The sequence below is a fragment of the Anopheles bellator genome, chromosome 1 (assembly GCF_943735745.2).
Source record: "Anopheles bellator chromosome 1, idAnoBellAS_SP24_06.2, whole genome shotgun sequence".
In the NCBI taxonomy this organism is placed as follows: domain Eukaryota; kingdom Metazoa; phylum Arthropoda; class Insecta; order Diptera; family Culicidae; genus Anopheles; species Anopheles bellator.
This window is the reverse complement of record NC_071285.1, coordinates 11,645,342-11,716,041: the sequence shown is the minus strand read 5'-3', so window position 1 is coordinate 11,716,041 and position 70,700 is coordinate 11,645,342. Positions and strand designations below refer to the sequence as shown.

General features: G+C 49.4%; 5 protein-coding genes across 5 annotated transcripts in view; 2 read left to right on the top strand and 3 right to left on the bottom strand.

The window, feature by feature from the left end:
- The window catches only part of LOC131205926 (Na(+)/H(+) exchange regulatory cofactor NHE-RF2), a 20,035-nt gene extending 11,280 nt beyond the window's left edge, over positions 1–8,755 (top strand). The window contains exon 3 of the mRNA XM_058198239.1: positions 5,741–8,755. Within this exon, the coding sequence (XP_058054222.1) occupies positions 6,005–6,916 (912 nt within the window). The 5' untranslated portion in view covers positions 5,741–6,004 and the 3' untranslated portion in view covers positions 6,917–8,755. The remainder of the gene's footprint in view (positions 1–5,740) is intronic.
- Positions 8,756–12,092: 3,337 nt separating this feature from the next.
- Positions 12,093–12,975, bottom strand: LOC131216486 (large ribosomal subunit protein mL40). Its single transcript, XM_058210994.1, has 3 exons — positions 12,886–12,975; positions 12,560–12,811; positions 12,093–12,487 (listed from the first exon to the last, which is right to left on the bottom strand). Exons 1-3 carry the CDS (start codon positions 12,909–12,911, stop codon positions 12,175–12,177), a joined length of 591 nt encoding a protein of 196 aa, XP_058066977.1. The 5' UTR covers positions 12,912–12,975; the 3' UTR covers positions 12,093–12,174.
- Positions 12,976–13,543: 568 nt separating this feature from the next.
- LOC131216356 (zinc finger protein 239-like) lies at positions 13,544–14,786 on the bottom strand. Its single transcript, XM_058210823.1, has one exon. The coding sequence runs from the start codon at positions 14,694–14,696 to the stop codon at positions 13,647–13,649; it is 1,050 nt and encodes a 349-aa protein (XP_058066806.1). The 5' UTR covers positions 14,697–14,786; the 3' UTR covers positions 13,544–13,646.
- A 737-nt stretch (positions 14,787–15,523) lies between these two features.
- On the top strand, positions 15,524–27,483 carry LOC131215025 (sal-like protein 2). The gene is made up of 2 exons (XM_058209400.1): positions 15,524–15,703; positions 25,588–27,483. The coding sequence occupies exons 1-2, from the start codon at positions 15,524–15,526 to the stop codon at positions 27,265–27,267; spliced, it is 1,860 nt and encodes a 619-aa protein (XP_058065383.1). The 3' UTR covers positions 27,268–27,483.
- A 320-nt stretch (positions 27,484–27,803) lies between these two features.
- Positions 27,804–61,064, bottom strand: LOC131215364 (protein phosphatase 1 regulatory subunit 12A-like). The gene is made up of 9 exons (XM_058209755.1): positions 60,819–61,064; positions 47,780–47,948; positions 42,861–43,307; positions 42,666–42,791; positions 42,516–42,591; positions 42,325–42,445; positions 41,602–41,698; positions 31,436–32,237; positions 27,804–29,888 (listed from the first exon to the last, which is right to left on the bottom strand). The coding sequence occupies exons 1-9, from the start codon at positions 60,896–60,898 to the stop codon at positions 29,422–29,424; spliced, it is 2,385 nt and encodes a 794-aa protein (XP_058065738.1). The 5' UTR covers positions 60,899–61,064; the 3' UTR covers positions 27,804–29,421.
- Positions 61,065–70,700: the final 9,636 nt, after the last annotated feature.

Here is a 70,700-nt window from a genome sequence, read left to right as displayed (position 1 = left end):
TACTTGTTTTTGGTTGATCTGCTGGCGTACTGGTCCCCAACCCAAAGCAATGATGCCGGTCGGACATTTCTCTGGTACCCTCCCCCAGGGGTTTCGGTCACACAAATCGAAACTCTAGTTCCGGACCTGTCGCGCGGACCTTGACATGTTCCATGATGTGGTTCTTATCAACCGCAACACATCGCTTTCGCACGATAATTCACGGGGGCCTCTCTTTGTAGTTATCACAGAAGTGTCCCCGGCCGGCCAGCCGGGGACGGCGTTTATCGGTGTGAAACGATCCGAAAAGATTGTACGGAGACGATAACGGTGACGCGGGTGGCCATTGCCAAGGTGACAATATTTTATGTCGGTGCACGGTCGCCAGGTCGGATCGGAAATCAATTCCCAGTGCCGGGATGACATTCGCGTGTGCCAATCAATATTGATGGCAGCGGAACGCAGGAAGGACGGTCGGTCGGAAGCATTGCTTCCTGCCAAGGCCCTGGCAGCCCTCCCGAACGTAGCCAGGCCAGTTAAATCGAGTTATTTATGCTGCCTTCCCCACCACCATCGATTGTTCCGTTTTGCTTCCTCGGCAAAGATGAGCTGTCGGCGCGACCTTCACCGTTTTGCGTGGAGAAGACGATTTTGTTTTTGTTCGCCGATGATCTCATGATGGTTGCGGCGATCTTGCTTCATCCGGATCCATCTCTGTCAGCGTATGACTGCTACCGCTCGGCGATAGATCGACTCAGACAAAGTTTTAGTTCCTTAGACGCTGATCATCATCGGCGGCGTTTAAGGAGAGCATTTTGAATTTTAAAACAAAACTCTGTGCTTCGGTTTACTTAATTATTTACCGGTTTAATGAGTGCGCCCGTTTGGCCTAATGAAGGCTATCCGTCAGGCACTAGAAAACCGGGTCTTTCTGTCTCACGGGTGGGCAAATAAACCCACAAATTTCCGCGGGTTTACAAAGGAACCACCACAACACACAAACCATAAACCGAAAGTCACCGGTAAACGCCGGCGGGGAAAGTACTAGTAAAGCGGATCGGACCAGCCAGAGGTGGCGTGTGTTACACAAACAGTACCGCAAACCGCGTTAGCTAACCGGCCTCGGTCGTTTGCGCGGTGACAAAAAGAAAAGCATGCAACAGGGCCGAAGAAAGGAAAAAATCCGGAACCACAACCCGAGGCATCCGTGTGTCATATGTTTGCCCGGTGCTCAGTTCCGATCGTTCCGATAAAAGCATTGGGCAATTTAAAATGTAACGGAGGCGCCAGGTCGCGCGGATCGTAATAGTTTTCCGCACGTTCCGCCGAAGCCGAAAATCGCGTCGTCCCGCACTATTGGCCACCGCGCGAGTTGGCGAGAAATGGCTTGGGATTGGGAAACAACCGTGAACACGAAGAAAGAAAGACATCAGCAGCAGCGGCAGTAAATCTTGTGTTTTTTTGACAAGACCCCCCGCACACGAGTGGCAAGGCCAATGAGGAAATGCCCAGCCCAGCGGTGATAGTGATCAATTTGCGCTGGTGACGAAAGGTTTGCGAAAAACTGGCGATCGTGCGTTGATGGTCCGTGTACTGGCCAGCCGGGTGGGTTGAATCCAGCAAAAACAAAAGGAAAAATGGAAAACCAAAGCGCCCGACCAAAGTTTGTAAGGAATTTTCCTTTCGACCCACCGCCCGTCGCCAGGGATCGTGAGAAATCGGGCGCCGACAGGCGGCTTTCATACACGACATTCGCTTTCGGTGTGTAGATTTAACCGTGGTTCAACAATAATTAGCCATTACACATCCCGAAGTACCCACAGCCGTACAACCTCCGGCTCAATCTAACATCTCTTAATCCGACCCCGTCAGCGTGGCACATGCGAACGACTCGTTTGCAAGTGAGAGGCCAGCTTTTTAAACCTGTTCCACTAACGAGAGGCAGTGAATGGGGCTGGGCTGATGGTATCATCCGCGAGTATTATCCGAGGGCCTCCCTTTGAGGTTCACGGCAAAAGGGGCACACATAAGCATACCGAGCGCTTAACCTGCCCGTCCACCGTCCACATTTGCGAAACATGCGCATGATGCCGTCTCACTGTGGTGAGCTCCTTTTTTCACTTTCCGTGAGGAGTGAAAGTGAACGTTGGGAGAAGATGCATCTCACCTCACTCGATGGTAGTTTGATGACGACCAACAATGAAAAGTCGATCCGATCTTCAAAGATTAAAACAAACATAATGAGGACATAAACATTTTTACTAAGTTGTTCATTAAATTCGGAGCTTCGATAAGAAAAACACAGTTTTATGGTTTGCAATACACTTTATTATTAAGTATGGCCTTCCTGAACATCAATACACCTGCTTCAAAGAGACTCAAATTTAAAAATTCTAAAGCTCTAAATGTTGCCGAGAAAGTTGCATTCGAATGCGTTTTAGTTCCATGTTTAGCGAATGCGGTACCCATTGTGCACACAACAATCTGATTCCCAATACTTCAGTCAAAGTGTTGGTTATACTGCTCCATGAGAAGCCTAGGCCTTATACTAAATCTATTTCAGTAGTTCGACGATTTTCCAATATGACATCCTGTATTTTTACTACGATTTCAGGTGTTGTGAACCCCCTTTTGATGTACTAATTAAAGGCGAAGAGTCCTTATACACTTTCAACATTCGTGCATAAATTTCCTTTGCTTTTAAACCGTCCAAAAATAAAAATTCAATTACTTCACGATACTTGATTTGAACACAATACTTGAAAAAAAAAAAATAAAATGACCAATTGCAATGAAACTTCACATACATTCATATAAAGAATGTATCAATTTAACAAACTAAAAATAAGGCTGGTAGCTGCGCCCTCTGTTATCAAGGCTCCGAATTTAATGATCAACATCTGCAGATTCTCCCCAAGTGAACTACGAAACTCACCGCCGCCGGGCTCACGACTCACGAACGAGAACGAAAGTGGTGCCCGCCTTTTGGGGAAGTAAATTTCTCTTCGCAACGGAAAATCAAGTTGTTCGCACACTAAAAAGCAAAACAATAGAAGCTTCAGTTCAGGGTGGAGGAAATGACACTGGGGCTGCGCTTCACCCAAAACACGAGCGATTGTTTAACGGTTCGCCGGTTCCGTGCCATTCTCGGTGCAGGTGCAGGGGTCGAGAAAGTGCATCTGGTGGGTGCAGCGACCCGACCCGGGCACGCACCGGGTCATGATGAGCAGTGCTAACCCTACCCAGCCAGCCAGCCAGCTCTGTGGGGTTGGCAAAAACTAAAATCACCCACCAAGATAAGCGGCGAAGCCCGTGTTGGGAGCCCTCATTTGCTGGGCGGGCTGGGTGAGCAATTAGTTTGGTGAATAAATAATTGAATGTTGCAGCAGCACTGCACCAGCATCGATCACACATAGTCAAAGAATCGTGTAGCGGCCCCCTCTTCGGCCCCGACGCGAGAGGGTCGTTGCATTAAAAAGGCAGAAGTTACAACGTCGCCTTGGTGGGGATGAATGATGAATATACATAAATCTTGCTGCACCCAACTAGCGGAGGCACCGTGTAGGCCTTGTCCCGGACGGGGCCCTACAGGGGTCACAAGCGGGGGCGTGTCAAGCTGGAGATGGGGTGGCGGCACGCACATGGCGAGCGCATGGAATAATTCTTCTTCAAGGGGAAGAGTATCGGAATTGGGTAATATGGTGTATCTTCCTCCAACTCGACCCACCCAGCGGAGGAGGTACGCTCAAGGTCTCTCCAAGTGATCGTTAGAAGGTACCATGCATTATTCAACGGGTGATAGTGACGTGGTGGCCGCACGGGCGCAACAATGGCCGGGGAGCGCCATCGATTGTGCGCACAGCATTTGAAGCAATTTGAAGCATTTTAATTGACGTCAGTTATGGCCACGTTCTGCTTAATTTTCGGATGTTTTCTCATTTTCACCCCACTTAAAACACAATGGAATGGTGGCCAAGAATGCGACCTACATTTTGGGCGTAACTCGGGGGTTCAGTTCGATCCGAGCGATCGGCCATTGCGCAGGAGCTTTCGGAACTGGGTCGACTGGGTTAATGTCGCCGTGCGCGCGTACCGATACTCGAGATTGCTCAAAGCACAGCCTCTCAAGTGCTAGAGCGACGGCAATCGGCAGGAGATCGGCAATTAATCCTCGCGATAGAGGCCAACCTAGCTCAAGTCTTGGGTCTCCGACAGTACTCGTTATTTTTTGCAAGTTGTCTACGAGTTTCTGTTCCTTCTATGGTGGCGTAGACACCCCCCCCGGGTGCCTCTAAGTGCTGCTAATCTCTAATCAACATCAGACCGATTGGCAGCAGCTTGCACTTTCCAACGCGCGGCCGGAAGTTTCGTACCGACATCCTTTTACTCTCCAGCCTCCTTTCCTAGGCCGAATCGACCGACTTTCGAGCGAGTGGGAGAAACAGCATCATGAACTGCAATCATCGGTCGCCGGGTGGTGCACTTTTATGGTCTGCACAGCGCCGTGCAATGACCTGAGCAGTAAGGCCACACTTTCGACCCCTTTTCGGACTTTGGGTTAGCTGCACCTGCCGTTGGACTACGACGTTGCGCAGATCACCGGCGGCCGTATTGCTGCCAGCTGGGTATACTAAGATTGCGGCAACAACAATCTCCATGCCACGCCGTGCGTTGTTGGGAGTGGAAGTTGTGCGAGTCTTTTTTATATTTATTTCCAGTCCCTTCTGTATCTGATTCCATTCACCACCATGCTCTGCGCCCGTGTGCTCCTTAATCATTCTTCTTCGTCTTGACTGGTCTGGCCGACCTTCTCATCGATCGCCGACACCGCTACCACCGATCCGATCCGATTGCGAACCCAATCACGACGCAGTTAACCCTTCGGTGTGTAATCGGCTCTTGGTGGGCACACGGCGGTTTCAGGTGGGTTGTGAAGCGTTAGGCTGTCCGCGGGATGGCGAACCACACGCAACCAGCCCAAGGTCGCATCTTTTACCGTCGCTTTCAACTGTCGCGGGTTTTATTTCCGAAACGATACCGCGACAGTTCTCAGCAGACCCCGCCGTGATGGAGCATTGAAATCAAAGTGCCATCGTTTCTGTAATTAAAAAGCAACGCAAACTCTTCCCATCAATTAGAAGGTTTGCGTCTGCTGCCACTGATTCGAACCACTTCTCAAACAATTAGCAACAACGTGCCGTGGTGTGCCGATTCACAACGCAGAGTTCGCAAGACAAGTTAAACTGTCCAGCTGGTAGCCGCCATTCGACGGTCACGGGTCGAGTTACAGAATTCCGACCACGAAACATGCCTCTGGCGCTGGGTCGTCTGACCACCGAGAGACATCGAGAGCAAAATCTTAATCTGTCGCGCGGATACTTGACCTAGGGGGCTGCCGGTTTTTGAGCCTTGTTTTGCTGCGCGATGGCCGCTACCACATAAGTCGTTTCAGCAGGTCCTCAGCAGACTCAGAAATCTGCGTAGAAAAAAAATGGGGCCACTTTAACGGACACAAAATGTAACGACCGACAAGGAACTAGAAACTATTGTCCGTGCGTAAAGGACACTTTTTTGTGTGTTGGCAAAAAATTATTCGAAGCTACAGACTGATTCCATAGTGAGCGCCGCCTCACAGTGGTGAGAAATGGGCTGGAGCTGATGGATCGTCGGGTTGCGCTTGTCAACCGCCTGTTTTCAGGTTTTCGCTTATCGAATGGTCGGTCCTTCACTAACGGGTTGTCTACTTTTTTTCGATTCACAGATAACGTCAATTCACCGGAACCTGAACACCAGCAGTCTCTATCGGAAGCGATAACCGTCCGCGCCGTGAGACCAGAACCGGTGGGCGCGCGAGATTGGGGCAGTTGCGTACGATTCGCTCACCACAACGGTTGGCGCGACTTCATAGAGAGAGAAAGGAAGAGAGAGAGAGCTGTGGCCAGAGTTTCCTGTGCCTGCTGATAAGTGTCCTCTGTGTGCGCGTGTGTGTGCTTGTGCAGAAGTGAAAACATAAACCCTCGGGGGAATGTCTTCTAAGAGCAATGGAGCCGCGGCCTCGGCGGCGGCCAACGGTGCAGCATCGCCCACCAAGTATGAGGCGCGGCTGTGCCACGTGGTGAAGCGGGCCGATTTCGACGGGTACGGGTTCAACCTGCACGCCGAAAAGGGGCGCCCGGGTCAGTACATCGGCAAGGTGGACGACGGGTCGCCGGCCGAAGCGGCCGGTCTGCGCCAGGGCGACCGGATCATCGAGGTGAACAGCCACAACATCACGACCGAAACGCACAAGAAGGTGGTCGAGCTGATCAAGGCGGTCCCGAACGAGACGAAGCTGATGGTCATCGACCCGCGGGCCGACGCGAACGACATCAAGACAGCCCTGGCCCGGGCGGCGACGGCACCCACCACCACCGGAAATGCACCGGCCACCAACAACAATAACAACAACACAATCGCCACGAACGGAACTAGCAACGGGCATCACGAGAACGGCCATCACGTGGTGGCGAAGGAGAACGGCAGTCAGAAGAAAGCCGTGGTTGCGGCGGTGGACACTAAGGTGGAGGTAGAGGGAAAGACAGGAGTCAAAAGCAATGGCGTCACCAATAACAACAACAACAACAACAACGGAAGTGTGACGGATTTGGCGACGATGGAGAAGATTATCGACGACACGAAAAAGTCCCTCACCGTGACCGATGGGGCTGCCGCGGGGAAGATGGCCCTCAATGGGCAGCCGGGTGGTGTGCCAGCCCCAGCGACACCGGCGACACCGGTGACCGTCGCCGCCGCCGTGCCAGCCACCGAGGGCAAGAAACTGAACCTGACGATGACGGCCGCCGAAATGAGGGCCCAGCTGGCGGCTCGCAAGAAGTACGATCCGAAGAACGAGGTGTGCGATCTGCGCAAGAAGTACGAAATCATACAGAAGATGTAAGCGATGAGATGGGCAGCGATGTTGTCCCCGATAGGTCCCCGATAGAGTCCCCTTGTAGCCCCTCCCGAATCCCCCCGCCATTGCCATTTGCGGGCTAAACGATTTGCCAGCCGGAAGGTGTTTGTATGCGTCGTCGCGTGGGAAGGATTCTTTTACAGGACAGAGGACGGAGAGCGTCCTCTCTGTTGAAGTGGAAGAGTATCAAAGCTAAGTAGATAGTGAAAGTAGTGCAAGATAAGGTTCACGGGCCGGAAGTCGCGACGCAGCCCGGGAGACAGCGTACAGTGTGTCTCCCGATGGCTAAAGATCTTAAATCTAAGCCCCCCACGGGGAAGGGTGCGCTTACATTGTTGGACGAGCACCTCACGACCGTCAGTCTCGCCCGTTGGTGGCCACGTCATACGAACGGTTGACAAAACACTTTGTCCGGACAACAAGAGCACAAATAGCTACAGTAAACCAATATGACCTACGATACGAATCCCTTTGCGCGCGCCACCACCCTTCGGAGGGCTGGACAATAAAATGGAAACCCTTTTGGCCGTACAAGCACCCATGCTCTAAGGTCACCACTAATCGAAGGACGGTCCGGGTCTGTCCGTGTTTTGGGTTTCATCACGTTGAAGCTCTTATCTGGGTGGAAAGAGGGCCCCTCTAATTCTCTGAGCGACCGTCAACGCCATTAGACGGTGATTTACTGTAAACTCGGCTCCAATTGACACCTTGTTTCCACAATCAATGCCACCACCAAGACCACGGTATGTATCCTCCTGATCGTCGTCACCACCGTGATTAGGGCAGCGCCACCTTTCTGCGTCATCTTTACTGCGCGGTCGGAACGACGGAATCGACCGCTTATCTTGAGGGAGGTCGCGCGCCACAATATGGCCGGGGCCGTGTGTCATCCATTAGTAGCACCCGAGGATCGGTATGCGATTTGATCGATAGAGATAAAGCTTCGGCAAGCTGCGAAAGGTGTGCGTCCGTGTTGGCTAGCGATACGCCAATCAATGGCTTTTTTCGGCCCAAAAGTAAGGAACCGTAGTGTGGTGAAATCTGTTGGAAACATTAATGTAAAAAAGATCATGCATACCGTTTCTTTATCCACCTTATCTACCGTAGGGACAACTGTTAGGGAGTTGCTATGAGAATTTTCATCCGGTCCGTCTGATTGCATCAACAAGGATGCAAAAGATTAAGTTGGTCAGCCACCACACATCACACTAGTAGTAGTTTGTACAGAGCACAGTTTGAGAAAGTGGTAGAGACCGCTCGGTTGGCAACACTAAAAAGAATAGTGGAACTAAAAGACAGCAAACCCGAAGTAAGACGACCGATAATTATATCTGTGAGTGCCAACAATAATATTCCGTTTACTGTGACTCCTCGCCCAAAACATTCAAAATTCGCGCTCTGCGCGCCTTTCGTCGTTACAGCGTTGTGAGAATGATGATTCATATTTTTATCACTAGTTGGTAGTATCATTATTGCTATTAAAACTATCTATTATCTACTAGACGGTAGACGGCGTCCCGCGGAGACGGACTGCCTGCCAGAGAGACAGTAGAGTGCGGCACATGCCATGGGGCGGGCAAGGCTGGTTTTGGTATCAGTTCGTGGATTCAGTTCCCATCTGTAGACGAACTGCACGCGTATCACAGTGCTAGAGAAACATACCCCACACGAGACGCACGCTCCAGAGAGTTTAGGAGCGAGAATTGGGCACGGTTAGGTAACGATGTGACGATGAAACGGAAGTAATTGACGAAGGCGTGATGTGCGTGAGGACGTTTGCACCCGAAGCAAAACTGTAATAAGTAGAATAAAATATTTATAATGTAAGGCTAACAAACAAGGTGTGTCCTTCGGCGAAAGAAAAGGAATTGAATGAAGGGTAAGTAATGAATCAGCAAACGGGGGTCCGAAGCGAAGGTTATAAAGTTCAACTCTAAACCATTCGCATTCGTGACAAGAAGTTCATTACGAGGATGGTTTCATGGGCCGGACCTTCGATGGGTTCTTCCGTCTTCGCGCCATCGCTTACAACTGAGGTCCTTGTGGAAAGTAACGTATTCGTTCACCCCCAGCTCCACGTCCGGTCCGGTGCGGAGTTCACATAGTCCTGAAGGTCTCCGGTGAACTCACAGGCCAGGCGTGCCCGGAAAGGATAATTCTCGGGCCGCTGTGGTCATCGATCCACTAACGCGGTTGAATCTAGTTACGTTGCTTTCTGACGAAGCTATTTCTGTGTCGTGGCCAGTAAGTCACGCATTATCGTGCGCCATCTCCTCATGCTCATCACGCATAAGCACACCACCGCCCGCCACACAATGGGCACGAAAAGCACGTGTTAGCACGGCAACGGGAAGTCTCGATCGGTCGGTCGGTCGGTCGGCCAGCGCGGAGTGGAGAGACATCGAACCTGGGCCATTCGCCTTCCAGGTTGACAGGTTGACCATTGTTAGGCTGCTGCCGAATCATCGTGCCACACAATGGCCACCGGCGGGCATGCTAACAATGGAGGCGCAGCGCGGCTTGCGTTTATAATCACGTCATTACGGTTCATTCAGTTTGCGAAAACCGAGAGCTGGAAAACGGATTAGACGAAACCCGTGCTGGTGTTCCGGCTCCGGCGGACATCGTGCGCGGAACCGGACGTGGAAGTTTAAAAATAGTTTAAAATTTTTATTTCCTATTCTATCGGCCCACGCGTGGGAGGGGCGGGCACGTGTTTGCGTGGGTCTCGCACAGGTGATCGCACACACGATTGTCACACTGACCTTGATGAAGCCTCCATGCTCACCCCCAACTTCGCGCACACGCGCGCCAGAACAGTAGTGAACTATTGGCGTGTGGCGAGCGGAAAAACGTACAATTCCTGTTACGAAACAATGGATCACCGGGCCGGGTCCGATCCGGCCGGATTCCGCCGTCGTCGTCGCCGTTTTGTTCCCCATTTTTCGCTCTCACGCATCGGGTTGAGTTTCCGGTACGTTTGCCAATACTGTCCACTTACTGCTTGCCATTAGTCGCTGGATCAATTTCATGCCTCCCCCCGCCCGCAACAGATCCGGAACCCGTTCGGCTTCCGGTCAGCGTTGGATGTTGTAACTCTGCAACCGAACGTCTAACTGTCCGGCAACCAGCCAGTAGCGGATGTCGTCTGTTTTCGGCTTCACTGCCACGGTCACCATCGCAAAACCGACACGAGCGGAACACCACACGCTCGGCGACAGGGGCCCACCAACCAGGGGTCGTGTGGCAGTAATAATAATCAACAATGCAAGATGAAAATGTTAGATAAACGGCAAAGAACATCATCGGCGTATCATCAGAGACGTTCGCCTTTGCCTTGCCGCCATGTTTTCTTTCACAATAGAATCGAAAATGCAATAAAGAAATTGAATTTCAAATCTCACAGCAGCACGTGGGTCGGCGTAGCGCGCGTATCACGTGGCGGCTTGCGCAATTTTCACGTGGCACACGCAAAATCGCAAAATGTGACATTCAATTGATGACGCGGTGCGCATCAAAGTTACCGTTGCCGTAAATTTTCGGACATAAACTATTTGGACGAAAACAAAAAACGGAAACCGAAAGGCAATATGAATTCCCCGGCAAGAAATGGAGGACCGCAGGCTGGCGCTTTATTTAACTCGCTAATGAACGTTATGTGACGGTGGCGCTGAGATGGCCTGGCGCACTCCGAAGTCATCGAAGTCTTTCGCCTGGCCTTTTTCTTATGTTTTTTGGACACATTTACACCGGGCGGCTTACGACGAGAAAAGTCGGTGATTTACGAGCAAGGTTGATTTATGGTGGTTTGGTTTTTTGTCAAAAAATTAGATTAACACCGAATACGGAAGGTTGTGGTGGTGGTGTTAATAGTTACACCGAATTGAATCCATTACCGAGCACCGGGTACAATGCATAACACAATTATTAAAACTATCTTTTTTCCTCTCGCTCGCTCGCTGCCATTTTGTGAATGCAGGTTTTTCAATTTTATGCACCAAACGTTTGGGCCGGTGGTTGACCTCACAGCTTCGTTTGGGCCTCGATCATGTAGGTTCCGTTAAATTGAGGTGTCTGGCGGCCTCTCAAGCTTCCCAAGTGCCTCATTACGGCGTACTACGGATCATCGCGCACCGGTCGACATCGAATCGATTTTGTGCAACGGTAGTGATGGTGTGGAGTGGTTTAATTTGAAGATACCGTCACCGCTTTTCCCCTCGCCGATGGCGCCAGCGGTGAGATACGTCATTGGCCCCACGCCGCACTGAGCCGGAAGCTCGCGAGTTGTAAAAGCCGTACGACGGTTCGCAATTAACGTGCGAAGGGAAACTGAATTTGCTTTTTGGGACCCACTTCAGTGAGCGCATTTCGGTGAACGGTCAATTCCATGATCGAGGTCAAGAAGCGAAAGAGAAGATAAATTGAAAACCACCGTGGCACAGTACGCTCCGATACATGCTCGACCGGGTTACGTTAACGGAGAGGTATAAATTATGTTTACCGCTTTTTTTTATAGCGCAGCCATTACATATTCGGTGTGAGAATTTCAAATGAGAACAAAAGGCTCTAATCGGTAGACGGTAACCGACGGTGGCGTAACCCGTCGTAAAAGATCGACTGCCGAAAAGCGGGCAGTCATGAATTTGTGTGATCGCTCGGTCGCAAGGTCAGAATCCCGACCCGGATAGCGTTACACTCGGACGACCTTGGCCACGGTATCGAGCTGCTAATCAATCATTTTAGTGTAAATTAGCGCGAGTGTAGTAACGCGGGGCGTTCACGTGCTCTCGTTGTTAGCACTCAAGCTGAAGAGCAAGGCAAGGTTCTTTGGAAGATGCGTTATACTCCGGGTTGAAATGAATTTTACATAAAAGTACGAAAGCATTTCTATCAACCGTGACAGCTGCATTTACATTACGAAATACGTATTTTATGAGGGTACTCAGGGCGTCCTGATGGTGTAATGCATCCCCGATAAGGATGGAGCCGTAAAATGTACGCTTAATTGATTACATGTTCAAGTGGTGCTGATATCAAGGTAGGAAGATACAATCAAGCACGCCAACTGAAAGTGCCACACTCCGGGTAAGACGATGCAGTTTGCACGTTTGGTGAGAGCATTTTGTTTTGCTTTCCACGCCAGTGTATATTCGTAAAACGCTCGATAATGGCGACATCTTTACGGTGGCCACTTTTTATTTGACCTCATGAATCTAATATTAACTAACTGTACATTTAGCGCGCTATTCCCACTTGCGCGACACATCGATGTATTCACCGTCCGGTTGTTCGTAGTCTTTAATGGGCGGAGTGGACACTGGACCACTGGCCCGGTACGGTACCAGCTCTTGATCGACCTGTATCGCCTTCTGGTACAGTTCTTCCGATTCTAGTTTCAACTCGTTCAGTGCTTTCGTTTGTGCCGCCACCAGTCGATCGTACAGCTGATAGTCGTTCAGTTTCTCTTCCATTTTGTACTTTGACCACTGCTTCTCCAGCAAGGCTCGACTCTCGACCACTTGTGGGGTCGTTTTGGGATTATCGCGCTTCCGCTTGCTGAAAGTAACAGGTAATGTAGAGGTAATGCACCGATCGAGGGTGATCGGCAAAGCGATCGCACAAACGCACCTCTGCTCGTCAATCAGCTCCATCGGAACTTCCAGCTCTTCGATCGGTTTCAGCTGACGTGCGTTTTTCTCTAGCCGGCGGATCTGTTTTTCCAACTTTTTCCTTCTGCGTTCTTCACGCTGTTTGATGATCTGTGGGTCTAGTTTTTTCTTCTTCTTCAGCGGTTCGGCACACAGTACCGGCGTGCACCGGAAAAGTAGATTGTTGCTGGTGTGCAAAGACCTAGAGCATCCCACCGCCAGCTGTGGTAATCTGAACGAAAAGACATTTGCGAGTAGTGCACGTGTTTCACAGTAAATGAAACTCTTTTATGAAAAGCTACCCACCTCGATAAGAAGGTTATTTTCAGCATATTTGCTGCCGATTTGTCGAATTTTACCTAATAACTTGCTGTTCCGAAGGTTTCCGGTTGTATCAAAACAAAACTTTGACAGTTCGCAGTACCACAGTTGATCTTACACCGTCACCGGTAGATGGCGCTGGTGGTCGCAGCGATTTGAATCGCATCGCAAATTTTGAACGGGCATGTGAAAAACCCCGTGGTTTTCCGATTCTATACGCATTTTCGTCACTACTAGGAGTACGGGTTGTGGCCTATTTGAGGGTAATTGGCTAATTGACGAATCGTAAACAATTCCTTTCTGGAGGCTTGGCTGAATTTCGCCTATTCTGTTGTTGCTCCCTAACTGATGGTTTATAAATAGCTCCGTTGCAATTCTGCTTCAGGGAAGTGAGATGCACTGTTGCAATTGCAAACATGTGGTCGCAGGCCATAGGGCACTGACCCGCCGATCTTCTCGATCTCTGAACCTTTGCAACCGTGCAACGGCTTCTCGCAGGGACAGTGTGTAGTTGGTGTTACTTTGTTGCTTCGATCACTCAGTTCATGTTATCACGTTTATCGGATGGCCGACTTAAGAATGCGATAAGACAAAAACGACACTTAGCGGTAGCCGCTAGGTTGGTGAACAAATCACAGTAAATTGTAGTATTTATTGCTAATTTTGCGCGTAGCGTTAAATGCCATAAAACCCGGAATTGACACTATGATGCGCTTATTGTCCGGTGGAGGTTCTATCGTGTGGCTTTAAGTCTTCGCCGTTCCGTGTACCACTGCCCGGTGTTTGTTTAACTGTTTGCCCATGATGAACGCAGCCGGGCACCGGTCACAGCGGAACGGTTTTTCCTTCGTGTGAATCCGCCGATGTATCCGTAGATCGCCGGCCATAGCAAATCGTTTCGGACAAAACTCACACCCGTAAGCTCGAATCCCGGTGTGCGTCAGGAGATGATTCCGTAGGTGCGTTGCTTGCTTGAACCGCTTCGCGCACTGCGAGCATTCAAAAGTGCGTTGTTCTTCACACGTTACTGTCACACCCACGGACTGGCCACACGATCGGTGCTCCCGCTGTCCGTGCAGCTTCAGCTGGCGTGGATAGATGAACGCCTTTTCGCACACCCCACAGCGATACTTTCGTTCGTGCGTATGAACCCGCGTCACGTGCTTCTGACGGTTGCCGGAAGACGAGAATCTTCGCTCGCAGTGGCCACAGGCGTAGGGTTTCTGCTCCAAGTGAACCTTCCGGTGGAGATGCAAATGGCTGGAGCTGGTACAGCGTTTACGGCAAACATCACAAGTATACGCGTCGACCGCTTCGATCGGTTCTTGTTCCTCCAGATGAAACTTTCGGTGCCATTCGAGGGTGACCGGACCGTGAAATGTCGTTAGGCATATGTCGCACACGGATCTTTTCGAATGCTGATTAACGTCTCTTAATCGCTGCTCAAAAGACGTACGCAGTTCCTTTCGATGGTGCACCGATTGGTGGCGGGTCAAGTGCGATCTGCACTGGAAACGAAGCGCGCAATGTTCGCAACGGAGTGCCGCCGGATTGGCGCGGTGTTTTCCGAGGACTTCCGGTTGCTTCGGGCAGGCGTTGCGTAACGGTGTCCTTTGTGGGAGTGTCCGGTTTTCCGGCAGGTCGAGCAGCGCAAAGTCCGCGTACGGTAGCTCCGGTGGCGGCAAGTACTCACCCTCAAAGGTGACCTCTTTCGCGATAACGCTATCGTGCACGCCGATCAGTGGCAGCATGCAAACATCATCTTCAACATCGAAGGTAGGCGGTACGGCGAACATCGGACACCGCGACCGTTTTGGCGGTCTACACTAAACTGGTTCCTTTTCGCGTGTGGCGCGATATTAATCGCGTGTGGGCCGGTCGAGGGAGGGAATCCCGTGCGCGCGCACTTCCGTGCTCGACGGCGAAAGAGAGGCGTGATTCGCATATTTAGTAAGTTTGTTGTTTTCGTTAGCCACTTCACTAGCCTAGCCGTACTCCGCACAATGTTTGCCACCCACAGGCACAGTGTAAAACATCGGGTGTGGGTCGATTGCTGCACTCGGGACACACATTTTCCTACGATCTTTTTTTGCACCAACACGGAATGGTTTTCCTTAATTCTCACCTGTCCAATCAGCTGGGCGAGGTTTTGTTTACGTTTCAAAGGACAATGACTGACTCAGAAAATAAGTGTCACCAAACGGTCGCGTGGATGACGAATTGCTACCGTGTGTACCTCTCTCTCTAGCGTCAGCTATCTCTTTCCCGTTCTTAAGTAACAAACAGAAAAACAGAGACCAAGAACGAAAAACCAGAAAGAGCGCAGAGAATAGATAAATACAGAGAGAAAAGAGAGACCGGAAGGCAAAAAACAGAGACCGGGAACGCACAGAGAGAACAGAAATTGACAGTTGTCAGTTGTTTATTTCAAAACAAAAATTCAGTTCGGTTGTGCGGTTGTGTTTCGCTTGCGTGCGGTAGTATGATAACGTATGATTGATTTTCACTGTTTTGCCGGTGTATTATCGAGCTCGGTAATATAGAGAGAAAAGGGGTTCTCCTATTGGACAGTGCGGTGCGGTTTGAAGTGATCACTTTCGAGCGCAAGGATATCGCTGCAGCCATGGCGTTTTCCATGGTTACTTGCACCGTCGACAAAAGGAAGTTGGACAACATTTGCCGCCTCTGCCTGACGGACGTCCCAGAGGCCGGTCATTTGCAGCCGATCTTCCCTGTACGGGGCGGGAAAATTACCAACCCGTCTGCAGTCGTCAACAAGATACGCCAGTGCACCTCGCTAAAGGTGAGTAAACCTTGAAGAACCATTTTGACTAGGACTTAGCTTGATCGATTCTATTACCGCTTGTTTCGAAGCAGAGTGATTACAAAAGCTCTGGGTCCGAGAAATAACTGAAAGCTATTTAAACGCACCGTCTGCGTTAAATGATACCGAAGAACAACAAGAATAACAGAGAAAACTGCAAACATCCCAGTATCGGTAGTGCTACTCGATGGCAAAGTAGGCCGTGACCAAGCACAGCAGGAGCAACGGCCTTTGCCCGTGGTTGTTCTGTGTACCCATCGCATGTCTGCAGGCAGAGATGGTGTACGGCGGGTAGTCGAGAGTCTCGCTCTCGCACCCTGCTCGCTATAGGGGCTATTGTGACCACGAGCGGCCTGAAGTGAAGCCTCTGAGCCCGTCAAGCACTGCGCTAGCGGAGTATCGTTAGGTTGTTCTCCGTTGCTCGTCAAGGCAGAGATACTTGATGTTCGATAATACCCCTTCAGCGAGGTAAAGGCGACAAGCAGTCGCACTCGGTTGGCAATGTATGCACTTCAAAAAACCTTTACAGAGTAGGCGTTGACAAGTAGACATTGCAATCTTATTCGGGAGTATTTCAACTTATTTAAGCAACCTAAGCTTACACAACTTAAGCCACTTAATTTAGTTTTGGAGTGTTTTCTTATGAATTGAATATTTTAAGGAAACACAAAAACTTTTTCTAAATTGACTAATTCCCATTATTAATATTAGGTTGAGTGCATTTAGATTCCGCCTCCGTTTATAGAAAATTCTTCTTCGAAAACAACCGCTGAGCAGTCTTATCCTGCACCAGAGACAATGTTCATCTCCGATGCTCTCTGTAACGGTTCGTTTTTATGGGCGGGGTTGTTGGTCCCGCTCTAACCCCCTCTGTCACGCCGGTATTGGGAATCGAAACCATGGCCGGTTGAGTGACAACTGGTATCGGGACTCGTACCCAGGCTAGCGGCGTGACAGTGACGAGCGTTACCGACTGCTTTATCAGTGGCGATGGAACTGTACTGATCTTATAAAACCAAATGCTGTCCGAATTCCAATGTCCAATTCAAGAAAATTCAACTGACTAGAAACGGGGACACGCTGATGCGTAGCATAGAATTGGAATTGATTAAACATGGAATTGATTCAACCATGCTCGATAAAAGAATAACTTCCAACGTTTAATGATCGTTTGCTCCTATTCCCAAAAATCATCTTCGGACGGTACGGACGAAGGTTAATGAAGCGTAACGTCCTCTTTTTCTTTACTACGTCATATGGTGTTACGACAATGTGAGAACTGGAAAAGACGTAGAGATCCTTAAGACGAAAAGCATATTTAAACAACAGGTACTAAAGCTCTAAATCTTGAAAAACGAAATTATAAACTGAGTGCTCTAGCTGTCAAATTTGTTCTCCTAATTATGCTTTTTTGGTAACATTGTCTTGTTGTGATATTCGGCAAAGGAATTCAACTCGAAACGAAATATGTTTTAGTCGGCAACTTGCCCACTTTTGTGCCTGTAAATTACGTTTTGCGGGGCTCATTGCTTTTCTACTACCTACTGAAGAAAACAGGTACAGAACCGCATCAAACGATTGCCAAAGCTTTTTTTTGGAAGATCACAGTACTTTTCAGTCACAAACAAAGAACCTGGGATGCCTTCAAAAAGGTTGGAGGACACTGATCTAGATAGGAAAACGGGTGCCACATGAACTAAACGTATGACAGCAGGAAAACCAAAACCCTAAATGTAAAATTCTGCCCGTCAGGTACAAAAAGAAGTCATTTCGTCGTTAGATCCGGTTCGGGCATAGAAAGTGAATTCATTTTGAGAATCCTAAAAAGAAAATCATTGATCAGTCCTGGAAAACCACCAACTTCGACAGCAAAAACAGATCGATACAGTAAAAACATTATGCTGTGTGTTTGATGGAACCAGAAAGGTGTGGTGTACCACAAACTCCCAAAACCTGGCGAAAGCGTTATTACAAATCGCTATCGACAACAAATGATCAATTTGAACCATCGAACCGATCGACACCCGACCTAAATGAGTCAGAAGACACGGTGAGGTACTTGGCTTCATAACAATTCACCGGGACAAAAAGCAAAACTGTTTCAAGCAATCAAAGCACTTGACTAGGAGATGCTACGATTGGTACATCTCTTTGTCTTACCTAAGTTCACAGGACAGACTTTTTAATTTTGCATGAGGTTAAATTTCCAAACGCTTTAATCTGGTTGAGACGTTGAGTAATAGTTTCTCTCACATACCTATGGCCAAATGCCAGCCAGACCAGAAACTGCGCTGCTTATCCACCAACTACAGCCGCTAAGCGATCGTGGTTTGCAACTGAGACCAGCGCTGTGCAGACTGCCTTCGAGCGCTAACTCGTTCAAACCGGTCGATCGTGTATCGGTGCAGTTGCATCATCTGAAAAGGGGCCTACGAAATCCCCTCAGTACCAGTACCTTATGGACTGGTTCGTCGTCCGCCATTCTCATGACATGACCAGCCCCTGGACCGTGGCGAGACGTACGCGCTGCACGACAGTAAGGTCCAGTTCGCTGTTGTAATGGCTCCTCCATTTTTGTGCCTGTGCTATTGAAATCAAACAGATACAAACATTGGACGAAGTGGAATAGATGTAGACCATTATTGTAGACATATTATCTGTTAGAACATTCCAGAGTAGTGGAAATAAGAATTGTAGTATTGGTTTTGAAACATTGTGACATTGTTCCCTGGGATGGTGAAATGTGTCACTTTCGACATCATTCCTGTATCATTGGCATTAGTTGGTGGACCGGGATGTCTATTGTCTTGTGATTATGAGCGGTTTATAACAAGCGACGAAATTGGACCTATTTAATGCCATGAAAAAGACCCAGTAAAGTCAGTAAAGAGGTTGGGAAATGTTCATATTCCGAATGCGGAGGTTGTATTCTAGAAATATCCGTCATCTAGATAACGAGCGCTTTTCAAGGGCGTCAAGTAGCTTTTGTTGTCATAGTAACGATGTTTTTGTTGTGTCAAAAAAAAATCTTCTGCGAGTTGCCATGTGGGCACGACTTCTTGAAGTGCCGTGGCTTGGCTGCCCATTATTTCGGCATCTGGGCAATCTCAGAGTTAGGTTTGATGTTTTCAGGCTAGAAACCTTTGTTCAGACACTAGCGGGCCCGCCATACTGAAGCTTCTAGCGCTGGCTATAAGCAAATTGAAGTAAAGATTGTCAAAGATTGCGCCAATGATGGTACGTGGTACGAAGTTCTATATATCTTGAACGATAGCGAAACGAAACGAAACAAAAAAGGAAGACCCTGGCTTTTGTTTATCTCGCAGTTAGACTTTCAGCTCTCGATGTCGCATTCCCGCATTTGTTACGATGAAGATGCCCATCCAGTACATCTACCGCTCTACCCAGCATCTTGCATTGACTTAAATTGAAAAGATTGTCGCGGAGAAAGTTGTGACTCAACCATATATTCTCGAGAAAAAACAGACAAACTTAGAGCCAATGTTTAGTTATACAGAAAGTTCAGAAATGAAACATTGCTAAGCCCATCCGAATAGATCCTTGATTGGGCAGTTGCCGAACCCCATCCTTGATTGGGCAGTTCCTGGAAACTTCAATTTCTAATCCCGACGTAAGGGAATGTTGCACTATATCTTTATTGGCAAACATAATTCTTTGAAAACTATCGATTTCTTTTTGTAGTTAAGGGGCCAACGTGAAAAGAGAACGTGTGTCTAGGAACAAGTTTGCAGTCCTGGAAAATGGACATTTGAAACATACAACCACATCTAAAACTTGACATCTTCTTGCCGTGCTCTACGAAAGTTTATGGTGGAAGTGGATCCCGACAGAACTGGATCCCAAGGACAATCGAAAAAAGTTATACGGACCGATTCACGAGGCCCGAGCAATAGACCTGCAACCGAACGATGCGCGCCGGGCGGAGAGAATATGTACCGTTTCTAACTCGAGACCGACTCGACGACCCTATACGCCTTTCGATGTGTGTTCCGTCCCATCCTTACGACCCATCACGCGGTATCACGCGGGATTACCCGGTAGGAGCGTCTTGTACATCTGTGACTGCCTCGTACCCAGCCCAAGGGCTTCTTGGGCGCAATCCAAATAGACAGCGCCAAAGGTCCCCGTGTGAACGGGAAAGAGAGAAAAGGAGTGAAGACACAAAGATGGTTCCTTTTTCGGGCTTTCGTTTTTACCTGGCGCTTCTCGTCACTATCGTACGATTACGTTTTCGGCGTTGCCTACGTTACGCGCTCTCACGCCGCGCGATGAGCATGGCAAGCTGTGTTTTTCTTCTCATCTCTTGCACTCGCCATTGCAAGCTGGGGGCGCGGATAGTTGGACACAAGAAAGCGACCGGTTCCTGCTTCTCGGACATCGGCCGCAGCAGCAGCTGGCGGCAAGTGCAGTGTTCTTGAGGAACACGCACGCAGCAAGGAGGGATTCCCGCCCGCGTTTCCACGACCATGTTCGGTTCTCGAAGTGCCTGTTGCACCGTGCGCTCGAGTTGTGGTTATGTCTCTTCCTTTCAAGGTTCCCCTCGTGTGTCCATCACTATCCCCGACGGCCCCCTTTTCCAAGCGTTGTTGTGGTTTCCGAATCGTCCGTTTGGCTCTGCACTCGGGACCGGTACTTCATTCGTACTTGTTGGCCTCCGGCGCAAGGGATCTGCTTCTTGCCGGGGTACCAAGGCGGACGACGTCCACTCGCCGCCGCCCACTTGCAACCCACTTGAGGACGACGGTGGCGCCGTTAGGTCGTTCGTGTCGCTGCTGGCGATGAGCTGAATTCTGAGCTGCCGCGGATATAGGTGCGCACAACTCTGAACCGGCCGTGATATGGTGGCGTTGTGGGAGCGAGCGAGAGAGCAGGTGCTGCAGGAGCACACAGAATATCCACAGAACACGAGAGGATCCATGCCCAAGCCGATTAGATTGACGATAATAGGCATCGACGCTTTTGCGTGACGGACGCCGCGGCGGCTGTGTAGTGCGGACCAAGCGAATTCCCTGCGTCCGGTCTGCATCGGACACAACCGAGTACCGCCGAAAGGGTGCAACTGTCGGAAAGCTATTTTCAGGCGATCCAGACGCAGCTGCTGCACTGGCACGGTGTAGGCCGCGTAAAGGAGGAAGAAGAATCGCCTCGCGCTATGCCGTATGGTACCCCATTGAACCAAGAGAGGCTTGCAGCAGTGTGGGCCTTTCGTGCCACCCGGTTTCTTGCGTCGCCTGCGAGCGAGGCCGCAGAACAGGGACAAAGGAAGAAACGCGCCGTACAAGGGGTTCGCGGTCGCGGCATCTGTCGAGCGAGTGGAAACTGTTCGCAAGCAAGCTGGCAGCGCTCACCAGACAGCCTACTACAATCTCTGAACGTACAACGTACAGAAGAGGCAGCAGAGGCGACCGCGTGCGTTGGCCTTCGTTACTCTCCTCTCCGTCTCTCTCGCTCGCATGCGCTCTCTTTCTCTCTCTCGTCCCTGCTGCTCCGGTAGGTTGAACGTGGCACTCCCAAAGGCGAGGGAGAATAACGGCAACGTCGCCTCGGCATCGTTCCACCGGAGAGCACAGCCGAGTAAGACGGTTTTGGAAACTGTCTACCCGTTGCTTGCTTGCCCGGGCATGGCCTGCTGTCACGCGCACTCGCTTCGAACACGGGTCTGTGCTCTACCACCAACCATACCCTCAGGCGGCGGCGGACAGCTTTACCTTCCTCCTTCGGAATGGGAATAGAGACCGACTACCCTTATCGCGTTGGATCGTACCGGCGTCATGTCCGGGGTTTGGGCACGAGATGGACGTGTGGAATGTTGGGATGTGGACTTTTGCCAGAAGCGACCACTCGTTCTCGGCGGTGCCCGGACTATTCCGCTGGGACCTCTCCGGTGGGCGGATTGACGGGCGGTTCTATGTATTTGCGTGGAACACAAAGAAAAGTATCACATAAGCAGCGCGAGAGGGCGAACAAAGGACGACTCGCCAGGGCTCGATCCTCCACTACCGGACCGCGCAAGGTCCGTGGTATATAATAATGAGCTGTTGTGGAACCCTACCCTAATCGAGACCAGGGCTAGAGATCCTCATAGCGTGCCTCGGGCTGTGTTTTAATATGTTATAGGGTCGCGTACGACGGTGACCCCCTCGCAAGAGTTATATGGCGCAGCCCTACCCTTCCTGTGCTGCGCAGTGCTATGATATAAATTGTACGACAACCCTCCCCTGGACATTCTCTCCGGATGCGCATCTCCTTTCCGGGGATAAAGCGGAGCGGTTTTACGACGTTCTCAGTTCGCTCTCTACGTATATTCTGCTGCTACTCGAGGATGATGCTCTCCGGCAGCGCCCTATATGCCTTTTTGTCCCGAGATGTTCCGGGCAAAATAATCGATAAACTTGCCTAACGACCCCGACCGTCCTGTTATTGCTGCTGCTGCTGGCGGGCATCGTAGGATGGTTTAGGGGCCGGGATTTTCAGCTAAGCTGTGTGAAGAGTGTTTGTGTGTCTGTGGGTGGGACGACGACGCTTCTTTGGCGTAGCCGAGAAGAAGGAAGACAGGTTCTGGCGGTGGAACTTTTCGTTTCTCCCCGTCCATTGGCGCAGAGTTTTACAGTTATTGTAGGCTGCTGCTGCTGCTGGGTTGAAAGTTGTGCGACGCGGGTTAGGGGTCGTCACGTCACCAGAGAGCGATCGAGTTTATCGATTCCTTTTCGCTGGGATGGGACTGCGCAATAACACAGACCGTGTAGGGTATTCTGCTCCATGGGTCATAGATATACGGGTTCCAGTGTTGGGGACATGGCTCGATGAACCGTTTTCGTGATCGCTACTTAACAACGTTCAGTTCATAAACTTTTGAAGTATAATTTGTGTATTTTGTATCAGTAGTACAAATCAATATTAAATTAACTGTTTTGAATTTATAAAAGGTTTTACCTAAATTGATTGATAATTAAACAATAATTTGTGATGTTCACAATATACTTCTTTTTTATAAAAGTGATAAATTATTTGTTTTGGAAATTTTAAAAAACTTTTTTTTTACTATAATTTTTTTTTACTCATTTGTGTCTTTGCTTTAAGTTATTGAATATACTAGATGTGAGTAATTTTATTAATTACATATTTATACACTTATTTTTATTATATAATTCATTAAGCTAAAAATAAGTATAATTTAAAATGTTTGCAAATAAATGCTGGTGAAATTAAACAACACACAGAACGAATAACTGCTCAAACACCAACAGCGGACAGTACAAGAATGATGTTGTTGTTTCTTCAAACGAAGACCAAAATTGGGGGTTGACCAAGGAACATGAATATGGTTGCTCGCGTCCAAGGGGTTCCCCTTGTAGCCAAAGGATATAAAAAGGATAAACAGGATTTAGTCCCAACAAGACAAAGATATTTCGTACAACTTTTGTTCCCCTTAATGAAAAAAACAGAATTCGGTTTTCCGTCTGTGATCTCGCAGGTCCAGCAATAGGCCCACGGACACGACTAGGATCAACCGTATATTTATTGTGAGTTGTGAGAGGGCAGCCATTACCGCGCTGGACCTTCTCAGAAACACCATGGTCCTAGCACATGGGGAAGAAATAGAGTTTTCCCTGCCTGCCAGGAAACCCAACATGGGTTCCCCTCTCCTGCTCTCGTACTCGCTTCCTTCGAAAGCTTAGTTGGTCCCACAGCGTATTCGAGGGGGCATCGTTGAGATTTCTCCCTGTGGCCTTTGGAGCAGCAGCAGAGTGAGAAGGGTTCCGCCTCTTCGGACCAAACCAACACCACGAGTACCGCGCGAGAAGTGGAACGAGAAGCTGGGGATTGCGAGTGCGGGCGGACGGACGGATGGATGGATGGACGGTTGCCGGTTGCGCTTTGTTGCGAACGATCTCTCTGGCATCACGACTCGTCGAGCACATCCGACCCGCGTCCCCACAGGAGAGCACATCCGAGCACAGCGTTTGTGTAGGACTATTACGAACCATTCGTCGTTCGTTCGTTCGTTCGTTCCTTGTCCGGGAGGCGGTGGTCCGGGGCTCTCTCCCGCCGCTTCACCAGGGAAACGGAACTGGCGGACTGGCCTGGCGTGTCATTGGCGATGATGGTGATAAAAAGGGGCCGACCACACTCACCCAGGCTGCTACTGCCAAGAATGGGTTTTTGGTCAAACGAGGGATTCTTTGGCAGACATTTGATAAGCTGTTTCCTCGAAAACCTTTCTGTGTTTCGGTTCCCAGCAAGGGGAGGGTTCTTTGGTTGCACAAAGAGTGAAGAAGTTTCCTTCCGGAGTTTGCAGAATCAAGCCACCAAGGAATCGGTTTTTCTTTTCCAAAGTTAGATTTGCAACGGGCAAAGTGAAACATTTTAAAATGTTTAAGTAATTTTACGTCATACACTCGGCCGACAGGGCGAAGCCATATCTTTACCAATGTCTCGGAGATGTTAACTACGTCCACCGGAATCAGTGAACCCATCTTACCGCAGGGGGCATCATTCAAGGTCCCATGCGTTCATGGTTCTCGAGCGTGCTCGTCATGTTTCCATGATGCTGACGATGATGATGCGCCTCTTGAGCAAGTTTCTCGCCGAGCGAAGAGCTGCTGTTACCATTCGCCTTTCCCATCGCTTCGACGGGCGGGCGGCTGTCGGTCCGAGTGGCATGTTTTTGGAGAGCATGCGCCGACGCTTTCGCCTGCAGCAGGGTGATGTAGCTTGCGAGCAGCAGCAGTACCACGGACGACGAAGCAAAGCGACCGAAGTTTTCAGGGGTTTCAAACGATGCTGTGCCCCGGGATCAGGCTTCGCTGCGGGCTGCTGCAGAAATATGGCAGCGCATGATGGCGCCCGGTCCAGAGAGAGCGAGGGAGACAAAGGGATAGAGAGAGAGAGAGAGAGAGTGACCGCAACGGACGTACAGCAGACTGTGGTGCCTTCGAGCTGGGTCTGAAATTGTGTTCGGTGATGGCGCAGGGCTACAGCTATTGCTCGCCGCTGGCCACGTCCAGTAAACGGGATCGATAGCGGGTACGCGTAGCGTTGTTGTATCGGATAGGCGAGCATCTAAGCTGGGAGATAACTCATCCGTATGGATCCCTGTAGGATCTTTTTGATAGTAACTGCGAACATATTTATGAGGCGATGAATCTCGAGGTCATGCACGATTACGAGATATATTATATTAGTGTGCAAATCATTTATTCATTACTTTAATGAACATTCATTTGATTTTTGGGGTTCGACTAGAATAGATATTCCCCAGGAAGTTTATTTAAAATTAATTTATTATAGGAACTCACTGTTCATTGTAATGCTGTAATGCTTGTAATTTATTATAGTTCACTGTTCATTGTAATGCTAGTATCGAATTCATCTAAAATTATCATTCTTCGAGTTGGAGAGAAGATTTCATTCGATACAAAAATTCAATTTCATTTTCCAACATATTTACACTCGCATTGATGACGTAGCAAAGTAAGGAACTTGGAACGAAACGAACGGAACGAAAAAGTCATTGCTGAGCGATGGTCCCAAAGGGCCACATTACCAGCATCAACAATTTGGGTTAGTTTTGAAAACATTAGTTTTGTCGGTCGTTCGTGCGGAGAACGAAGGCCGCGTTTGAACGAAGAGTAGAGTGTGACAGGGCCCAGCTGCTGTACCGTGGAGTAGCACAGTAGGTATCGGGATGCTTGATACTCGATAGTCTAGAAATTAAAACATTCAGAACAGAGCGGTGACCCATTTATGTCGTTGAACTGTAGTTAGGTATCTAAGGCAATGCGTGGCAAGTTTTGCTACTCTTTGTTAACTTTCCGCCTTCTTTTGCTCTTTACTTTTAGCTGGAACCCGGAATCAGTGGTCCACGATCGATATGCGAGCTGTGCAGCGTCAGGTTGGAGGATTGGTACGCGTTCCGCGAGCAATGTCTCGGCACGGACGAATACCTGAGGGCCGGTTTGATGGGGTCGACGAAAGGGTTGGCCGATGAACAGGCAGTGGCAGCGTTCAATCTATCGCTCACCGAATCGGCCACCGAACAATCACTACCATCGTTGTCCCTCGCCACCAGTGGACGGCTCAGTTTGTCCAATCGTCGAAAGAGCACCTTCGAATATGCCCACCCCGAAACGGTCAATGAGATGATGGAAGAATGTGATACGGTGGACAACGGTGCAATTCACCATTCATTCGAAACCGAACCTATCTCGTCGGTGCAGTCATCTCCGGCGTCACTACTGCAGTCCGATTGGATGAGTGAGTACCGCGCACGCGTCGAGGCCCAAAGCGCGGGGGAGACCAGTGTTCGGCCGTACAAGTGCATGCTTTGCAAGAAACAGTTCAAGCAGCAGATGAACCTGCGCCGCCACATCAAGTACAATCACGCCAGAGAAGACCGCGGCGCAATGGACGACAATTACAGTACGGCGCCCGAGTCATACACCACCGAAGGAGCGAGGACGGATGCACCTGATGCTAAACAATGTCCAGCACCACCGGCCATGCTACTGGTCGCCAAGCATTTCTGTGAAGTGTGCTCCCGTTCGTTTAAGATGGCAGCCCATTTGGCCATGCACAAGAAGACACATCAGTCCGTCGGCACCGAACAGACGAAGCACCAGAAGCTCGACACCGCTGCGCCAGCGTCGCAGATCGGTGGCCACAACAGAACCGGACGGAAAACCGACATCGAACCGAGTGACATTATCCAGCTGTCGGATGACGAAGATGACCACGGGGTAGCAAAGGAAGATGCGACGGACGGTGGCGGTAGTGGTGATGCGAATGGATACGGGCACCAGGTAAACGACGACGAGCTAGACGATGGGTTCGATGAGGAAGAGGGCAGCCTCAAGAGCTCGGACACAAAGAATGGCGACATGCCGATGACTGACCCATCCTCGTTGGCGATCGTCGAGATCGGGGCGGATGATGAAGGGAATGGCGACGTTGGTGGAGCCGTGCCAGAGAAGGGAGCAACCCCACCCCCACCGCCACCACGACTGTCACCGCCGGTAACGATGGTGCTATCATCGCGTCCTGGGCCACTGTCGTCTAAACGAAGGTACATCACCACGGGTGATGGTGAAGCCGTCTCCACTGCCAAAAGGGCCACCACCAGCGTCAGTCCCACACCGCCGGTCAACTGTCGGCAATCGTTTCCTGGGCCTGTGCCGCAGGTCGCCACACCGTTCCGATGCGTCTTCTGCCAAGAAACGTTTGCCCGGGAGGAGACAATGCGTGCCCATATGAAAACGCACCAGAACGATGCGGCCGTTCCGTTCCGGTGCCCGGTCTGCCGTAAAGGCTTCCGGTACCGGCAAAACTACATCATACACGTGGAAAACCAAACGTGCCGCAATGCGGCAATGGTGGCGGTATCGGTCATAGGTAGCAACAAGGAACCAGCGGGCGCTCTTGCTTCATTGATCTCGGCTCCGTCGGGCGAGCCGACGAATGAGCAGTCGACGACGGTAGGGCAAACATTGCCAAGGATGGTGGCTAAAAAGCGCGCTTGGTAGTAGAGAGTCGCCGCCAGAACGAACACTTCGCAGTATTTTATGGGAAAAATTCTGTTGACGCCCGTTAGTGGCAGGCGTTTCAGCGATCGCCGTGATTTCCCGAAAGAGACGATACTTTTGCTCGAAGATTACTTTTTAGATGTACCGTGCCATACTCACGCTTCCGTGCCACGTTCCACTCGGAGCGCGGTGTCATTTGAGACTCAAAACATGAGACTGTAGCATGGTTGGCCAGTTTCACTACGCGCACAATAGCAACGTGCGGCAGTTGAATGGGCCGCATAGTTTTAGTTTAAGTTGATCAATTCTTTACTGTGAAGTATTATAAGTACGTTTAACGAGCGCAATGAATTATATCAGATAGAATAAAATAGCTTGTTTTTTATAAACTTACCCTTTGCAAGGTAGCGTTTGTTCCATTCCGAACGATCGGTAGAGGATCACGATTTAATCATTTTCATGGCGCGAGTCTTCGGATGTTAGGGCAGTACCAAACAATGCTAACGCAACCCGGAAAGGGGACAACAAGATTTTGTTTTCCAACATAGAATATACTTTCTCTCTCTCTCTCTGTCTCTCTCTAGTTATCTCACTTTCTCATTCTATCGACTTCCTTTTATATCGTTTTGACATTGCTTTTGAACAGTTTCACGTAAAGTCGATCGTTTTTGCTGCCCAGCTCCGTACCTGTACATACTCTCACGTGCGTAGTATATGCATTTGGCGCATATATGTGTATTTATATTTCTTTATGCACTGATCGCGTGATCGCGAGAAGAAAGGGGCATCTTCGAACCACAAACACCCGTCCCCTGTCACTAACTCCTCAGATACTATTACTTCTCCGTACTATGGACGACTGACTGAACGGTGAGGCGAATGAATCGGAAAACGAACGAGTACCGCACGCAAACATACAATAATTATCAAACACGAAACAAGCAAAAAAAAACACGGACGATTTGTGGAAAAACACGGAGAAGGGAAGCATATAAAAACAAATCCTAAAACAAAACAACTAAACTGAACGGAACGGGTTCCGCACAACGGACTCTACTACGCTCTGGAAAGTAATACCTGTGTGTGTGCGTCCGTTGTGTGAACTCTGTGATGCATGTGTGGAGGTGTGTGATGTGATATCGCGTGTCGTAAGTCTTATCTACGTTGCTGGGGTGCCCTGGTGCTAGTTAAGGTAGCTTGCTAGTAACACCTATTGTCGGGCGCTCTACGAGCGGCGCCCCTCTATTGACTTTGCCATGTCCCCGGAAAGCCTGCTGGCTGCTGAGGAGATATATGAATGGCTCTGCTTGGAGCTTGGAGTTTGCTAATTCTTTTGAGTTTCGCTCGCGCTCTGCCCTGTACCGTGTTATCACACCGTACGGACGGGAGAACTACTGTGTAAGTCGCTGCGGCCATAAGTACCTAGCTACATCGGGGGCATTGGGCTCGTATCTCGTGTCGTGGAGGATTCGTATTTACAACCTACCATAAGCTGGCTGGATCAGTGGTGTCCTTCGCGCAGGATCAATCACAATTTGACCATTTCTATCTAGCCGCGCTTGCAACGGCTAACGGAGTCAGTTCTTTCTACTACTACAATCGTAGTGTGCCTTGATTAGCTATTAAACTCTTTCGTCGTCCTAATTTTCAACTTTACCACCACACCATTGGCTGTTGGGGAACCAGAGGCCCTGCCTGATCTGTTCTGATGAGCTTTAGTGTTGGTGATCTTTCGGTCTTAACCGTTATGAATATTGCTTGACATCTTTTGCTTCGTAAGTGGTGAAGCTCCGTGTAGGGTGGTAAAGCGACGGTAAAGTGATTGTGCTGAACTGCTTACAGTTCTCAGTCGATTTTGGGGCTGCGTTTGCTTTTTTGCACAATCGTCACGAATCGTCGAATTTCCTTCACTGAGAAAAGTGCTAGCTGCGGGAAGAGCATGCCAACTGACAGCATCATCGTAGCTCACTGACAGCATTGCGGAACCGGCGCGCACCGATGATTCGACTATCGGACCATAGGGGGCGCTAGTGTCGATCCACGGAGTTAGAAATTGTTTCATGACATTGCCCGCTAGATGGCTCTTTCCACAGAGACGACACACGCTGACGACGAAGGCAGGGTAAAAAGGAACGATTTTCGGAGCTTCCTTGCTTACATTAGCACACAGCACCGACGGGACCGGGTACTGTCACTCACGACGTCACTGGTATTGCCACTGAACTTGGACAGCGTACCACCGGGGGTACCGGATTCGCTTTCACCGGTCGCGGCAACGGATCCACCGTGCAGTGAACCGTTGCCGGTTCCGATTACACCACCATCGTAGTGCTGCTGCTGGTGTGGCTGCGGAGGTCGATGGTTGAGATGGGGCGAGTGATGCAGTTGGTGATGATGGTGGTGCAGATCGTTCGATACGAGCGACAGTTCCAGTGGCGTCCCCGCGCCAGCAGTGCCGGCCCCGTTCGGTGTGGTGGTCCCGCCGCCCGCACCATTGCTCAGGCTTCCGGCCAAGCTCGGAGCGGTCCCGCTCAGCAGGGAACCGTTCTCCGGACTGACGCTCGAACGGTTCTGCGACCGGTGCTTCTTCAGATCGGCCAACGTTCCTGCGACAGAGGGATCTTGTGATTTTATTGTGTTCGTTCGAGGTGATTTGTTTTCGAGACAGAAAAGATAACAGACGTCGTTTACAGCCGTTAGAAGCGCAGAATCACCGACCGAAAGCGCAAAACCGGGAAAGTTGAGGTAAATTACAATACGTGTTCAAGTCAAATGTAGCAAGAAAAGCCAAATAGGAAAGTGTTATATTATAAAAGTAAAATTATGAAAAAGAGGAAGAGAGGGGAGAGAGAGAGAAAGAGAAAGAAAACAAAATGTGATATTTAGCATCGTCGAAGTGCCACCGTCAGTTTGCTGATGGTTAGTCTCTACACTGGTTACAGCATTCTAAACTAAATGATCTTAACCGATTTCCGTGACGACGACCGTAACGCTCCAGCAGTGCTCATGGGATCATGATAAACGAGCGTGATAAGCAGGTGAATGATTAAATGTCACGGGGGTCACAATGAAGTGAAATCCGCAAATCCACCGCAAATCCTTTTCCCCGAAATCTTCTATTCCGTGCTTGTCTTACACTCTGCTGAATCAATTACGACGAAAGACGAAAGTCCCCCAATGCACCCCAAATCCAAATCGTGTTCATTCATCCATGCCAAGCTTCATTAACGGGCGTTTTCCCACCCAAAACAATAAAATAAAACAATCTGGAAAACCAATCATCCGACGAAGGTTAGCGTTCCGCGAACGGTTGTTTGCCCTCAAACACGGGGAATCATTAAACCAGTTTTTAAAAGTCGATTTTCCGCACCATTTCAGTATTAAGGTGTGAAAAATGCGGATTGCCGATGGAAAAGAACCTCACCAAACAGAAAACAACAAGTTGGGAAAAACTTTCCAAACACCCAAAAAAAAAACGAACGCAAGCCAAATCTTCTTCACGCTCCACCGAAGAAGAAGCGAACGATTTTCAATCGTTCCTCGAAGAAGCAGAAAGATGTAAAGTGCAGAAACCACACGCTGCGGCGCCTTTTTGGTCGCAGCTTACGAGATGCCCGTGATAAGATGAATGAACCCATCAGAGGGAGTTTGATCCCTCGGAAGGCCGTTAAGACGAACCACGTCACGTCACGTCACCTATCGGTGGGGATTGATCTTCGAAAGGTCCACCAATGGGATGGGGATTTTTTTGCTCTCTAAAGAGACCCCCATTAAGCGGTCGTTATCTGGGCGGACCATCAGCCGATGGTACACGATGGAGACGCCTGGTGCCCGACAATCGAACGAGCTTTTCAACCCTCTCGCGTCTGGTGCAGTGCGCCGGAAAATGTAAATGTGCCTTTTTCCAATGCGACCCATTTGCGCCCAACTGCCCCTTTTCGGAAAGTGACTTTGCTGGTCACTCCCGCTGGTCGGTGATCCGCCCGTGAGCGATTTTATAACCACAAAAAAATGAAGGACCCCGTGAAGTAATGCGGTGCAGTAGAGCGCGAGTGAATGTGGCTGGAGTATGAACATACAGAGAGAGATAGGCGGCGGGTGCAGGGAAGGACACATGCTTCGAAGACGATGTGAGATGATAATGGTGGTGGTGGTGGTTGGTACTTACCGACTAGCACCGTCACCTGGACGTTGATCTTGCCGTTCTCGCTGTTCGAGGTGGAGTACACCTCAGCGGCGGCGGCAGTGCTGCCAGCGGCCCCCTGGCCCGTGCTGGTGGCGGTGGCCGAGGCCGCCGACAGGCCGTTGGCTGGAATGTTCGCGTGATGGTGCAGGTGATGCTGGCCACCGTTGTTGTTGTTGTTGCTACTATTGCTGACTAGACTGCCGAGCGGACTGGAACCACGCTTGCCGACGCCACCGCCCTCGATCAGGTACGTTTCATCGTTATCCTTGCCATCTGGCGACCGGCGATCGTACTGATTGAGCGTCGGTGAACCGCCACCGAGTGGCGCCATCTGGTGATGGTCGCCCTTGACGCGCCCGCCGCTTTGGTTGTTGTTCAGATTGTTCATGTGGCGCACACTGTTCCGGTCCGCGCTACCACCACCCCCGCTGTCGCCACCGCCACCGTTGGCCACACCGTTGTTGTTGTTGTTGTTGATGTTGTTGAGATTGGCGGACCCGTTGGCGATGTTGTGATGATGGTGGTGATGATGGGGGTTATTGCTATTGTTACTGCCATTGTTGCCGGTGTTGCTGATGATGGTGGTGGTGGTGGTGGAGGTGTTGATGGAGGATGAGGAGGTGGTGGTGGTGGCATGCTGGGAGGATGCGTCGGTGCGCACGGAAGATGAAACCGAGGTGGTGGACGACTGATTGTTATTGTCACCGTTTGCCGTTGCGGCGGTTGCGATCGTGGTCGCGGCCGCTGCCGCCGCCGCCGCCACACCATCCGGCGTCGTGTAGCCCTAAAACGAAAGAGAGAGAGAGAGCAGAAGGGGGCCGAATCCGATTAAAAATGAGTTCCATTCAAGTAACTTTCATTGAACGAATCTCCGAACGTTGTGAGGCCCAAAAGGGTCAGATTTATGTACTCGATTTAATCAAAGGTTCCGCCCCATAAGGATCCGATACGAGAGGCACGTTTCGAGCGACTCATTTGCAGGCAAATTAATGATCACATCGCCACCACCCAGCACCAACATTTATCTCGAGAACTTTGGTGGTCTTGGCTTCCCAACAACCTATACCTACCCGGTACCGCAGACCGATGATCATATCGTCGAGGGGGGTGTCCCGTTTCTTGTCCCGCTCCAGATAGAACACTCGCCTCATTTTGGACCTAATTTTGCCTGCCAACACACGGGTGGCCACCAATTTTCACTCACTTTCCACTAGTTTTCTGATCGTTTTCCGTCCGCCCGTTCTCTTTCCTATCAGACGAATCCCAAAAGGGAGCACGCGCGCGGCCGCTTCTTTCCGCACGAACAACCAAAGGAGGAAAAAAACTTCCACTTTATTATCTTGTTTTCGTGTTCTATGACCCCGACAGCGTGTCAGCGGGTTATAGCGAAGAGCCAGCACGATTTGTTCTCCCAGCGGTGCCACACAGGAAAACTTTTCCTCGCTTCCCAAAAAGAAAGATCGGGAGATTTGCGAAACTTGCGTGCTGGATATACGGGGATTAACTTTGTGTTGCTTCAGCGGCGGCAGCAGGAGCACCGAGATGAAAAGGTCAGACGACGTGACCGTGCCGAAACCGAAAATCGTACCCGGCGGATGGAGAGAACCCACCCATCAGGGAGTAAACAAAATGCACCAGTAACTTATTACGGGAGAAAGTTTGGCGTCTAATGTTAGGATTAAAGTTTCATGCACACAAACTTTGGCTAATTTCGGTGACCGTGGCGTGGCACGTCAAATGTCAAGGTTGCCTGCTTCCAGCGGAGCATTATGCTTGTGTAAATTCTGTTTAAAATATTCTCGGCGGAGATGGAGATTCGTTATTCTTTTGCTCCGCCTGTGATGTAAAAAGGTAAATGCGGACACAACACACAGCTGGTGGTGGTAATCAAATTCTGGCGAAAACTTGCTCCCCGTGCACTCTGTGTAAGCTTGGCCTATGGTCGTTGCTTTTATTGGCCATATTTTTGCTGACTTTGAATTTTGTCGCCCTCTGGACGATTTGCAGTTTTCGGACTCAGGAAAGTCTTAGGTGCACAAATATTGCTCCAGAAGACACGTAACGATTTATGCCACATTTAACACACTACAGTAAATCGTTCCGTCTCTCTGGTGCCGGTTATGTTAAGGATCTGATTTACTAGGAATAAATGTCCACCAAATTACATTGCATTCAATGTTCCCGCTTTCTGGCGCAGTACATCTTATTCCGCCGCATAACGTCTGAACTCCCTCGGCGATTGGATGGCAAAGTGAAAAAAAACAAACCCACGCAAGGATTTACGGTACGCCAGCAAGCAGAAAGGAAGCCCCGGACAACTCCAAGGGAGCCAAAGTGAAATCCGAACGAAAGAAACCCCCACAACGACCCAGAAGCCTATTCGCAACTTCTAAATGCGCCTCTACGCGAGGACGAACTGGCCCGCCCCGGGGCGAATGTAATGCGATGCGCCGTTTACAAAAAGAAGTACGAAAAACGGAGAGAGCAGCCCAAACTCCGGTGCCTTCTTTTTTCGGGCACGGTTTGTTTTTGTATCCTCCCGAAGAAGACCCCCAATGGCTCCACCATCACCGGTCACGGTTGGTTCGGTGCGCAATTCGCGCGGAGAACCGGAAGTTTCAACGTACGCCGCGACCTTCAAGACGTGACCACCGTCGCGGACAGACAACAGTCGCTGGTGTCTTCGGCAAGGTCGACCACGGTGGCAGTAGGCAGGCGGAAAACAGGAAACAAATTCGTAGAGGCAGAACCATACACGCGCCGGCGCTCGCGGCTCTATTATTGCTGCCTCCGAATGCACGAGGAGTATAATTATATTGTTGTTGTTGTTGCTGTGGAAGTGAATGTCTGCGCGGCCTCCGACAGTACATCTTTATGGTACAGGTGGTCACGTTGACTCTACCTCATCCTTTGAAGATCGTTTTATTGGAAAAACATATCAATTTGGGCATTCCAAAAAAGCAAACACATTGACGAAGTATCGGAGTCTTCTAGGATCATCCCCCGGGGGGCCACCCCGGGTCAAGGATGGTTCCGGAAAACGTTCAGCCCGTTGGCTAGTCAGTCACCCCCACGCAAAGGGCCGAGAAACAACTTGGCGTAATTGGCCACCGACACCGCCTTCAGTCGGATGTTTTTTTCCAGCGAGCCCAGCAGAGTAGAAGAAAAGTAACATCCATCGCAAAAAACGCGGGCAGCTAAACGGAAAGTGAAACTTATGCCGTGACCAGCCATGCGGACCGCAGCACGGTTAGGCCTGACGAACGGTTAGGGTTGGCGATGTGTTAAGTACCCAGCACATAAAGTAATTGGCAGGTTGATGTTGGTATGAGCGGCTCAAATTTAGTGGCGGGCTTGGGAATGGCGGAAGACGGAATTTGCGTGTGTCGCGCTGTTCCGCGCGCCGTGCTGAGTAATTCGATAATTGAAGAGAGTAATCCCAGAAATGTGCCACCGTCAAAGCTGGATCGAGGCCAGTGGCCGCTACGCAAATGACCAGCAGCTCCCTCAGTGTCAGTGTCCCTTCCCAATTCCCCAATGAGCCGAGGGTGCGGAATGTGCGGTGCGTTGATGCGTGATGGCAGCACGCATCACAATTAGACATTGATTTGTGCGCGCCCTCCCCGGGGAGGGCTGCTGCTACTACTAGTTTGGAGGGTGATTTCACGTCGCACAACATGGCCAAGTAGAGAGCAGCATGTTGTTGGGTGCGGCGGCGTGCATTCGGACATTGATTGATTTTCCACCCTCAAGGTGGGGTCAATGGGCGGCCGGGAAATGGTGAAAATGTTCCGAGCGCGATTCCTAGTGAAGCTCGTCGTGGCACTGCCGCACTTAGAAAACGCTGCGTTGCGCATTGCGCTTAAAGTGCAATTTCTGGCTTGCCAGAAGCCAGAAGCGGCCATTCTTCCGCTAATTTAACGTCATTTCAGAAAGCACCCCCCTGTGATGATTGGCATACTGTCCGAGAAAGATAAACAGCGACCGATGATTGCGCTCTTGGTAGCGAAATTCTTGCCGGCTTGAAGAGGGTTAGTAAAACGGACACTCCCGAGACTTGGTGAGAGGCCATTGGGTTCGGCTTTATCGTAACGTCTCCATCATGAAGACGGGCGCTTGCGGAGTGGTCCTCGAGAAAGTGCCAACGCGCAATGAAAGATAAAATTGAGGCCTTCATCAGAAGAAGGATTCTTGATCCGAGACCTATCTTGAGAGCGAGTGAGCGGATAGAAAAGAAATCGTAACTCGGATGAGTTGTGTTTTAATTAAGTTTAGCCGGAGCCCGTTCTGACAGGGAACAGAATAATGCTGCAATTTGGGTTTATTTATGCATTCTACCCATTGTTGGCTTTCGTTGTCGTCCTTTTTCGGGGACGCTTTGAGTGGACAGAACCGACTGGTATTAGCATAAAAGCCATCAAGATGCTCTGCCATCTTGTGCCACCGATTAAAGGGAAGCATATGGGGCTTTCTGACCGACCACAAATGGGATAACGTAAATTAGAAAATATTATTCGAAACTCGAGACACGGCTGCAGAAAACGGAAATTTTAAATCAAGTTCATCCTACACGCGGCCGAGCCCTTTAACGAGTGCATGTTCCAACAGCTGAACAACGAGCGCAGATTTTGGTTTCACGCCATTTGTAGAGTCGCATGTAACACATTTTCTCTCATCATCGTTCATTGATTCCGGTCCGGCCGCATCACGAAAATTCGTGCAGGAAACCAAAATTAAATCTTTGAACCACACGCTAATCGGTACCGCGCGAACCGGACCGAACCGGACCGGACCACCAGACGAAGAAGCATAATGCTCAGGGCAGCATGACAGCAGCTTTTCTCTCCTCGCCAGTTGGGTCTTTCGCTGAGAGACGCACGTCTAACACGGGGGCCGCCTGTTTTCGTCGATTTTCTTATTTTAATTTTGATCCCAACTTTCATTCGAGACCGAGGTCCTGTTGCACCACGAGTTCCATAACGCACCGCACAGCACAAGTCACGCCACCACAATCCAGCACACACTTTACTCACGTCCACCGAACTGTGACTCAAACACATACACGTGCGCATCAATGGGAGGCCAATGGAGCGCGAAGCAATTGATTGGATCTCCGGTTGTGAAAAAAAAATCTCGCAAATACACAAAAATACGCGCGACCGGCGAACACGTGGTGATCTTGCGCACGCGCGTGTTACTCGACCGTTGGCGGAGAACTGAGCTGCCGCGCTGCTCGTGGGCCGATCCCAAGCATGGAGAGCTTGAAGTCAGCCCTTCCCATTTCGGCAACATAGTGGAAAACATAGTTTTCGGGGTGGTGTAGGTGAGCCGCTTCGGACAGCGCGAACGCACACGCGTACATAAATTATCAATCGGCGCCAGGGGCTTTCGCTATCAACAAACGTGTGGCGCAGGCGAGGTTCACCAAACCCCCGGTTTCCCCCGGCCTCGTTGGCTTTCTATTGGTTTTGGTGGCGACGGCGGCGGTGGCCCATCAACCGGGGGGATCCAGTGCGTGGTCCGGCGACATGCACTGGATGCGGTGCAGGTGCATTCCCGGCGTGCATCCGTAATGTGCCATCTCGGACACATCAGTTTGTCGATAGCGGGGTTTTTCCTACCACCCGCAGGCGAGGGCGTTGTTTCCACTTTCGACGCACGCACGGCACAACAAAACATCCGACCGACTGTGGTTTGTTTATTATTATTGTGTTGTGGCGATTTTGCGGCTGGCAACAATGTGTTTACCTTCAGCAATAGGTACGTTGTTGTTGTGAAACAAATTCGTGCGCAAAAACGAAGCTGCTTGCTGCTCTATTGCATTGCGGGCAAGGGCCGCCGTCGTAGTTGGCCAATGTTTCGCGGGGGGCGGCTTTTTGTAATTTTGCAAAACAAATCGTTCGGACACGTAAATTCGGATTGCGTATCTCACTTGACCGGGGCCCGCATGACTCCGTCGTCGCCGCCGAGTGCCGTCGATTGGATCGTGAACGTTTGTCCGTTAAACATGTCCGTGCGACTCTCGCATCGCGTCGCGGGCTGAAGTAAAAGTGCATCGGGCCGTATGCAATTTCCTTTGCGTGTGTGAGTAATTAAAAGTGGCCAGGCCAGTGGGCGCACGCCGGATGGAAATCGAAACTGGCGTCCGGCGCATCGTGTCCGGAAGTGTCATGCGTGCGCCGGAATTACGCCAATCATTCATGCCAACTCAACAGGCACCAGCCACCTCACCTCACGCGCATGAGGTGATTTCACAAGGACTCGAGAGGTGCTAGTGTCCTCATTGAAGGCTGGCGGAGATTAGGTACCATTTTAACAAAACGCGCAGAGCTTTTCTAACTTTTAATTAGCGTCACAAACTTGAACCGCAAGCAGTCACGTGCCCTCAATAAGCAGTCTCACTGCAAGATAACGAGGCGATCGTTTCTCGATGATTAACAACTCAAGGTAAATGGTGCTTTTTATAACACGTTTCGTTATTTGTTGTAAAACTTATTTGTGAGGAATAAAATATAAGTTTAGAAAGAGGCAGACGACACGGACTCGGTCATGTGCCTCAGTGAACAGTATGCCATGATTGCTTAGAATAAACCATATTTGGAATGGCTGACAGTAGTAACAACTAGTAGGCCACAGACCAAGCAGTTTTGTGGTATTCACTTTTTAAGAGCCGCTTAAAAATAGTATTTTAATTAAAAAATCGAAAAAGTAAGGTGAAAACCGCATCACCGCAGAACCATGCATTCGCACAGTGCTGGTGAATATCAAATCAATTCGACCTGCGCGACACTGTCAATCGTCCATTGAACGGAAAAGCTGTGCAAATGGCCGACGATGGTGCCCAGACCGACACAAAACGGATGCGTGCAGCAATGCATTGGGCGCATTTCGCAAACGAAAGCGAACGCACGGAAAAAAGGTTGGATTTTGAGCCCCTTTCCACAGGTCGCCTGGCAGCTGGTCATCCGTATTTCCCACATCGGTCCCCATTGGAAAGGGGCGTTGTGTTAAATGGCAAAAATTCAGCCGAAAACGAAACGGAACCAAAAAAAACCGGCATCGTTGAGAACCAGTGAAGCGCACGTTGACCGACAGTTACTTCCGTGTCAAATTTCATACATTCCGAAGAAGTACGGAAAATATTAAACCGAATCTGACGCGGGGACATGATTCGAATTGGTTCGTGTTGGATTCTCGTTACTGAGTAATCACATAGTGTGTACCATACTCTCTCTGTATTATGTGTTTTCATCCAATTTGGAAATAATTTCCAACATTCACTTGCTTTGTTTACCTTGAGCAGAACTTTTCAGTATTAAGCTCAAGGATACTCGAACGGTAGACACATCGAAAGAAATAATTCAACATCGTGCGCTCGAGCTCGGTAGTCATAAACCGATCGGAGCGCAATCGCCATCAATCAGTTTCGGCCAGGGGGTCACCGTCACCGGGGGTCAGCGCCTTTTGTGAGAATTTAAAAATCAATGAATCAATGTCCAAAGGTAAAATACTCATTCGCCGTCCCTGTTCGTATCGTGGGTACGTGTTGGTGACCATCCCGCGTAACTAATGGCGGGGTACTTGAACCGTTTATCATTGGGGCTTATTGGATTGAAATTCCATGTGGAGCACAGAGTTTCAAAAGGTACCGCGGCCAACGACTCCATAACGAATCCTGACGGAACGGTACACTGGGAAAGACACCGGGAGCCCCATTAGGTTTAATCCTGACGTATAAGCAGTTTTAATTGGAGGCTCTGCTTTGCTGGGGCGTAACTCAGTTTTCGAAAGGAGGAACTCTTGTGCAGACCGACCGACCGACCGACCGACCGGAAAAGCTGCCGCAGCAGTACTAAAAGTTCGAATGGGAATTTGTAACTAAATTTGCCAACTTTTCGGTTGCCAAAGAGAGACGCCAAGATAATCAATAATAAACGACACAACCCATTTAAGGTACGCTTGTTCATTTTTCGTCAAATAAAAAAAACCATCTCCCATCGTCGGGCATAATAATTCAAAAAAGTTTTGATTGCTTCCAGTCGCTGCCCGAGGTCGGTAGAACCATTCCACGAAACCAAAAGCGTTCAGCTTCATTTTTCTTCGACGCTCACGAGGGACGCTTTCTCCCACGTTCACCATCCCGGGCGCTGCGTGCACCCGGGTGTGGTTGAGGAGAGATTTCAATTTCCATCACTTCCACCTGGCGCCGAAACTGGTGCCATTGTCGAAAGTCTTGACACCATCACCACCAGCACTCTAGTCTGGCCACACCGGTGATGACCAGGCACCGGTGCTCTGTGACACCTTCTATCATCCATTAAGCATTAAGTGGTACCATTTGGTATAGCCAGCAAGCCATCCTGCGCGCTGGTATGGTGCACTCTGCTTCCATCAAAAGCTCATTCCGCCGGTCTGGGCAGGATGAAGTTCCGGAACAACAGTCAGTTTCGAGCTCGACAGTCAGTACGGGTTAGACGGAAAACCAACAAGAAGCGGTGGTCTTTGTGGAGGTCACTTCCTGACAGTGCTACGGAGGACAAAGAGTACGGAGTAGGTGTAGGTCGGAATCGGGCTTTGGACTCCGGGTTCGGTGGGAAAAGTCATCTCCATCGGGAGGTGATCATTGATTTTTGTTCGAGCATCAAGCGTCATCCTTTGTGAAGGGCAACATTCCCAGTGGAAGGTCAGCATTTTGGTGCCTTTAAAGTAGTACCTCGCCGGACCGAGCAGAGTATCCCGCTAGGACCATCATCAATCTGGCATGGATCCCCAGGTTTGGTTCAAACGTCAGGGTGGTGTTTGATTTGACCGGAGCGGTGCGAATCGGTATAGGAGGCGAAGGTGCACTGCATTTCAACGAGTTCATCGAGAGTGGCCATATTTGCCGGGAGGTAAAGCTGCAGTGCACGTGTGACGTTAATTGGGTTCGGATGTAATACTCAACCCCTTCAACGTAGTTCCGAATGCAGGCCGCGAGTGAATTTGCTACTTTTTTCAACCTCGTCCCAGTCTGTTTTGGATTCTACATACTGGCATTACCCTTTGAATTCTATCCGTTCCCAGGCCAGTTTTGACAAATGTGCAGATGGTGAGTGGCAAACGGTGAGCACTGATTGGATTAATTGAACTGTGGAACCGGTTTCGTTACCAACCATTCAATTGTGTTGGTTGAAGCACCAGGAACGAATCGAATTCAATCAGTGCAGATACTGAACCTGATGAAAGTCTTTAATTTTTGAAACTTTTTAGCCAATTCAGTAAACAGTTCGTTCTGATTCCTTCTTGAGTGCGGCTTTATATGCGAATGCGGTAGAGGGATTTACTTTCGCCGGTTCTTATGAGTCGTCAAATGTGTGGGCTGTCTCTATCAACAGCCAAACATCAGTTGGCTACGATGGCAAACCACTAAAAAGGACACAAAAGATATAAAACCAAATCTGCCAATCATACAAAAGAATGCTTCTGCCGGAGGCCTCTGTTTTTTCGCCTTCAGAGTCTCGCTCTGTGAAGTTGTTGCGGAAGATTTTACAACACCGCATCGCGGAGCGCGGTTTGCGCAGCTAAGGGTTGAAGTGTCAATAAAAGCAAATCTCGAACAAGTGCCGATTTGCCAAAAAGTATCAAGTATCACATCGGCATACAAATAGGCCACTTTCGGTCCAATTGTGTCGTCTGTGTCGGAGACCATTTTAGCCGGACGGATCCTCCTGTTGTGGGGTTCTCCTTCAAAGTGCGTCGCCGCTACGGGATGAGCCTTTTGTTATTTTACCTTCAACAAACATTCACAGCTCACCACACAACGGGAAGCTTCTCCGAAAACGAGTTCCTTTTCGCTCGGAAAGGATGCGGAACAATCCCTGGGGTAGGATTAAAATGTCAGCAACGGAGGCAACTTGGGAAACTTTAGGGAGCTTTATAAGCTGCCGTCGAAAGTTAGGATGGCGCGTATCGCGACGTGAACGTGCTGCAATGGGATCTTGTTATGGGTTGGTAAGGTGGAGAAATTAATATTTAATTACTGCCTCTCTCACAAAGTTCTGGCCAGTTCTCGCAAAACATTCTCGGTGTCCGCGCACGAAGCCCTGGTTGGCAGTTGGCGAGGTGTAACGAAGTAGACGCGAAGTTCGCGCTCGTAAGTCGACACTTACCTCCTGTGCCTGCAGTCGGAAACGGGCCTCTTCCACGGCATCCTTTTTGGTCGTTAGTCCCTTGTCTCGCAGCGATGTTCGTCGCACGGATTGTGCTCTGTCGGAGTGACGGAACGGAAAGAAAGAGCGTTAGTAGGGGCTCTGTAAACCATACCAAGGCAAGTGTTTGTCGATTTAGTGGCGTGGTTCGCTTCACTCGGAGGTATCAAAACACACCGGCACCGGAACTTTGAATTTGAGCTGGTATATAATATCCCGACGTTTGCTTCCCGCGGAGCCACGTTTTTGGTTTCCAAAGGTCACAACACAGTGCCTGGTGGGACAATTTGTTTGCTCTATAATCCGATTATTCATCAAAAGGGCCACGTGATTGCGGCTAATGAAATTAATGAACAGAAAGCATCCCAGTGAGCACCGTAGGACTGTTGATGGCCTCAATCTAACGCCTTGCGCAAACCTTACGGATGTTCAATCATTCAAATATTAATCTAGTTTCTTGGGAACGCTTTTCTGTAGCCGTTTCTCTCAATCACGAAATTGGTTGAAAGAGTTTTTTAAAGGCTTATGTCGCTCCGAAACGAAACGCAACTAATTTTAGCGGAGCGGATACTTCGAACTGGGTCGTTTTGATGTGTCGTTCCGTTTGTAGACACCGAGTAAATAGCTTTCCATTATCAACTTTGTTTTTCTTCCAAATCGCAACACGTTTTGCCTCTAACTGACCTAGTGTTGTTGCTCTGCGACCGTCGCACACGTTTGCGTTGCGCTTCGGCCAATCGTTTACTCTCCTGCTCCGTCTTTAGTTGCTCTATTCGTTCTCGAATTTCAGGGTCTTCGCAAATATCTAGTGGAGGGGAAAAACTAGTCGATTAGTAACGTTACACCGGCATCATGAGTCCATTTCTTATTCTTACCGGAAGGAGTTTCGTCATTTTTATTTTTGGCATTCAAATCGGCACCACTTTGGGCAAGCATCTCCAGTACCTCCAGCTGTTGGAATAAAGGGGTTTAAGATCAGTTGGGGCGTAAGCCAACACCCGACACGGTTCGCGCAGACTACTTACGTGTCCCCAGCAAGCGGCGGCATGCACCGGCGTCCAGAGATCATTATCGACAGCATCGGTCGACGTGTGATGCTCCAGCAGGAACTCTACGACCCTCGTGTACCCGTTGGCAGACGCTATGTGGAGCTAAAACGGAAGGACATTATTAAAAAAAAACAAGGCACAAGAGAGCAACCACAGTGTGCTGTGACTTACCGGAGTGGCACCCTGCAGATCGGGAACCTCCATGTCGCCGCCCTGCAGTGCAATGTCCTGCAGGTCGTGCAGCATCTGCGTCTCGGTGGCTGCTCGCGTTTCATCGATCAGTTCCTGCGTGACACCCCGTTTGGACATTTCCGCCTCGATGTAATCGAGCGCCTCCTCGTCGTCGCAGATGTCGTACGGCATGTTCCCGTCGGCGTTTACCGCCAGCAGGTTCGCGCCCCGTCCGATCAGGATCTTCACCAGGTTGAGATGCCCACAGGTGGCGGCCGCGTGGAGCGGTGTCCACCGCTCGCTATCCTGTGCGTTCACGTTGGCACCATAGTCCAGCAGGAGGTTCAACATCTCGGCGTTATCGTCAATACAGCACTGGTGCAGTGCCGTCAGGCCATCCATATTCGTTGCATCCGGTGTGACACCCTTCTGAAGCAGCTTTGCCACCTACGGCGAGACGAGAAAGGAAAAAAGAGATTAGAAAAGGATTCCGAAGCACCGGCAAACTACAGAAGCTGTCGACTCTCTCATTTTGGTCCGAATCTTTACACGGTGCCCGTTCTAGCAAGCAACAAAGTAGCGGCAACAAAAGCGCACGGGCGCACCATAATTTTCCCGTTTCCCATAGCCGATAATGACCACTCGTTGTCGGTGCTCAAGTTACCAACGTAATAGTTACCCTCTGGGGGTGCGGTCAATACATCACACGGTACGAAAAACACGAGCAATCTTCAAGAACGTTAGCTCATCATCATCATCATCATTTTTCGTGGCTACGGCTATGACCACGACATTACTTGACAGACACGAATCACTCACGTCACTGGGCTGGGCTCCGAGATTTTTGCGCTGCCGTCAGAAGAAGGTCAGCCGGCGGCAGCGGTGTTTATCCGGTACTGCAAAAAGCCAAGAGCCGCGGGGCTGGCAAAAGAAGAAATCCACATTTCGGTTGCTACAAAGCAGCATGTCGAGACCGGTGTCGAGAGTGTGCCCCGCAAGAGAGATAGAACACATACGCCGGATGGCGCTGCCGCCGGATGCCGGAAACCGACAGGATCACGCTCAGTGGAGTGTTTTCTTTCGGAGGGTACAGCGAAGAAAAGGTCTATAACTCGAAAGGGTTGCCGCTGGTGCTCGAGCCAAGTAGATAGAAATTAGATTCCGCACTTTCTGAACGATCCGGACGTATCGTTTCGCTGAAGTCAAAGTTACGGTGAAATTGCGCAGCTTGCTGCGTTCTAGTTGAGTGATGTATGTGCGAGTTCGGCTTACTGACAAATTGAAGTAGCCATGTTCTAGCAAATGAATGTGATTCGACGAAATGTGTTGATCAAAGTGGCTTCGTGATTTCAAGTTGTTTCGTCTTAAACTAATCCCTTGGTCCTAATTAGTGGTAAAGTCGAACGCCGGGCACGGTCAGCAAATGAAGATGAATGGTCAATCAATATAAGCTGTCCATAATCCTTTCCAACAAACAAGTGAGATAGCCCATTTCATTCCCATTACACACACCCTTCGACGCGTGTTGACAACCGTCCGCTCAACGAGGAAATCACTCCGAGCACTATAATTAATAGTGGGTCGTCTTATTCCTCCTTTCTCTTACCAGACAACCTCGAAGCTTGCGTCCCAGTGTGAAGGGTAAACCTATGTATAACTACACCCAGAGCACATCCTAACACTTCTGACGAGGGTGGCCGCCCACCGTAGACCGTCTCCGAGAAGTTCCAATTGACCCCGGGCGGGAGTTGATGAAACGGACTGAAAGTAATTTATTTTACCATCCGGTGTGGGGGCAAGGGATTAGACAGTATACTACCACCATCGCACGGACCACTGGTTTCAAGTTTCCACCTTCTGGCATCGTTGTTGGAAAATACCCTGGTACCCGGACCAGATGATTTCGGTTCGGCCAGAGAGTTGGTTGGTTTTTGTTGCACAAAGTCCTGCGGTTTGTTGGAGCGATGCAGAAGACGGAGATAACGGAAATCGAGGAAGCGTTGTATATGGTTTTATTGATTGGAAGGACGAACACATATCGAACAGTGTCGGGCGTTTGTCTTAAGGACAGCGGAGGATTCGCAGAAATAAGGCAATGTGTGCAGGCCAAGGTAGCACAGCAATCTACCATACCTTCTGGCCCGGTGGTTCAAGGGTCTCACTTGGACGAAGGGCAGTAGCTGACCCATTGATGCCAGATGAAATTGAGATCCAGTTCACATGGCCTTATTGATTCGCAACGAAGTTTCGTTCCGGGAGGAAAACAAGGCATGAACGTTGTTTATTGCATTCTTCCAGTGCCGTATCGTGGTGGAGTAACGTGATGCACTAGTTTCTAGCACTCCGACCAAGTGTGTGAAACGATTCGAAAGGAATGGTGGCCGAGTGATTGTAGCTTTGTATATTTGAGCTACATTCTCACACGCCGAATGATAGCACTATTTTCGTAACCTACACTAGATTCGATTAACATATCTCGTTACACAGCCGAAGGTCTTTCCACTTGCGTTGGGCCACACTTGGGCCACAAGCGGCCATAGGTGCTCCCCGGAAATCACTCTCGGAACCTCTTCGTGATACGGACATGAGATGGCGAAAGTGACAGCATCATTTCGCCGAACGATTGATTTGTTCCCGCAACAAAGTATCATCCTTAGGTACCGAACGGCACTTGGGACAGGTCAGTATAGGTTGGAGGATGAAGACGCTGAAGGTTATGATGGTATGAAGGTCATCCCACTTCAGTAAAGGAGAACACAACCTGTACATTGCTCGGGAATCCATTCTTTTGATGGTAGAATAAACGAATGTTAAATATAAGTACAAGCACTTCACCGATCCAATCCACAAGTCGGAGTGCTTTTAGAGGAGTATGGCCATGTATCGTGAAAACGTAACGTATCGTTCCGCCGACAGTTTGAACTGCAGAAGATATTGCTTCACGGCACCGGTCTTTAATAGATTATTTAACTTTCATTCAGTAACTACAACCACAAGTTGGTTTACTTCCGAAGCTACTCAACGCCCTTCGAGGCAGTCGTTAGACATCTTAATAGCGCAATAGCAAGACAGTGCCAAGATGGACAGTAAAACTTCGAAAATAGCGCTCGCGTTGGGCAAAGGTTGGGAACGGATAAACATCCACCCTTGGGAGAGGTTATAAAAGTATTGCAATAAACCAGAAAGCCACATAAGACGTCAGCGAAGGAGGGACGAACGGTAGGACGAAGCACTTTAGGAGCTTCATTTAACCGTCCGTGGGGAGATAAAACAAGGACGCATACCGTGCGCGAAGGCGACCGCAGTGATAAACACTACTCGGCAATACTCTGCCCATTACCATAAGTGGATTCTATTGTTTTAGAGTGGAGTCTTTCGCGTGCTGAGGATGTCCTTTTTCTGCATGCAAATGAATGCCGATTCAATTCCGTAGCCGTGTTGCAATATTCATGATGATAAATTCTGTCCACTGTCACCGGCCGGAAAGCAGGCGGAAGGAAAGTGTTCCACCATTACACTACTGCTGCTCCACCAACGTGACAACAATTTTCCTCTGATTGCCATTAATTAGCCCGTGCTCCGGTGGTCCGTTGGCCCGGTGTGCGCGATACGGAGAACGCGATAAAACGGTTTAAAAAATGGACTTCGTTCAGTTCGGAGCGCCTGATAGGTATGCAACCCGATTACACCTCACTCAGTGCGAAGCGAAGCGAATTCACTTCCTGCTTAATACGCCGTGTCGGTGGTGGTGGTGGTAGCATTGGCAACCGACAATGACGGAGCAGGAAATGGTCAGTTTTCCCCCATTGTAGCCGCGTGCACACGGACGAAGCTGGTGCACCAACGAATAGATCATTTGCGGCTTTGTCCGGCGGTGACCTGTTCCACAGAGTGCTGGCCACTAGTCCACTGCACTTACACGCGATTTGGCACCATTTCGCGCGAGCTCGAAAGGACCTTGGCGAGCTAACGACGACGACACACTGGGGGCCGAAACAAACGACCTGCGGCCGTTGAAAAATACAGCACAGGAAGACGGAGGAATTTGTGACCCGGCGCTCACGCGGATAACTAATAGCAACCGGAAGCGCGGCGAATAATGCAGTGGCCTGAGAATTGGGGACATACAGGGAACAATGATTCAGTGACCCAATTTCGCCGGTCAGGAAGTTCCTTTGGCAGGGATTCGCCTTGGAGTACGTCAGGAAGAGGGAAAGCCCAAGCATTTCCGGTCTGGTTTTGGCCGGGGAGGCACGCGAAGTCCATTTTTAAGGAACCTTTTCACTTAAATATAGGTTTGTAGGCTACATTAAACCCACAAAAATTCTAATGTGCCATTGCTGCAAATTTCACAAACTTTCCAGCTCCGCTTCTCCGTTAGAGTCAAGTTCTATCTTCGTTGTATTGCGTTGACTCGGGCGGAAAAGTTTATCGATAAATGGAGAAGGCAATTACATTCGCAAAGAGTGCGCAACTCTTTCTTCCGGAAAAAATAAAATCGGCCAGGGAACTGTACCGGATATTGTCGGAAGATGAAGATGCATTTCCAACAGGGAAAACGGGCTTTGGCAGAAAACTTTTGCAATAATGCCCAAAGCTATTATATTGGATGTGAAAAGAAAACTCCAATCGTTGCACTAATTTTTATTCCGATTGCTCTGTCCGAGGATTCCTTTTCCGTTTCAATTGCTTTCCAATTGGCTGCACACCACAATGCTTGATGGGAGATTAACTCGAAAGAGAGCTCGAAATGTTTGCAAAACAGAAAAATGATGCTACTGATGCCAGAGGTTAAACTATGGCAATCTGTTCGTAATGCCTCTTTTTGCTTTTATGGTGCATTTACGATTTTATCTCCGTGGCCTATCGAAGGCTCCACTTAATCGTTCTATGAAAACTTCACCGTCCCGGCGGCTTACCTCGGCAATGTCGTTCCGTGCAGCCGCTTCAAGCAGGACCACACTATCCTCGAAGGTGATGTGCCGCTTGTAGGAGCTCGTTTGCGTCCCCAGCCGGTCCCGGCTGCGCTGTGCCTTGAGCCATTCCTTTTCCTTCTGTTTGGCCACCTTCAGCTGCTGTGCTCGGCGCCTGGAACGGGGAAAAACCATTGGCTGTTGTTAGAGCCGGGTATATAATGGGGAGCGGGGACAAAAAACAATCATAATCATGATATCGTTGCTACTTATTGACTTCCTTAATAGATGTTTAGGTTTTCCCCGTTTTTTTTGTAGAATTAGTTCGTGTGCAATGCAATTTTTCCCGAGCACGACATAATGCCATCAAAGGTACATCGTTAATGGAGCGCTCGGAAGGAAGGCGGCCTTTCGGTGGTGGTGACCGACCGAGAACCGACCGACTGACCGAGCCCGCCAAGTTGACGGTCACAACGGGTTAATCACACCTGCAGGCCCGCTGGAACTACCGTCCAAAAAGAGACGATGACGTTGCCCCCGCAGTCTTTAAAGTGCTCTAGGCCTTGCGGCCTCACCAGAAGCCAACGTCCAGCCCGATGGTCACCGTGGACAGATAAACGGTCCTTGGACCAAATTAGTCGCCGTGAAAGTGGAAACGGAGAGCAGCAGCAAAACCTTCTCCTCGAAATACCTTCACCTTTCTTTCGATTTTCCTTGCCACAAGGCCAAGGTTTGCGACCAACGAGAAAGAGAGAGAGAGAGAGAGTTTTGGAACTGCCGGTGACGTACTTCGACGACGAAGAGCAGGCTTCGCGTTAATGAGCTCCAAACGGTTGGCGTTGGGTTCGTTACACACTCGAGCATTGCAGTGACATTAACAGAGCAGGCGGTTCAACTCTAACCTTCTACACGCTAGATGTGGCCTGCTTTGCTGGATCCTGTAAATGGCTCCATTATGGGTGCACCCGGCTTACAGAGACTCGCCCGGAGCGCTGGGAGAGCTAACGGGTGGTCGTTAATCCGTTTTCCGGTCGTATCCTTGTAAGTAGGGTTGTTTTTAGCAGGCGTAAAGAGCCCGGCGTACTCGGTGTCCTCTATACCCTTAATTACCGTAATGAAAGTAACTAAACGTTGGTGGAGAATATCCACATAAACTAGCGATTAAAATGCAGCTTTGAACAGCGTGATTAAGCGATCAAAGCCAATGGCGCACCATTCAAGCTTGAGAGTCCTCTTTTGGTGGGCTTTTTTAGAAAACAAGTTTTCCACAATGGACTGAAGGTATTAAAATGGCGGACGCGCGGCAGCACAGAATTAGCCAAATTATCTTTTCATAATCCTACAGCTTACCAGTTACGGCACAATTTTAAGTACAATTGGTGTTAAACGGTGAGCATTTATACACACCTCAGGATTCCGACACCAATCCACAAACGGGTTGCGGTTTCCCTGCAGTGCAGTGAGATGCACGCGAACTAATAAATAGCCCGCCGCAATCGCCCGTTTGCGAATGCTCTATATTTGAAATTTTTTAAAAATATTACCCAATCAATTGGCCGGCAAACGTGGTTCGTTTTGGATGATTTTAAATATAATCACGAATGCGTGCCCGGCACCGGTGCGTGCTCACGAATTGCATCCGTCTGCCGCGGTGGGGAAGCGTTATCCTCGGCCATATTCGAAATACTCAACGCGGAAATGTGATGTGTGAAAAATATCGATCGGAAAAGCGATCGATAACCACCGCGGTCCGTCCGTTCGCGAGTGAATCGATTGATTGGAAATGGTTTCCCCGTTTCATGGCCATCCCGCGTGTAAAAGGTGTGAAACCGGTCAGTCGTTAAATCGTTAAATCATGCACAGCTCTCACTGCTGGCGTAAAATGCGCTCATGATGACGGTGGAACGTGAAAAGCTTCAAGCTTTTGTGGTTCAGACGCGGTAATTTTAAATATTCAGCTTCATGGCACTTTTATAAGACGATCAAACCACGGTTATTCGAAATGATGTTGGTCAATAAACTCGGTTCATTGGCGGTGTTTACGAAATCAGATGAATCGGTGAATTGTTTCATCGTTTAGCGCCTTGCTGCCTGACCACCTCACAACTATTCTATCGTATGCGATTCAAGCGGCGAAGTTTATCGCAGCATCGGAATGCCAAGGATCGGTGTCGATTGAAACCTCGCCCATAGTGCAATGCCAATGCCACAACGCTACAAATGCCATTCATTTTGCGGGTCCCTGCTGGTGACGGCTGGAGCATTTTGCGCAAATCTCAATTGTGTCAATATCGCGCGCGGTCGGAATTTGCGGTCGATGATGAAAATTCCGGTCAGAGGTGAACCGCGTGACGCACTTCCCATCAGATACCTCCTCTACTGTATGTCCACAGCTAAGAGGCACCGGAGATCATCGATTGCGTACCGTGCATAAATTATCTACCAATCGATTACTGTTGCCCCCAAAATCAACCTATAACGCCCCGTGCACGTCACGTGAATAAGTTTCAAGCACGTTGAAGGGTATGGCGCGTGATTTATGAGATTTAAGTAACATGGCAGTAAATTTGCAACGAATGCATGACTGACGGATACATTACGTTTTGAACCACCTGGGGTTGGGTGCAATAAAAAAACTATTTACATAAATGTTAATCAAACTGAGTGAAATCAACTCACACGGCCACCAGAGTCAGCAAACATCGTTGGGCAATAAAAGTTTGCTCACATGTTGGGCCTCTCAACCTCAACCGAAAATAAGGCCAATCGCATCAATCGAAGCGTAACAAATTTATTTCGCACTCAAATATGCTTCAAATGCAGTCTGCGTTGTGGTGCGTTAAATTATTCGTTCCCCAGTGTGATGCACTTTTTGTGCTTACGAATCGTTTGAGAATCGCTCGATCATTAGAATCCGTTTTTTTGTGCGCCCCAGCGAACACAAAAAAACATTGGCAACCTCATCATCATCGTTCGGACAGCATCGAGTTGAGCATAAAAAACGGATAAAATAAAATAGCTCCTGCCTCCCGATAGACAATGGTCGGAGGACGCTGGACGCTGTTGCAACAAATTGCCGCCATCGCCGCCGCCGCCGAAGAAACAATCGAACATCGGCGCGTCGTAGCTCCACCAATTCCATTCAACTGCCAGCGCGAGCGACTAGTGTCATGTCAGCAGCGGAAAGCGCAATGCCTGGCCCCCGATCGGACCTATTGGTACTGCGGCTCCTATTGGCACCGGTAAATGCGTTCCCCGCCCGAAATGCACCGAAGCAACACTAATTGCAATCATAAACCGTGCAGGTAGACCTGCAGGACCCGCCGGCTAGTGTAGCATCTCCGTTTTGATAATTGGAACTTTTACCACTCCATCCGACGGGGGCCACGATGTGGGTAGCATGGGTTTTTGGAAATCTCGGCCGGTCGAACCAACGCGCGACGTAGGCGCGCTTCGCGTATGTCGGTCATCGGCGGGGTCCGTGCCTGAAACATCACCAAACTAACAATGCAACAATGGCAAACAAACACAGCACACGAGCGGCAAATAAACGGTCCGGGGTTCGCGGAATATCGCGGGTCGCCCGCGACTACAGTGCGGCTTGGCGTGGCCCTCGCGCTTTACTCGCTCGGGCTGAAATGAAACGGAACGGAAACGAAATGAAACGAATCCAAGCGGAACGTGATTTTGGGGGGGGGGGGGTGAAAAACGTGGAAATGTTTGAAGAGAGGCAGATTTCGGAGTAGGCAGAAAAGCTCTGCAAGGAGAAAGCGCGATGGCGGTGGGTCTTGTTTCGCCCTGAACACCATATTTTAGGCCCTTTAAAAACAATCAACAGCCCGCGGGCAAGTCTAACGTTCTGGCAAATAAAAGTCAATAATTAATTTAGGGGAAAACATTGCCGGGAGACAGGGAGACCACCGGCTTTATTAGTTTTGTCCCGCTTTGGAAAAATGGAGCACCCGATAACATCCACGCACGAGTTCGTTTGAAAAGCCGAAAAGCAAACACAATTATCAATCAACAACAAACTTTCGATGGGAAACGATAATTCCGGATTTTCCGGACACGTAACATAGAGGCTTGAACTTGACGTGCCGAGGGACCCGCTCGAGGCCCCACTCTAAGGTCAACTGTAAGGGTGGCGCAAAAGGTCAGGGTGCCGTGTCACGTGACGTTGAGGATGGGTTGAACTGAAGTCGAGCGCAGAAAGTCAAACAAATTGCTAAATTGTACGATAGAAAAGGAAACGAAACAGAGGGAAAAGTAAATCAATTTCTTAGAACTCCATCCATGTTCGGAGCTTTGGGAGAAAGCTGATCCCGAGAACGTCTGGCCGAAAAGCGGCTGTTTTCGAACGAACGTGTAGCTAAATGTTTCGTTTAAAAACAACTCGGCGTATTTACAAGATTACGAAGAATGTGTGCGATTACGCAAATATTGACAGCAAATTTGGCATCACCAACAACGAGTGATTCAAATACTTCTTAAGGGTTTTAAGGGCTGTGCGATCGTCATCACCCAGACGATCGGGTCAGGCATCGTTGACCGTGGTATATACCAACTCTCTTTAAATTTGTCTCTCTTAAAAATGTAAACTTTCGGAAGTCTCAAACGGTACGGAAGTCACTACGCGTTACTGAGCATCGTTCTCGAAGCATTCTTGCACTGTGTATTAAAATGCTTCGTTTTAGCTGCGTCCGGCACACGGTTAATGCGCGAATGGAGTGCGAAAGCGGCAGAATGTTGACATTGTGTTACTTTTTACAACCCTTAAAGTATTCACCTAACACATGCCACATGACAGGTTCGTGCGCATTCATATTTCATCAAACGCGCCGTCCGCGCCATTTACTGCAACATATTAAATGTGCACCCTTCCCCGTGACGGAGCAGCACGAAGGACACGAGGGCAAACTAAATACTTCCTCTTTCGTCATCACAAATTTTATGGTCGCGCCAAAAGGATGCAGTAAAAAATGGCCGTCATCGTTAAAACCCCCCAAACACTGCGATGACTGTTTACTCTTTACGAGAAAATAAAAATCCATCTTTTTCTCTCGCTCTCTCTCGCTCGCCGAGTTGCCGGTCTTCCGCAGCCCCCGCCGCTAATCATTAAGATGATCGTAATGGCGATGACGGCGATGATGAGTTGTTTTACTCCACAAACGGACGGTGAACGGACGCGCGCGTCATGACCTTTAATCCGCTTCGGAGGATCCGGACGCGATGATTGAAATGTTTTCGGGGGGTGCTTGTGACACTGCGGATCGGTATAAATATTTTATCATCTTCGGTTCGCTGTGAGAAGAAGAAACACAATTTTCCTTTGCCTGCACCGAGTGTCACCACGACCCCGTATGGGGCCTTGGGAATGAATTAAAAATGCTACGTCGCTTCCGCGCCACACTGTCTCTCGGAGAGAGACGCGTGGCGCGACCGATAGTCTTCGGGAGATTTTGCTGGCAAAATTCGCCAACCTCTCGCCTCCCGGGTGTCCCTGTCTGTGGTGACAAACACAAAAAAGGAAATTCCAAGTTCATTTCCAAGTTTATAAATAAAACATAAATCAACCGACGCGACCGTGTGTGCGTGAGAGGCTGAGATGCGAAAAAGAAACATTTTACGCAGAGCAAACTGATGACGATAAAATGAGGCGCGTGTAGTAGTGGCTGTGTCCGGAACATCCTGATTTTCTCTCTCTCTCTATTCGACTATCCTCAAGTGGCAATTTTCAAATCGGCGTGATCACACCGAGGACCGCATCGGCGATAGTAACGGCCAATTAACGATTGTCCAACAGATGGGTGATGGGTGTAAACATTAAATTCCTAAGACGAGAGGCCAAGCAACTCCTTGACACGACCGGAATCCGGGAGCGGACGCTTATGTTGCAACAAAGTATTGACGAGAGATGTATCATCATCATCATCACTCCGGAGAGCAGCCAGACGACGTACGGGCGTACATTGCAAACGACGTGTGCAATCACCACTTGGAACCGGTATTTCACTTGTTTACGTTTAATTACGCATTTGGGTAGCGCATCCCCGTTCGGGAACGGTATCCCCGTACCGTTTTTATGCCTGCCCGAGTGTTGAAGAGTTCTTGCCCCGTTAGCCTGTTGCGAGCGTCCCAAAACAGCACCACTTAAGATGTTTGCCTAGCCGGTGTGGGAAACAAGTGGCCTTCCCAAGACCCCAACCAAATACCGGCGTGAGCAAGAGCTTTTTACAGTCTCCGGATCGGTCCGACGCTTGTTGCTAAAAAAAACCCCAGCACGTTTGGAAAAGAGAGTCTACCTCCGAACAACACCGCAGAGAATAGTGTCTACGGTTTGTAATTTATCCCCAAAATCGGCTTCACTTAATATGGACACTGCGTCTGACGGCGGCTTTCGTAACTCCTCCGCAGGTTTATTAGGGCCAAGCGTTATTACCCTTTCCCCGGAAGCACTCGGACGGTACTGCTTTAAAGTTATTAAAGGTAATCATCGATCAATGATCATGATCAGCGGCCAGACGAAGACGCGACGGTGTTGCGAGTGCCGAACTTTCTAAACTACTCTGACTTGATACCAACCCGCCCGCTGATGTTCGATGATCGATTTCCCTTTTATGTGTTTAATCGATTTACTTGAAGTAACCTCGGCAATAAAAATCGGAAACTGGAAAGCTTCATTAGCTACCAACAAGGGAGACGCGTAGTGTCTTTACGTCAAACTCCTCCACTGGCTGGGTGCTGGGACTCAAGTCAAGTCGCTCTCGTTTGCGCACAGCGCGAGATGAAGTGGCAGGCACTTTCCATAGAATACCGTTTTTAATCACACGATCTATTAAAGTTCCGAGACTCCTGAGAACCCGTTTGGCGCGCTGGTACGGCGGGGTGCAAGCGGGCGCGATGAGACAAAACGGAGCATACCACGCTTCGCTAATGACACTCCAACTTGCCGTGTGGCCCGGAGTGAAAAGATAATTTCCGTAACAGCCTGCAAGCATGATGTCACGTATTTATAATGCACTTACGCCCGGTGAAGGTGAAGAGCATGGCAGAGGCTATCTAGTGAAGGTTGCGATACCCCGCCGCCGCTGTTGGGGCGAGGTGTAGAGCAAAAACAAATAAATTGTCCGCTCCGGAGCTCTGATAAGGGCGAATCGGAGCGCCAGTATGCCACGCCATGCTGAAGAGGGTGACCTTCCTCCACTGACAGGACGGCACAGCTCAACTAACACCGGAAGAAAACTCCCGGCCGGAGCATAGAAAGCAAAGCTCGCTGTGTATGTGTGCTTCATTGAATATCTTCACATTACGAGAGGACCCCCTTTGGGGAACAGATGGACCCGAGGGCCCGTGTCAAATTAGGTGGGTAAAACGTGGAAAGTTTACGAGTGGGTTTTTGCCTGATGAAAGCCGGTGCCGAGTGGTGCTGACGGACACACGTCAAAAAGCTTGGCGACACCATGCGGACAGCTTGGAGAATGATGTGATCTTCACACGACGACGGGCGAGCGCTGGTTTCGGGGGCACATACCGTAATAAAGTGGTCCGGCACGTCGCAGTGCAACTTTTGGCATCGGGAGTAGCGTATCGCTTCGGGCGTTTGAACGGATGTAAGATAAAATAAATCTTTTACATACACTCCAGCACACTTCTGGTGCTGGTTTAAATTACGTGGTTGTCAAAGGGATCGCTCCATGATTGAGTGATGCTACAGAGAATGATGCCCGTAAAATTCAAAATTGAGCCCATAGGTTTTCATTCACCGTCAATCGTAAATACGTCCAATCGTTCATCGATGAAATCAGACATTGAAAAAAGGCCGCCGTCAGCAGTATTTTATTTGCCTTTACAATATTTAGTTGTCGGTGCAGATTTCCGTGCATCGCACGTCGTAAGCAAAACGAAGAATCTGACAGCATCACATGCCAAACCAAGTTGGCGCTGTGTACTTTGGCGGAACTCAATCAACAACACCAGGGACCACGCAGTTGAAAGAATTAAACAATTCAACAGAGTTCGATAAGAGAATAACTATTGAATAGTGGGCGTTTTCAAAACATCATGAAGTTTATAAACCTTAGATTTATTTAATGAACATAGTTCATTTTGTGAAACTTCCCATGGTAAGCACTTTTCTCTGTTATCACAATTATTCAGAAAATTTCGAATATTTGGTTGAACTTCTTAGCGGGCGATTTAGCTAATAATTTCTAAATGTGCGTCCAACAACGTTCAACAAAGACAACTGACGTTGAAATAATCATTAATAATCCTCCGAACGATATTTTCCACTCAACGTCCCTCAAATTTTCTTTCTAATAAAAACGCGAAGTAGTGTGCAGCCAGGAAACCAACGAAGGCGCATCGAGCGTGCTCAAGTTACTGAACCATCAAAGTAGCCATATTTTTGCTCCACAACACGGAGTTAGCTTCAGCATAAATCTAAGAGGGACGGCGCGCTGTAAAGTGTCCCACACAAAAAGTGTCGTTTTTTTGCCACAACTACAAACGGCTAGATCTTTCTCAACAGCGGTAGAAACAGCCGCTTCCAATCTTCCCAGAAAACCATCAACTGGTTCATCCCCAGCACCCGAGGGGATGTTTTGTGCAAAATGGACACTGTACGGAAGCATCACTCCTATATCGCTGCCGAGACAGAGAAGAAGACCAAAACTCCCCCGGGGTTATAAATCTGTTGCTGCCCACCCACACACACCCAACGAGTGCTATCAGGAACAGGAAATTCCGGAAACGGGTAGCAGAAACCAAACCAACAGAATGATCTGTTGTAAGCCGTCAACTAAAAAAGCACATTCTTCTACGCTCTTGCAGCAGCGTTCTTAGCAGCGCTCCAGGCACAGGAGAGAAAGCAAGGACCGGACCGAAACACAATGTGGGGGATGTACACTTCCGTCCGAGGCACGGTCGTAGGGTCCTGTACGGTTAGAACGGCCAGATTTTCCTGCACCCAGCAAGTGAAGTTATGCACTGTCGAAAGAGCATCTGCTGTGTGTTGCACGATCCCGGGGCATCTAATGGCGGTCCTTCCGGCCCAGAAAGGGAAACCTTCTTCCGGTATTTGTCACTTTCGGGTGCGCCACCCTACGTTTTTGTAAGGATAGCTCACACAGGATCCAGTCGGACAGACTATGTAGCACCACAGCAAGCGGGACAGAGAAATGGCAGACAAGTGAAAAGCATGCCCCGCCCCGAGGGATGCATCCTTCAGCGACGACAGATGTTGCCCTCGGTACACCGCGCCATGATCGTTATGATGCACGCAACAATAATAATGATTTTACGAGGCGGTAAGCATTACGTTGGTTTTTTACGGCTACTGTTCATTCAAGCCCCAGCTCGGAAAGAAAAGACTTTCCCTCGGAAGAAGCTTTTGGCGGCCGCGCACTAAAAAACCAAAGATTAATTTTTATTTCATCACCGCTTGGGGTCCCGTAAGCAATTGAAGGAAACACCCGGGCGAAGCACAGGCCGGGTGGATTACTTATTCAAACGTTGCTGCTACGAATGCTGCAAGCGAAGGCTCGTAAGGACGAAAAAATGACCATCAGCATCATTGCGCGGGTCTTCTTATTTGTGGGGCCATTATTAAAAATTAAAGTTGCCCACGGTGTGCGTACGCAGAAAAAGCTTAGTTAATTTTGCTGTTTTTTTATTACCAAAAAAAGGAGGGAAACAAGTTTTTGTGTGTTAATCAACTTCCAACACGCCCGAGAGGAATGGGCGTTCTTTTTCCACGGATCCACACGACGTTTGGCAGTGTTCTGGGAAACACGAAATAAGTTGTGAAAACAACCCAACGCACAGCCGGAGTGAAAAATGTCCAGATTCGCATGAACGCCCGAAACCGTAGGCCGCCCTTCGAACAGCAACGGGTCCGAGTTCGAGTTGTTCGACCAAAAAAGGGTACCATTCGATCCCTGGCGCCGATTCGGGGGGCCGGTGCGCGCCAACCTTTAAAGGGAAGACTTTTCCGACCGACCATAATCACCATGGGCCTTCGCTAGGGAACTTGCTCACACCGAGCGGATGTTGCATTATTAATGTGGCGTAAAGGCGTATGTTTGCGACCTCCGGCATTCCGGATTTTGGCGGTCCCAGAAAGACCCCGACGTGTGTAGCTATTCTATAAATTGTAAAAAAGGTCCCAATGATGAGAATGATTAGGTTCCGTCCTCTCATTTAATTGCGAAACAATGCCACGCGATAAATCGGACGCTCTGCTCTGGGAGCGGGTTTTGTACCGTTCGTTCGGAATGTTATTAGAAAGAAGCGAATGAAAGTAAATTATCACTAAATCCGAATCCCCCCAAAATTGCCTTCAAAATTATTGCGGTCACGGCACACACCGATGACAGCTCGTGCTCGATTGACCTTGTCCCAGGCGGCGTTCTGATTCCACCTTTCAACACTCGAGTGGCGCAAGACGCTGGGCAGGCGGAGAAGTCTTATTTTTAGCGGATCTCCGCTCGGTTGACAGGCACGTGACGGGTTGCTGACCACAGATCATGGTTATCGGTGGTCGGTCGGTGGTTCATACGAAGGTTAGCGCGTCTCGGGCACAGGATTTAAGTATTTATTATTATTAGTGGAACGGATAGGGCCATATTAAACACCAAGTTACAGTTTTGCTCGAGCAAGTTGATTCACTGTCAGCGTTCGAACTGACATCGTCTTTGGCATAGAAACCGACCACTCGATGCAGCGTAGACGGGTGACCTACGGACGATCCCCGGATTCGGACACAGGAAGGTCCATCATTTTCGGTTCGGTAACAAGCCGATGCTAATTGCTACGCCAGACAGTTTGGCATGTGCAACGGATGAAAAAAACGGTGGCAAGCAAAATACAGCTCAAGTATGATTTAAATCAACAAATGGCTGACGGTCAATCACTGGTAGATGCGGCTCGAGAAGGCTACCTACTTACGGCTTTCGGAAACTTAGGTTCTATAGTACGGTCCCCTAATGAAACAGATTTCAATTCAAAGTATCTCAAGGAACTGGTGAAAAGTTTCTTTTCAATTTGGGCAAACCGTAACACCCCGTGTTCGTTGCAACCACTTGGAATTGTGGGGCCCGGCACAACCACAATTTATGTAGAGCATCAGCATCAATTTAGAAGCAGAAGTAGAAAAAGACAAAAACACATAAAGTAAGCTCCGTGCCTCTCGTATGTAATTAAAATTTCCCCAAGCGCTGTTCGGTTGTTGAAGCTAAAAAAGAATGGCAATTTTTTTCTTCTCCTGCTCCAGATTGTCCTCTATTTAATTTCCACCCATTTGTACTATCATTTGCAGGTGACGATCGGGGGGCAACCGGGATTCGGATGTGACCCTCCGGAGGCCCGAACATCCAACGTTGCCGGCGTTCGTGCTAAACCAACACGGTGTGCAAGAAACACTAACAGCCGCCCGGTGTCCTCGCCCCCGGCGGCGGCTGGAACTAACGTGGAATAGTGAGCGAGCGAGGATAAATTAGCATAATTGCGCTATCCATTATCCCTCTGGGCTAGTGTGTGACTTAATGAGCCGCTCGCCCCTTGCGGTTAACCGCGCGGTACATGAGCAGCAATATGTTACACTGGGCCACCAGCCCAGACCAGAGTCCCGGACTGATCGTGTTTAAAGTATTAAAATAATTGGTTTTATTGTGTTTCGTTACTTATATCGCTGGCATGCCTTTCCACGCTGGTTTTTCGATCGGCCACGATGGCCGGTGCCACCGAAACCACCGCCGCTCACTTCCGGAACTCGGTACTGCATTTGGGCGCGCGAGTGAACCGACACTGCTTTACAACAAACTAACGACCCGAGGCACAGCTTAACGTTCTCGTTGCCGCTTCGTAAACAGCGAAGCGAACAAGAACATCGACTTCGGGTCGGTTCCAGCAAAAATACCGACTCCTGCGACACGATCACCAGAGTGTAACACCTTCGTCAACCGATGCACCGCTGCATTGGCGAGAAGGGGATCTCGAAGGTGCTGCTGCAGCTTGTTTCCCGTTGCACTACGCACATGCACACACATATACACGCACAGACACACGGACGGCGCGAAGGACGCACTCACACACGAGAATCGAAAGATCGTAGGTTCGCGGCAAGACTACCGAAGCCCGCCCGCAACCGGACCCGGACGGAACTGCACTAAACCGGACGCTGTGCGGCCACCGGCAGAGGGCGAAAGAGCGCGGACCGACCGAATCCGACTCCGTAACGGCCGTGGGTTGACGGGGGGGGACGGGGTGGCACAAGGGCACTTTTCCCTTAAAACTAGCCATCACCACCACCCGAAAGACATTCGCGCCCGAAAACCAACTCTCGATTATCGATCGACCACGGGGAGGCACGCGGGAAAGATGAGGTCTCTCGGCATACGAAACGAAACGAAGCAGCAAACTATGAGCCGGAGAGGTCGGAAAGTTGGGTGAAAATAGAAACGGCGCCCATGAATGTATGGATGAGCAGCAGCAGCAGCAACGGGGCGCACACGTGGGTCACACCGGAAGAAGAAAGTCTGGTCGCTGCGCCCAGCCGGCGCGAAAAAGAAACAGGACGACGTGTGTTTGGGAGTGGGGTGTTAAGTAAAGAAAGAGCGAGTAACTAAACAGCCGCCGATGGCCCCGAAAGAGATATGCAGCCAGTCTGCAGGCTGCAGGCGAAGCCGAAGATAACTGCACTTTGGTTAGCGTATGATAAAAACGAAAACCAAAAACAACGGTGCCGCAACAATAAATAAAACCCGCAACAAACACAAGGTGGAGGCGGCGAAACAGCAACAACAGGGTAGATAAAATAGGTAAACATGGAGGAGGGCCACCGTTGCGAGCGGAGTGCCATCACTCGCACCCCCGGGGCCCCGCAGGTGGAAAATGGAAGAGAGTAAATAATTGGTGCGGCTCACGAATTAACCCCGAAAACGGCTGCGCGTCACGTGTTGCTGATCACTTTTCTCCGGCGCCGGCTGCTAATTGTGGGTTGAGTGCGTTTAAGGACCTCCTCCGTTCACAACGAGCTACTACTTACATGCGCGCCAGATGCAGCCGGTCCTGCGTGGAGAGATGCTCGACCTGAGCCATCTCGGAGACTAAATCCGAGTGCTCCATTCTGCCGATGTCGAAGCTCAGCTTGCGACTCCCGCCACCGGGGGCGCTGCCGCTGCTGCCGAGCCTGCCCGCCGACGAGAAGCGGCTCGCGGGGGCCGCTGTTGCGGTGACGATGATTTTCGCCGCCGTCGCTTTGCCGCCGTCGATGTGCCACCCGAAAGCCTACCGGCCCCAAATCCCACCCACAGAACACACGCAGGACAGACGCACACAGGGGAGGACACAGTCACCTAAACCAACACCATGCCGCGTGTCACGTTTCTACACTACACTCGATGGTCACTGGATTTCTCGATTTCCCGGTAAGTACACTAGAATTGAGGAGAAAAGAAATTAAGCTTCTTCCTAGGGCCGTCGTCGTCGTCTTGAAACGCTGCGTGATGTACTTCGTCTGCTTCGCTGCCCTAATTTATAACTCGTGTGCCACAGACAGCCACACGTTGGTGTGTAATGTGATAATTGTCGGTACATTCTGCTCGGCGACTCGCCACTGCCAATAACAACAGCATCCCTTCTGGGGGTTCCGTCGTGTGGCGACCACAGGAAGCCATTTTTTCACGGCGAGGTTTGTGGTTTCGAGACGGCACTTAACACTTCAATCACTTGCCTGCGAGTTTAACTCGTCTCGATGGCATCACTGGGAGATGGATTGTTGGACTGGTGATTTTGAAAAGTTTAGCACAACTTGAATGATTTCAATTGGAAAACATTGTACCGCATTAGAGTATAGTCAGGTTCATACGACGACGTATCTGCAAAAGAAGGGAAAATAAAATACGATTAGATCGAGTAAGGCTAAAGTATCTAAAATCAATATAATGCGAAATAATTTCTGCCCAACAAAATGGACAATAACAAACACAGTAAGAAAGCCAATCCGTTGCATAAGTAAGCACATAAAGTATATATATACTTTAATTAATTTAACTTTAGCTTCTTTAAATTCACGTGCGCTAATTAAAAGGCGTCAATTAACACCCTTTTCCCGCTCATTGGCTGCGGGGTTGCGTGCGCTGCAATAATTATTTAACCGTTGGGGGGAACTGTTAAAACTGAAATCAACATCAAATGTTCCGACCCACGAATGCGGAGGAAACTGCCCAATTTTCGGTCGGAACACCACTTTGGAAAAAGAGACTAAGAAAAAAAGGGGGAAAATAAAACAAATGGTTGCAAAATCGGTGCAAAGGCAGCTGAACCTGCCAAGCGGCGCAACTTACGCCAAAGCCTTGCCTTGGCGAAGCCTCCTCTTTCCGTGATGGAGATCAATCATCGGCAAACACTCCGGTATCGGGCGGTGCCCATCATCCCATCATCGCTTTCCACATTAGCACACCGTGGGTTCGTGATCGTGAGGCGGTGCTGTTGATATATTCATTTGCAGTCAACATCAACCCAACCACAACCCAATTCCTCCTTTCGACTGCGTTTTTCGGTCGACAGTATTTTTCCCTCCTGATGCCCACCATTAACACCGTTAAGCGACGACGACGACGATGAAGATCACCGGTATTTGGGCTGCTCATGGGTTTCCAGCTGCTTCCTGGAGCGTGGAGAAAGAGAGCGCGAGACAGGGCGAACGGTAAACGAGAAAGAGTAAAAATGCAGTCACATGTGCTCGGCGGCCGGACTCGGTAGTTTAGTCTGTCTTCACGGGCATATCACTATGCGTGTGCCATTCGTACAGTTAAGACGCGTGAAGCGATACGGTGATACTGCAACCGGTTGATAGAAAGTAGGTTCGTGATGTAAAACTTAGTTAAACTTACCAAAAGGCAACCATTGCAATGTGATAAAGTGATAAAAAAAGTGATAAAGTAATGCAAACAATCAAAGTCAAAGGTAAAAGTGATAAAAAAGAAAGCATTTCAAGCGTAATTTCGATCTCCTTCCTCGAGTTTAAAAGGAAGTAATATAGAAGAGGGAAACACAAAACATGAGTCAAGTATGTAACCAACAAGACAGGTAAGTTGCGATTGCATTGATTCGTGTGGCATTTACTCAATTACCTTTGCTATTGTTTTAGGAACGTAATCGAAACGTAACGAACATAATATTTGTCAAAACGATCAAACTAAACTGCTCCAAAAGAGGACCAACATCAAACGAAGGAAAACGAGAATGGAGAAGCGTTCCTTCGAAATAAAGATAACCAAGGAAACATGTCGAGGAAATGGCCAAAATAGATGGCACCTTCATTTTCATCTTCTACCGAAGGTAGAAAATACTACGCCCATCAAGACTTTTCGAAATTCGGTTTGGTAATTCAAAACATAAGACGACGCCGGCCTGCTCGGGAACAGGAATATCAAATTAACAAAAATCGGTGTCGAAAAACGGACCCCAAAATGAATGGCACAGACTTGCCGGCGAGATAGACGGACAGTCGGAAATGATCAAACGATATGATGCTGATGGTGGATGATGAAGACGCTCTCTGCGCCGATGCCCGACTCATGGATCAGTGAAAACGATGACCGGACGTAGTAATCAAATTTTCGACCATCCCAGACGGAACATCCTGTTACGGAGCGAAGCAATACCAACGGCAGTAGCGGCAGCCGCGCCAGAAAATTAAATACGGTTTGCTGTCGCAAATATTTTAAATGCCGCTCGGTGGATGGAGGACGATAAAGTTCGTCTGTCTCTCGTCGGAATCTCGAACACTCGCAGTCGCATTTTAATTACACTGTTAATTTGATTCACTCCCAGGTCGCCCCGTTCCTGAGGGTGACATTCGTTAGGCCTCGTTTCAATTTCCTCAAACAAGCAAAAGAGGGGCCCCGCCCGCCAACCGGTCGACTTAATCTAAAGTTTTTCCAAAATAAATGGACTCACCGGGAGTGTCCACCGGGAGAAGAAACAGAAGCAGGCAGGCAGAAAGGTTGGCTTCCGGGCCAGTAAGTCTGGCGCATGTTACCGCGCCACACCGCGCGGGCAGTAATTCCTTTTGGCCGAAAATTTATTAAACCGTTGCCCCGGGTGTGACCAATCCAGATCGGTGGCAGTAAAACGATTTGCACGATTGCAAATCCGATTCGCCTTTCGCGCAAAGAGTTGTTTATAGCCCACGGCAGATCCGTCGGTAGCGTTCGCAGTGTGTTTTATTTGTTCTCTCGGCTCGGCTTGTTTATATTTCATGGCCCTCCTTAGGCCGGGAATCGCATTCCCGCAGGAAGACTTACGGCGATGTCGCTCGTTCATGGAAGATTAATCGATCCAGATGGACCATTTGCTGAATCCGTAGCTGAAGTTTGCCAGAAAAGAAAGTTCGGACGTACCCTAAATGAATAGCACTCATCAATTGTTGACATGATTACGTGAATTTGGGCCGGATGTCCCGACCCGACTGTAAACAATTCAATAATTTATCTCCATTCCGGAAAGGGAACCACTCGATCGAAGCCCTCTTCAGCGAGTATCAATTTGTGTCACAAAGAATGTAGTCAAAGGGTCTTCTAAATGCGCCACCGTGATCCGCACCATAAAAAGCAACGACGACGCCAACAGGTACGATAGACACGGTGTTTTCTTGTCTGCAATAGATTCGTTCCTTTCAGGGGGTGAGCGAACAAAGAGCGAATTTCTGCCGAGAAAATCATTCAGCACCTCGGCAGAATATTAATCATTTGCTCTGGGCCCATCCCGAGGGCTCATCCTCGCCGAAGCAATGCTCTATTTGAAGTTACCCTCAAAAACGCCCGAAAGCGTTTGTTATTCATGCGAAAAACCATGGCATTCAACGCACAAACATGCGTTCCGTCTTTATCAGCTACGGCGCCGAGTGCTATGGCTTAGGGCATGCTTCTCGACCATCTCGAAGCTTTCACGGATAGTAGTTCGGCGACCAGTGCCGGCCGATTTCAGGCAATCCAAGCTCAGCTTCCAGGACAGATACGTGACGAAAATGCTCAATCACTGCGCTGCTCCCGACAGCGCTTTGATAAATGGAAGCAGCGAGCAGCGCAGCGAACATTTCCATTCCATTAGCAGCGAATTTGGTTGCAAATTTCTGTCTGCCTGTACCACACCGAAATTCCTGTTCAATAAAACATCTGTTCTTACGGAGGAGAACCTTGGCGGCGCCACGGCGATTAGTGAATTAATTTTACAAAATCAATCATCTTTAATGATCGCGAGGACCCAACGCCCAAACGCGCCGGGCGTGCGCTAATTTCGTAGAGTCCGAGGCCGTGATCAGGTGTTCATCGAGCGGTTGATGAGGCCAATTTCCGGATAGAGCAGAGCGGTGGCTCACCAATCAGGGCGCGCTGGTTCTTTTGAAAAGTTCGCGAATTGTAGATGCCGCGAATTGGTGGCACCGCTTTTTAGGGCCGCAGGGACGATGATTTATCAGTCGCGGAGTAAATAAATTAAATAATAAATTTGTGTTCGGAAAGAAACTTTCGTTTGCGTCCACTTAAAGTACCAGGCGTCTCCATCAGGACGTTTCTCAAGTGAATTTCGCATTTTCATTTTACTGACGAAGATTTGCCCCATTTGAGCGTTTGTGAACGAACGTTTCCGTTACGCTGGTAGTGGAATTAATAAATCAACCTTAATTCCGCCGCGTTTCCCGTCATCATGACAGACCAAAGTTTACCGAGTCGCCGCCTAGAACAAAGCTCGACCAATCAAGCCCTCGCCGGCTAGAGAGCGGCCAATTTGGCACACTATCAAACTCCTATTCTCGAGGCCTGCCCATCCGCCTGCCGGACACGCCGCCTGTCTCAAGGGCCATTGAAGAAGTTAAATACGGCGGGAAGGGAGATTAATTGCTAACCGTCTGACACCCGTCGTCTTCGGAGTGGGGTGATTGCCAAACCCCAAAGCAAATAGCCGACGCCGAGGTTCAATAATTACCAACCGACCAGAGCTAACCAAACAGCACCACCACCACCGGCGAGTAGTGGAAGTGTTAATTACGAGCGATTTTGTGCAGATCGCAAAACATAAACGGCTTTTCCGCCGCCGCAGCACGCAGCAGAGCAGAAGAGCGTCCAACGTCCAATCATCGGATAAATGATGTTTGATCAAGACACTCAACCCAGGCGATTCCGGGGCCGGGCTATAGTTTTATTGATTTTACGTACCGGCCCAATCGGCTGGCTGTGCTGTTTATGAAATGATCTCGTAAATCTCCTATCGACCACTCGACCTCGAGCGTGGTTCGCAAATGGAGCAGACCCACAAAGTCTGTGCGGCCTCCTAGAGGCACTGCACCGTCGGGAGCATCACATGTTTGAGGCACCTTCGAGGACCACGGGACATGTTAAAAACGGGACCCATGTTCGCCAACAGCTACCGGTCCCATGCGATACGCTTTGTCGTCGTCCGGTGTTCGTTAGTAAATGTTTTGCTCATGAATTTTCGAACGGTGCTGTCGTCGTCCTTCCGATGTTAACCATTTTCATTGTTTGTCAGCGCGAAATCCCTTGAGAAATTGTCTAGAGCAACAAGCTGCGGCAGGTGAAGCCTGCGTTTTCCTGGAAAACCTATAAAAGGGGGCCTGTTCGGAGTGGCAACAGGGAAGTTCACTCAACGAGTTGCTCTGGTGTGGGCATCCTTTAATACAGTGTAACATTTTTAAAACGGAGGACTGTTGGAATGAATGGAGTTAAATGGAGATTTAAAAACTGAACGCCTTTAATTTAAAAAAAAGAAGTAGATAAATTAGTGTAATCGCTGGAAATGAGATAAGTGAAAGCGTCGTTCTAGAAACAACGGTTTGCAATTATCAGAAAAGCCTTGCCATTGTCCATCCAACCCGGTCCGGTCTTTATCATGTCACTTACCATCTGATAGCACCAAAGCACCGTTGGATCTCGCAGGATCTCAGGCCTTTCATGCCGTAGAATACATGACCCACCTCACTAAGTGTGCTTATAGAGAGAGGACACTTCAGCGGGTCATTGCCACTATGAAACAATGGAAAAGTAACACCAAAGCGGAAAACCCACCCGCTCTGAGTACCGCGTTCTATTGACACGTGGCTGATACAATCGTCCTTCTCCGACACGAAAGCCGATCGGAATCGTGGGCAAACAGCAAAGCAATTCCCCCTCTTAATCGCTTTCCGGTTGACGGCAACACGAACACTGACAGCTCTAATCATGCATAGCCGAGACCACGCCGGAAAGCGGTTCCTACGCTTCTCGTGCGCTGCAAGAATCCTGGAAGAGTCGCCTTATCGCCATGACCCCAAAATAGAACCACGGCACCAAGGCTGATGGCCTAAAACTTGGAACGGTCCTGTGTTCTTCTTTGGAACGTGTCCCTCACGGAAGGTCGTATCGAGGGTCCAGGATTTCTCCTCCATAGAACGAGGTTAAGCGTTCAGCCCCGAGCAGGTCAAGGCTCGTTTCATTTTATTGCCCCGAAGGCACCAAAACTACAACCGACCACCACCGGAAGTAAACAACTGCCCGCCCCCGGTGCAGAACCAAGTTGCAAGGATGCAATAAATTGTTTTGTTTCGACCACGCAGGACCTGCTGCTGCCTATGCGCTATACTCGTATCGTCATCGCTATCCCGCCGAAGATAGTTTCACTGGCTCCAAGGTCGCTTCCTGTAGGGGTCGGCGTGTCCCAAGGGATACGAGTTGCACCCGTGTTGTGGGCGAAATGGGTTAATCGACAACATGCACGCGATAAACTGCAGGCGGGAAATGAGGCCACGGTGCACGTCACACTCCCGAAACGCCCGTGTCGTCCCGGTCTCGGAATGCAGAACGGAGTTTTCGAGGCGTCGGCACCCAACCCGGAAGTAGGTAATAAAATGGCAGCCACCGGAAGACGAGAATTGCGGTGCGATCGTGCTGCTGCAACGATAAGCGTAGACATTGGGGCTAGAAACTTGCCAGACTTGATGGGCCCTCCATTTTTACGGGTCACGCGCAATCAAGGTCTGGTGAATGGGGCATGCAAAGCACACGATGTAAGTGCGGTGTGTAATTTTTAAAGCACAGTAAGGACCAAGAAATGACCCGCGACCTTGGCTACGAATGTGTCCTCTGCGTGTTGTCACACTTGGAAAGTCTTGGGCTGGGCAAAGTCACAAAATTTTAATCAAGTTTCATGTATCCTGTGTGTCCTCTCTCGATCGTTGTTGCTCTCCCGTGACATAAATCGAAGCACAGCCACGTGATGTTAGCGCAAAGCGCAAATGAACATCGCCGGCGAGTTCTACTCTTTCGGAAGTTTTCGTTTCGGTTGCTCCAATCCCGGGCCAAATCCAATTATCTGCTACGTCTACTAAACTCTCACACGATTCAATGTACACATACTAGGGAGACGACTGATAAAGTTCAACTGGGGCTGTTACTGTAAGGATTCTGCCTCCGACACTAAATTAAGCTTTACGCATCACGCGCACCACTCTTTATGCGATATCCGCGCTCGCAAACGACTAACGTACGACGGCAACGTACCAAAACGGCACTTGCCATGTTATTAACCCGAACAAAAAATGTAAAGTGGAGCAAAAAAATGAAACCAAAATACAATTACCTTACCCAAAAAAGGGGCCACCACAATGCCACGTTGTTGTCGCAGAGTTGCCGAGTGGTTGAAGGAGTCAAAAACTCAATTTTGAGGGCGCTCGCGCTACGTCCTTCATCGTAACAATATTTGGTGGCTCCTCGTACCCTCGTGAGAGAGGTGTGAGGTTCGGGTTCCTGGCGACAAGTGCAGTGTGCTATTTGCAACGGCGACCGGATTTTTGCATTAATCAGACCCCAACGGAGGGTCGTTATGAAATTTGCACCACATTTCCCGCGGAGAGCAGTCCGGACGCAATCGCCAGTATCAACCATTTTAGTACCTCGACTGCGACTGGAAGCTTCGTGGTTGAATGGAAAACCAATCCAATTAATTCTTTTGCTAAGTAAAACCATACGATTTTACATACGATGCGTTTCGAGACTCTCCGAATAGGGTAAATAGGGTGAAATTAGATTTTCGCGCTCCGAAGCGAAGGAAAACAAATCAACAAAGATAAACGGATTTCGAATCAATTTACGAGCGAAATTATCTGTTCCCACGAGAAATAAAAAGATGGGTTCTCTTGACGAGAACGCCTCTGGAGCCAGAATCAATTACCCGACCCGGCCATGGACGCGTAAAAGCTTCTCTCGCACGTCCCGCACGTTTGTGGGAAACTTTTCTTTGTCCACAAAAATGCTTCTAGCTGGGTTCGGTCGGTGCGGTCCAGGAAAACTTTACTTCACAGAAAACCCGGAAGCGCAGCAAACCGGCGACGTGTGTTGTAGACTTGGCCGGGTGTGCTGGTGTTTCGTTTCCGTGTCCCGGTAGTGCGCTAAGTTGAATCGCCCCGAAGAGTGGACTCGTTCAGTAAAAGCTTCGCCAGGGCACTGCCTTAAGAGACCTTTCGGATAATGGTAATTTTTTGTCCAATGCAACTTTAGGACATAAATCGTAAGCAGCAACAGCACCAGCAGCATAAAGGACACTTGGAAACAGATTTTCGCTTGCCCTGAGTTTATTTGTAATTCAGAGGGCACAGCGTTGTAGGTGGTTACTAAGTACAAAAGTTGAAAAGTGCTTCCTTTGGGAAGAGAGTCCTTTACACACAGCTTGTGCCGCTGCTACTCGTGGGGTCCCTTGAAAGCCCGAAAGAATACCGTCGAAAGATAGCATACAGAAACTCGTTCCTGTCTCGCGTTTCTAGTATGTGAAAACTATGCTCTCGAGGCGCAAACGGGGGGCTTTTATTAAATTACTTCTGCCCTAGGGCTCGGTGTACCGGCGAAGTAGTTTATTACACTGAAATAACGGGCCGTCAGCAGCAACTTCCCGGGTACGTGGCGCACGCTCAAAGCCCTAATGATGAAAGTAATTTTGGCGCAGCCAAAGGAGCTTGCCAAACGAAGGACACAGCCACAACAAAAAAGCATAGTCCACCCTTCAAAGCCCAAAGAGGGGAAAACTTGTGTAAGCAACAGCGCCGGGTGGCCACAGTATCGTGTGCCATCCTCAGCGCGTTGAAAGGAAATGCAATATGGAAATTTATGCTGCCGATGCGCGCCAGATGCAATCCTACCCGGAGCCTTTCAACGGACGTGTCGGGTCGTCCAATAGAGGCAGAGAGGGAGAGTACACTTTTCGCCTAGACAGCATTTCAATTTCACTCAATTCTCCTCGGCAAGTCTAGCAACACTCTGCCCGCAGGATAATAATCAAACAATAGTCTACGGCATACATTATGGGGTACTCTCCGTACGTGTATGTCCGTGACCACATATTGTCGTTACGGTCCCGAGCCTTGAGAGGGTGAATCGTAAACTCACCCGGCTGACACCAGCCACGAGAGTTTGTTAAATTGATTCATGTTTAGAATGGAGTCCTTTCACCTTGCACTACACAGCGGGTCGTATTTCCATCGCCCGAATTGTCAGCCCCATTCCATCAACTTATCACTTCACAACTCAATATGGCCCCCGAGAAGGCACCCAGAGAGCATGTGGCACCGTTTAGAAGCAGCTTCTTGCCACAGCTCGCGGCATTGTTGCGGGATGTAAATTACATTTCTCAACCCCAGCCCCCAGGACCAAGGTCCTTTCGTCGTCGTGACGCACAGGATGCTCTCGGTGCCAGCACATGTGGCAAGGATTTGTTTGCAGGAATTAAATTTCATCACCCTTCTGTATGCAAATGCAGATCCCGCAATTTGGCGTCTGGATCTTCCGGATTCATTGTCGAAGGTAACGCATGATTAGATGAGACAACGTGTTTGATGAGGCCGACGAGCACGGAAAGCGGAACCCAAGTTTCATTCGATTCG

Coding starts and splice junctions, on each gene's coding strand:
- LOC131216486 (XM_058210994.1), bottom strand. CDS start 12,911: ATGCTGAAAATAACCTTCTTATCGAG. Junction 12,812..12,885: donor AAAATAACCTTCTTATCGAG/GTGGGTAGCTTT, acceptor CTTTTCGTTCAG/ATTACCACAGCTGGCGGTGG. Junction 12,488..12,559: donor GAGCTGATTGACGAGCAGAG/GTGCGTTTGTGC, acceptor TGTTACTTTCAG/CAAGCGGAAGCGCGATAATC.
- LOC131216356 (XM_058210823.1), bottom strand. CDS start 14,696: ATGTTCGCCGTACCGCCTACCTTCGATGTTGAAGATGATGTTTGCATG.
- LOC131215025 (XM_058209400.1), top strand. CDS start 15,524: ATGGCGTTTTCCATGGTTACTTGCACCGTCGACAAAAGGAAGTTGGAC. Junction 15,704..25,587: donor GCCAGTGCACCTCGCTAAAG/GTGAGTAAACCT, acceptor CTTTACTTTTAG/CTGGAACCCGGAATCAGTGG.
- LOC131215364 (XM_058209755.1), bottom strand. CDS start 60,898: ATGGAGCACTCGGATTTAGTCTCCGAGATGGCTCAGGTCGAGCATCTC. Junction 43,308..47,779: donor CACGGAACGACATTGCCGAG/GTAAGCCGCCGG, acceptor GTCTCGCCGTAG/GTGGCAAAGCTGCTTCAGAA. Junction 32,238..41,601: donor TCCGACTGCAGGCACAGGAG/GTAAGTGTCGAC, acceptor CTTTCGTTTTAG/GGCTACACGACGCCGGATGG.